At 37.6% G+C, this 72,089-nt stretch overlaps 1 protein-coding gene across 12 annotated transcripts; it reads left to right on the plus strand.

Moving 5' to 3' along the window:
* The first annotated feature begins 1,470 nt into the window (after window positions 1–1,470).
* On the plus strand, window positions 1,471–43,766 carry Fmr1 (fragile X messenger ribonucleoprotein 1). Of its 12 annotated transcripts, XM_075958821.1 has the most exons (18): window positions 1,471–1,656; window positions 11,002–11,054; window positions 14,431–14,524; window positions 17,441–17,512; window positions 17,929–18,077; window positions 23,432–23,525; window positions 23,609–23,725; window positions 25,856–26,026; window positions 26,139–26,217; window positions 29,856–29,965; window positions 31,743–31,877; window positions 32,366–32,428; window positions 34,570–34,656; window positions 37,182–37,377; window positions 38,850–39,032; window positions 39,671–39,753; window positions 40,351–40,389; window positions 41,893–41,974. In XM_075958821.1, the coding sequence occupies exons 1-17, from the start codon at window positions 1,606–1,608 to the stop codon at window positions 40,351–40,353; spliced, it is 1,740 nt and encodes a 579-aa protein (XP_075814936.1). In that variant the 5' UTR covers window positions 1,471–1,605; the 3' UTR covers window positions 40,354–40,389; window positions 41,893–41,974. The 12 variants fall into 12 exon arrangements, with proteins under 12 accessions (XP_075814936.1, XP_075814931.1, XP_075814932.1 ...); XM_075958816.1 differs by lacking the exon at window positions 40,351–40,389 and having other exon boundaries at window positions 41,893–43,766; XM_075958817.1 differs by lacking the exon at window positions 40,351–40,389 and having other exon boundaries at window positions 38,886–39,032; window positions 41,893–43,766.
* Window positions 43,767–72,089: the final 28,323 nt, after the last annotated feature.

A 72,089-nucleotide genomic window follows, 5' to 3' on the forward strand; every position in this document is an offset into this window, starting at 1 on the left:
GCAATTCCACATTTAAATTTTTACTTAGTGTGTGTGATTGTGAGCGTGTGTGTGTGTGTGTGTGTGTGCATTCTTGTGTTTGAGTATAGCCACACACATATACCACAGCACAAGTGCAGAGGTCAGAGAGTAGCCTCCAGTGTCAGTCCTTGCCTTCTACCTAGTGATAGGGCCTCTCTTTTTGTTGGTCGTAGCTGTGGATTTCTGGGGACTCAACTCTGAGTGAGTGCTTAGGTTATATACAGTTAGAATGTATACAGGCACTGCTAAGGCCAGATTTATATGGATTCTAAGGTTTCAAAAATTAAGAATTTTGTGCTTGCGGGACAAATGCTTTAATCACTGGAGCCATTTTTCCAGCCCCACATTTAGATGAGCAAAATTAAATTTTTGTCATCTAGTCCTGTAGATTCCAATTTCAACGATGACCTTTTTTTTTTTTTTGCCTCATCGTGACTCAAGTAGCACTTAACACAGTGCTTGTCACATGATAGACATTCAATGAACTTCACAGTTGGATGCAAGCCTTCTAGATTAAGGGAACATGGGTCAGGCTGGATACAAGCCCAGTACAGAGGCCAGAAGAAAAAGCTTAGACTTGGTTCTACCTGGAAAGGGCACAGAGACATACTTAGACAGGTGACATAATTGTCTTACTGAAGCTCACCCTCTGGTACCGAACACGCATAGAAGAGATAAAAGCAAACTAAGGAAATTAGCAAGTGCTTAACACATTTTTTTTCTCTCTCTCCTTTATTTCAAATGCCAAGAATGAAAATAAAGTGTGTGGGCCAGCAGTGTCTGAACTGCTGAACACTTCCTGAAGTCCTGATACACCCCACTGCCCCTCAAAAATTACAGGATGTATAGCAGTTAACTTTGCCTTCCAGTTGTGTGGGTCTCAGAAGTCAGCGTCAATGTGGTTCCCATTGTTCTAGATCAAAGTGTGCTGAGATTGAGTTGATCACTTTTCTTCACCGCCCCTCCTGCTCCGACCTCCAGCTCAACCAGGTCAATGCTACCCTGTAGAAAAATCTACCCAAAGCCCGTCCGGTCCTCCCGGGCCCCGTTTTCGACACCTGGAGGCTTTATCCCACGGCCTCACTTCATCAACTACAGAAAGGGTCTCTAGTCCCAGCCAGGTGACCAGAGACAGCGCGACCTGTCACCACCCTTTGCACTTTCCCGCCTTTCAGCAAGGGAGCCCGCCACCACAAGGTCCGCCCTGTTACCCAGGGCAGGTTCCCAGAAGGGCGCATGCGCGTGCTCGGCCCCCCCTGGGGGGGTGAGGGCGGAGCAGAGGGGGCCGAGCCCACTGGGGGCGGGGCGTCTCGGGCCACGTGACATCGCTTGACTGTTTACACGAGGCGCGGGCAGCGCCTCGGCCTCAGTCAGGCGCTAGGCAGCGTTTCGGTTTCACTTCCGGTGAGGGGCCGCGCCTGAGAGGGCGGGCAGTGAAGCCAACGGACGGCGAGCGCGGGCGGTGGCAGTGACGGCGGCGCCGCTGCCGGGGGGCGTGCGGGAACGCGGCGGCGGCGGCTGGGCCTCGAGCGCCTGCAGCCCACCTCTCGGAGGCGGGCTCCCGGCGCGAGGACGGACGAGAAGATGGAGGAGCTGGTGGTGGAAGTGCGGGGCTCCAATGGCGCTTTCTACAAGGTAACCGGCTACCGGACAGGCCCGGTCCTCGGCCTCCTTTCCTCCCTTGTGTCCCGGGCGGCGGCGGCAGGCCCCGCGGGCGCGGCGGGTGCGGTGGACTGGGGGTGGAGGGAAGCAGCGGACTCGGGGCCTGTAGCCATCCTCCACGCTCCGACTCCCGCCGCCCCAGGCCCTGGCGCCCCGGTGGAAGACGAAGGAGCGCGGGGAGCTGAGGGCCGTTCGGTGACCGAGCTCGGTCAGCGAAGCGGGAACAGGCGATCCGGCCCTGGGGCCGGTGCCGCGTGGGGTGGCAGCGGCTTAGTCCTGCTTTCCCAAATGATCCTCGCAGAGGGCTCCGGGCCTGACAAGCGGGGAGCCTGGCGGGAGCCGGGCGCCTCGCCTGGACAGCTGCTGGAGTCTGGCTCCTGCTCTTCGCTCCGCGCTCCAGACTTTGGAGAGCTCCCCTGTTCAGGGCGAGGGGTGTGGAGCGAGGAAGAAGGGGTAGTCAGCTGGGAGTCAACAATGGCAACTGATTTTTACTGGCCTCGCTTTGTGAATTCCGAGGGAGGTTTTTAGACCGAAAAGTTTCTGGAAGACCGTGACATCTGAGAGAGCCATTAACGACGCCGGCCTCCTAGCCTCTTTCTTACTGGGAGAAATTCAGGGATGCCCATGGGTCCGCTTTTGGAAATATTAACAAGTCTGCTTACTTAAAATTTTTCTCTGTGTTTAAGTTCTCAAGGACCCGAATGTGTGCTACAGAACTTAAGGAAATTAACTGGGACTATACGGTTGCTAGTGAATTTTATCAAGACTGTTTGGAATATTTGTTCTGTGCTCAAAGCAAAAGGCGTATATTCGCTTTGACTTTTGCCATGTTGCACTGGACCATATTATTGAGGTTTGAATCAGGCTTTCATGGAATTGAATTACTGAGAGTTTTTATACCATTGAATATCAGGTAACATCGTATGTTTTAGAAGGAACCTTAAAATATTTCTATATAGCTGTGGTGTGATTGTTGATACTGCATAATGTAGATCTAGCAATATTATAAATTCTCCTTTCTTGAATGTTTATAACCTCTATAAGGCCCCACCTCGCTAGATATTTTAGTAACGGGAGGCGCACATGGAAGGGAGCATGGAAAATAGCTATTACCATTATCCAACATTTTTAAGATTATTGTGGAATAACTTGGACATTTCAAATGGGACATACTTGAGTATACTCAGGTAAATGACTTTAATAAATTATGCTTTTACCAAGTTTATGAAGGCAGTTAGAGAAAGATAACTTTCATGAATGAGGAAGACTTGTAAAATACTAATTTATAGCAAAAAAATCCTTTTGTTGTATTTGTAGAAGGAGACATAAATAACACAGCATTTATGTTATTAATTTTACCTGTGTATTTATTTTAAATTTGCTGTAATAAATTTTTTTTCCAGTTAGTTTTGGCTAGTTTGCATTCCATTTCTAGATTCTAGAGTGACAGTTTTTCTTGCTAGAGTTGGGGCACTGAGACACAGATGAGCAAGGGATAATAGTTAAGTAGTATTTTTGTTCATCTCTAATACCAGCTTAGATTTGAGTCCACTGTTAGTGGCTTTTAATGAAGTTGGCTTGCCATCGAAGACAAGTAGCCCATCCTACTCTTGAAGGATTTATTGGCTCCAGTAATTTTGTTTGCAAACTGACTAATATTTTTAAGTACTCTGTTTTTGCTATTAATTCCCTTGCTGTTTTCTTGGCTTTGTTTTTCAGTGACATCTTAATTTGGAGGTGAACAAAAAGGAATGGATTATGGATTATCCTTTTATTCCTTGAGGCGAAATGTAATACTTTGAAAAAAATGTATGTTGAGGAATTGCTATTGTGTTTAAGTTTTATTTTTAAAAAATCATTTCAACTGGTCTGTATTAAGGGAAGGATATTATTGTCTGTACGAAATAGGTTTAAATTTTACATCACTTAAAATATTGGCCGTGAGCAGAAAAACTAAAGTGGACGCATGCTAAGCTGCTTTCTAGTGAAATAGATGACAGAGAAATAACAACCATTAAAGAAAAACTGAGGAGTTCGTTCATTAAATTGAGAGAAATAAAAATTTAAAGCCAAACAAGTCAGATTCAGTATAATTGAATTCAGTTTTGATTTGCTTACCAATACTACGGTATTCTGGAAGATAGTTGCACATTAAGTTTGCCGAATAACTTTGTATAACATGCTAGAAAGGATTTGATTCTTTCTCTAAAAGATTCTAAATCCACAAAATATGCTTCTCACATGCTAAGGGCCAATGAGCTCTTTTTGTTTTTTGGGTTTTTTTTCGGAGTTTAAGCTTTTATTAGATTTATTTGGGACTGTGTGAGGTGGTAGGTGCCTGTGTCCATCCCATGTCACACTTGTGTAGTTCAGAGGACAACTTACAGAGGTTGGCTGTCTCTCTCCATCATATGGCTACTGGGGATGGAACTCAGGTCTGCAAGCCTTTACCTGCTGAGCTCTCTCAGGACCAGCTCCAGCCCCCCTTTGGTGTTTATTTTTAAAGTTGAAAGTTAGATTTAGTAATCATTAGAACTTCTACTTTTAAGCTGTGGTATTTCTTTAACTTAGTAAAAGTTGGTCACATTTACCAGTTTTTGAGCCCTTCAGGCATGTTATTTAAAATATGAAGACACTTTGATTTCTATCTCTCATGATCTTTACAATCTTTAAATCAGCAATGTTGCAATACATTGCAATATATCTTTATTCTAGGAGCATCTGCCCCTATGTAGTTTTTGTTTATTACAGTTTTGTTGTGTTGAGAATGATAAATTAGCTTTACTTTAGATGTAGAATGGGTACCATTCAGATGGGAAACTACTCTCTATACAAATATTTCTAAGTTTATATTCTAGTATGAAAATTAACAAATCATGTTGGAGACATAAGATACAAAACTTTTTAAAAATAATTTAACTTTATTTTATGGTCATTGGTGTGAAGGTGTCAGATCCCCTGGAACAAGAGTATAGACAGTTCTGAGCAACCATGTGGGTCCTGGGAAATGAACCTGGGTCCTCTGCAAGAGCAACCAGTGCTCTTAATCTTGCTGAGCTTTATCTCTCCAGCCCAATACAAAAGTTTTTAATTTCAAATTATAATGGCTAATACCTAATTTATTATCTGTAATTATATAAATTCACAAATATATTGTCATATTATACTTAAATATCTTAGTTTTAAGCTTAGCATCTGAGAAAAAGACTACCATTAACAGAATATTGTTACCATAGGTAGTACTTTACTATGTGCAGTACAGTCAAGACCTTTTTAATGCCAGGCATGGTGGCACACATCTGTAATCCCAGCACTTAGTATGCAGAGGCTGGTGGATCTCTAAGTTCCATGCCAGGCAGGAATACATAGTGAAACCATGTCTTTTTTTTTAAAAGGTTTTTTTTAAAGTCATTAGGGCCCAGCATGTGATTTTAGCTACATTGATAGAAATCATTGTATTATCACAAGTTAACTTTCACAAGCTTTAGAAATTTATAAACCTGCATGAAGTGCAAATATTCTTGCATTCATAGTTTTATCTGACAGCCAGAAAACTTTGAGTATTGATGTTACTTTGAATGTTGAAAAAAATGAATGATGTAAATTGCCACATTTTATCTTCCCAAATCTACATACTCTTTGTAAGATTTAATGTCTTTGTGGATGCAACGCAACACCTTGGAAATGTGCATTTTCCAACTCCAACTCCCATTCTGAAAATCTCAAAATGTCAATTATGTGCAAAATCCAACAGTGAATCCAATTTGGGAGTTCAGAGTCTGGCCCATTCTGGGAGATGATTGCTATCATGGTTATGGTCATAGTTACCAGGTATGGAGTGCTAAGCACTGCTTTGCCTCCATTACTTGTCCCACTGTTTTCATTTTCATAAGGATGTAGATGTATAGGGAGATGAAATAAATTACTAATGCTGTCAGGGTGCTGAAAGTTTAGGATCTGGGATTTGAAATCAGACTTTTGACATGAAACGATGAGATTTAGCTTGAAAAAAATTGATTCTATTTCCTGCTCACTTTTCATTTTTATTATCTTTGCTCATATTTGTTATTACAACATTGCTTAAGCATCCCATAACTACAGTTTTTCTACAGTGAATTTTAACTGTGAACACAAAGATGTCATAAATCTCCAATTTATGTATCAGTTTTCTTTTTTATTAACCCTTCTAGTTTAAAAATATCCTGTAATTTTTTCTATAAATTCTTTTTTTTTTTTTTTTTTTTTTTTTTGGTTTTTTCGAGACAGGGTTTCTCTGTGGTTTTGGAGCCTGTCCTGGAACTAGCTCTTGTAGACCAGGCTGGTCTCGAACTCACAGAGATCCGCCTGCCTCTGCCTCCCGAGTGCTGGGATTAAAGGCGTGCGCCACCACCGCCCGGCTTATAAATTCTTATTAAGGAAAGATGAAGTTACAAATCTTTGGCCCTGCTGTGACATTTCCTTTTTTTTATTTACTCATGGAGCTCACTAAACCTGAAAAACTGTGTAACTTAATATAAACAGTATATAAATATCAGGAAAACAAGTCAGTAGATAATGTTTTCTTTGTTCTTATGTTGTCTTTGGTCAGGGTGAATTAAATTTTTCTTAGAATTTGTGGAAGAACTGCTAAGTTTTATTGTTCATTCCTTTACATTGCTAGTGCCTACATGTGAAGGGGGGAGAATAAAAACTCAATGCATTTATGAAACCTTGGGTTTGAATTGTACATTTTAAATGCCCCTGTACTATTTCCTAGGAGGGTTATTTTTTTTTAAATATTTATTTATTTATTATGTATACAGCATTCCTTCCATGTGTGCCCACAAGCCAGAAGGGGGTGCCAGGTCTCATTATAGATGGCTGTAAGCCACCATGTGGTTGCTGGGAATTGAACTCAGGACCTCTGGAAGTCAGTGCTCTTAACCACTGAGCCATCTCTCCAGCCCGTAGGAGGATTATTTTAAAATGCTGTTAAGCTTTCTCTGCATTACACATTCTGTTACATGTCTTTACTGATAATGTAACATTTAAGTGGAAGAGGGTTGGCTACATTGAAACTTATAAAATGACCTCTGGTGACCAGTTCTTTCCTGTTTAAGATACTGTGTTATCTTTTACTTTATTTTATATGTATGGGTGTTTTGGTAGGTGCTGGGAATGGAACCAGGATTCTCTGGAAGAGCAGCCAGTGCTCTTCATGGAGCCATTTTTCTAACCCCTAGTATGACTTTTTCACACATCTTGAAACTTTAGATGTGTAAGGGAGTCAGGGGGAATAAAGTTTACCCAAATAGGGCTGAGCTTTCTGTCTTTCATGCAAAAATTTAATAAAGCAGTATTTGAACTATGTAGTTCTGGCTATGATGTTGTAAACTTTCCCCTTTACTCTGGTAAACAACCTTAGTGTGTTTTATTACTTTTTCCAAACCCTAAAGTCTGTTGTCACTTTTTTCTTTTTCCTAGAGTCAAAGTAGCCTTTTAATATTTAGTAACTTTGCGGAAAGTTCCCTTTCTTTTTCTGTATTATTTTTAAGCCACTATTTGACCTTTAAAACTTTCATTTATTTTTCCAAATAGCAGTTTGTAGTTCCTGTCATGATTATGAGTGGTTAATTCTCATCTCTCCTTAGGGAAAACATTAGCACTATTGAGTGACTGACATCCTGTGGAGAACCTCAGTCTTTAGTCATGCCCTTAAGAACTTCTGGTTTGATAGCCCCATTAAAGCCTTTGTTTTAAAGTATGGGGGAGAATTTAACATTCTGAAATACAAAGGCATTTATGGTTCAATATCTTTTATGAAAATTACATATGTGAATAATTTCATTACAAATTTAAAAAGCTGGTTTGGGTCCTTTAAAAATGAGGTTCCCTGATCTTGGCAGCTGTTATATGATAGAGCCAACTAAGATTTTGAGCCTATATTTAATTCACAACAAAATTCAACCTCTTAAGTTCTCTGATTTGAGTAATAGCCCTACCTGTCAGATGCAGTGAAACACTTCAGGCATTCATCCCATATGCCTTTGAATATATTGCAGAAATCCTGTCATCCTGTAGTTTTTACAAACACCAACATAGCATGATAGTATAGAATCTCAGCAAAATGTAGTTTTCCAAGTTGGTTTCTGGCTTTCTAGAGGAACCTAGTAAATGAATTAAGAGAGAGGCAAATATAAAAAGCATTGTTGGAAGAATTATGAAAACACATAGGGATATGCGGAACCTGTGGAGGGAAGGCTTGCTAAAAGACCTTAGAACTGGCAGGATATATTTATTGTCCTTAGTGTGAGTGAGTGTGTGTGCAGGCCAGAGTCCATTGCTGAAATTCCTTTATTCTGCCTAGTACTGCAGCAATCAGAAGGTATTACATCCCTTCTATATGCAAACAGTGGCCAAAAATGACTGATTTTGAAACAATCATGCAAATATCTATACATAGATAAGTCTCATTAACTCAGAGGCACTGGCCCTGTGGGGATGTGATGATTACTCAAACAATTTCTGACACTTCACCCAGAATTAAATTCAAGGGCTGTGAAAACATTTCTTTTTTTCCATTTTTTCCTTTCTCTCTTTTTCAGTTATACCATTTACAGCTCTCCTTTGAGAGAACACTTCATTTTTTAGGAAATAGGCAAATGTACTGAATGCATATGATTAAACTGAACAATAACTTTGGTAAGTAGGGAGAAAAGAAAATACAGCCATATAGTCATAAGACTGACTTTTAAAGAGTGCTTTTATGGTTGATTTGAAAACTTTTAACACTTGTAAATGTTTTAAATAAGTAGGATTTGCTACAATAGCCACTGAGCTATCCCTAGCTCATAAACACTCAAAATGTGACAGGTGAATGGATTACTGAATTTAATTGTAATTAATTTTAATGTAGATTACATCTAGTTATCACAGACTGCATAGTTTTAGGCAAAGACTGCTTTGCAAAGGACAGTCCTTCACCCAGCAGTACCAAAGTTCAGTTTGCTGACTAAAGAATTTAACATTTTCAGTATATAATGCACTGTAAAGACCTAGTGTTGTTGTGCTGTTGCCAAGGCATGTAAACATCACACAACTTTCAACAAGGGTGAGGAAGCAATTACATTTTCTTAGTAAATGAAGGACAAAGGAAGTCTTGGTTTTAGTTGGGAGTCTAGTAATCTCCCCCAGAAATAATATTAACTTGATATTAGCTATTGTGTGATGACAAAGGATACATGGACATATAATGGCTATCCTTTCCCTTCTCCAAAGTTTTATTCTGTAGTGCAAAAACATCAAGAACTTGAGTAAACAATTCTCACAACTTTTAATTCAAAATCAGTCACCTTTGTTGTTAAATATTAGCACACTGGAAGCGTGCTTGCTTATGAAATAGTGTACATTCTAAAGTATGTTGAGTGGTATTGAACTATAGTTGTTAAAATGTGCTATAGAAATTTTAATAAATAAATCTGGGAAATAAGCAAGATCAGATAGGTGGGAAGAAAATTTGGGTTTCTTATCATTTAAACCTGTAACTATACGGGTGTGTGTGTGTGTGTGTGTGTGTGTGTGTGTGTGTGTTGCTTGCTTCCTGCAGCTTTTTGGCCTCATTCCACATTCCTGTAATTTCCAACTGTCTGGAGTCTCCATTGTATCTTTGGCTTCACATTATCGTTCAGGGGTTCCTTATAAGGATTTTATCCCTGGTACACATATTGCTTGCTGGGCCTCTAGTATTTCTTTTGCGATTTGGCTTGAAATTTCCATAATCTTTATTATACCTTTAAAAGCAGGTGAATCACCAAGGTGTGCTGCCAAGGCCATATTGGTGAAATGAACCCTAGGGAAATAACTTTCTCTGTTACTCAGTGTCAGCAGGGTTCTTTGGTGCTGCTGTCTTCTCAAAGGAACATTTATTGCTTGATTTGTAGCTATCCACCCCACTCCCATACAAATACATCATGGGTTAAATCCTGTTCTTTCTTATAGTGGTATATTATTTGTATTTTGATAAACATATCTTGCCTGAAGACCAGAGGCAAAGATAAAGCCACTAGAGGTCAGGCAGTGGTGACACACACCTTTAATCCCAGGAATTGGGAGACAGAATCAGAAAGATCTCTGTGAGTTCAAGGCTACTTTGGGCTCTACAAGATCAATGCAGAAACAAATCATCCAGGTGGTGGTGGCTCACACATTTAATCTCAGTCCTAGGTAGTCATTGGCCTTTAATCGCAGCACTAGAAGAAATATAAACTGGGAGGAGAGAGAGGCTTACTTTACAATCACCCAGCCTTGGTAGAGGTGAGCCATCTCTAATGACTTGACTGCTTTGCTTTTCTGGTTTTTGGGTTGAACCCCAATATCTGACTCTGGGTTTTTATTATTCGTACTACACTTCTTTCATTGTCTCAGCTTTCTTATTGATGACTTATTCCAGTCTCAAGATGCTTTTCATTGTCTACACTTTTATTCTTGCTTCTTCATCCTCCACTGACCTTTTTAATTCTTCCTTATACTTTAAGAGTCAGTAGATGCCTCACCTTTCCAATATATCTCCCTTACCAAAGTAATATAGCACTGCCAATAAACAGATCTTTTACTCAGGCTGTGAGAGGAACATATTAGGCACCAGTTCACTTAATAGACATTCATTGAGTTCATTCTAAGTATTTCCAAGATAATAGTGCATAAACTAAATTTAACTTAGTTATACTTTCATTCTTACTTGAAACCTAAAAAGCAAATAGAAAATAAGTACAAAGGGGAAAAGAACAATACAGCACTCATGGAGAAGTTACAGCTTATCTTTACTGCTAGGCATGTGGTTCTAGAGTAAGCGTCTTAATTTTTAAAAACGTAGCCTAAAATGTACCTTATTCAACAGTAAATTGTATTGTCCAATGTAACTATCTCTTTGAGTTTCTAAAGTCTGAGGCAATTTTTCTTATTTAATGTTGTAACTGTCTGTGTATTACTAAACCCTAATATATAGTACCTGGCAAAATAAATATGGTGAATAAGTGAACATCAGAAACTGACTTTTCAATCAAAGATCCATTTTATTCCATATTTTATTTTGTTTTGTGTTGTTTTTTTTTTGTTTTTCAAGACAGGGTTTCTCTGTGTAGCTCTGACTCTCCTGAAACTTGCTCTGTAGACAAGACTGACTTCAAACTCAGAACTCAGAGATCCACCTGCCTCTGTCTCCTAAGTGCTGGGATTAAAGGCATGCACCACCATAAACTGGGACTCATTTTATTCTTAAATATCTCTAAAATTTACCTTAAAAGTTAGCTTATAAGTTAATTTGTTGTATTCTACTTCCAGGCATTTGTAAAAGATGTTCATGAAGATTCAATAACAGTTGCTTTTGAAAACAAGTAAGTTTCTCACTCTATAATCTTAATGTTAAAGACAGAATGCTTTATACCCATTCCTTTTTTTTTTTCTCGTTTTCTTAAAAATGAAGTCTGGTTTGAGTGTCTTTCCTATTACCAAACAAGAAGTTCTGAAAGAGCTCAGTATTAAATCAATAAAAGGCTCTCTCCTGCGGCTAATGCATGTCCTCAGAGTTCCTTAATGTATAATCTTCATCCTTTATGTGCATTTGATTATGAAAAAAGGCACATTTTTCTCTACTGTTAGCTGAGAGTTTAAATAGGAGGAATATTTGTAATTTTATTAAAAATTGAAAATATAGGATGTTTGCAAGAAAAAATGGTTGTAGATTTATAGTGTTTTTTTTTAATTATACAGTTTGTTTTACCAGGAAAAATTATGTTTCTACTTTAGGTTATTTTTATTTTTTCATAAATTTGAATCATTAATAGTAACAGGTAATCTTTACTGCTTTCTGTTTCTACATCATAAAACAATACTTAAAGATCTAGGTATATGGGCTGTGTGTAAAAGTCGATAGTATAGATATTTTATTTGGGAAAAATCTATTAACTAAACTTGAGTACTAATAAAGGCCTTTTTTTTTTTAGTAGTAGTTGCCACTTGAGACACTGAAGTCATAAATTTGGTGCTCATACTAGGATTTTGCTAACTGTGGATAGTGACATAGAATTTTTTTGGAACCACGGCAATTAAGTACATCCAAATCAGGCTAAAATAATCTTAAAAATCTGTAGATAATAAAGTAGTATAGTGATTGTTTAGAATTTATTAGGGGGTGAGAGGGAGGCTAAAGTATAGAAGACTTTCTGTTGTAGTGATAAAAATGTTTCTACAATTCACTAACAATAATTGTATATATATGAAAATATACTAAACCCTATTGAATTGTACATTTAAATTGGTGAATTGTGTGGTTTATAAATTATATCGCAGTAAATCTCCCAAAATGCAGTCTGTGGCACAGAGACGCAAATGCCTTGATTTTAAAATATTAAGAGTAGATCTGCAATTCACTATCTAGAAAAATCTGAAATTAGACTGTAAACACAGTACTTTTAGCTAGGAACAGGGCAAAGTAGTAGCCTTTGATGCTTGCTATACATTTAAAAGGACATAGATGATTGAGAATAATCAACCAAGTTCCATGCTCTAAACTAATGATGTTAGTCTACACTACAAGTTTAAATAATAGAATACCTTTCTCTGAATGCCTAAAGACAGAAGTTCCATAATTGCCTTTTTACTTTTTTAAGGATCCATCATTACACAATAGACAACTATAATATCATAGCTCTACTGAAGGAACCATTGATAATTTGGAGGATAATCTTTTTGTAATTAAACTCTTTATTACTTTTACTGTGTGCATGTATGTATATCTCTGTGTATGTTCAGCATGAATACAGATGTTGATTGAGGCTAGAAGTATCATATCCCCTCTGAAACTAGAGTTAGAGGCAGTTGTAAGTTGCCCAACATGGGTGCTGAAAACCATCTCAGATCCTCTGCAAGCAGCTAAGGCATGCTTCCAGCCTTATTGTGTTTATACTTTTATCTGCTTATTTTCTTCATTAGTAAAACACTGTTTTCCAAAATGGACATTTAGGTTTACTGCTCTTAGTTTCTCCTGTGAACTATAAACTATTAAGCGGACTCTTTGTTCTTTTTTGTGTGTTTCTATTTTGGCTTTCCATCTACATTTAAAAAAGAGTGTGAAGGAAGAGAACGGTTCATCAAGCATGAAGTAAAACACACATAGTATTTCAAAGAATAGGGTCCTTTCATTTAGGAAGAATAGCTTGTTTAGGGTACTTAGGTTTTAACCTTCCATATTTAATATTGAACAATAGATTTGAATCTCTATCTCTTTTTGTAAAGAATTAAAGTCATTGTCATTCCTTTGGAACCAAAAAATTTATATTTTGCATTGTATACTTTTACAAGTGAAATTTACCAATCATTTTGTAACATGTTAAAAGTCACTATCAAAAGGTATAAAAAGAATGTTCTGTTTTATTTTAATTACATTTTTTCCAATATATTCTTTTTTTTTCTGAGACAGGGTTTCTCTGTAACTTTGGAGTCTGTCCTGGAACTCACTCTGTAGTCCAGACTGGCCAGGCTGGCCTTGAACACACAGAGATCTGCTGTCTCTGCCTCCCAAGTGCTGGGTTTAAATGTGTGCACCATCACCGCCTGGCCCCATGTATTCATTAGTCACAGAGAGGAGTCAGTCCACATATTCTGAATTATTTTTCCTTTTACATAATAGTTCTTCTTTATAAACAGAAAGAAAGATAAATTAGTATTCCTTAATTGTGTTGTACTAAAATGTCCTGTGTCAAAATATAGGCATTTTATGAGGCTGAAAAGGTTACTCAGCAGTTAAGGATGCTTGCTGTTCTTACAGAGGACTGAAATTCAGTTCCCAGCACCTGAAACTCTAGTTCTAGAGGATCTGTTACTCTCTTCTGGCCTTTATCCATTTACATGCACAGATACACAGGTGTATATATAAGCACAGAAAATTTTGAATAAATCTAGAAATATATATGTGTTATATGTGTTTTACACAGAACAGATCTCAGTTTCTTTCAAGAAAATTGAGTGCTCCAGTGATTGAATCATCCAGTATCTTTATAAAATTGTTGCTTAGTAAGTCTTTGCAAGTAAAAGCAAAATAAAGAAATGGCATCTTAAAGCTTTTCCGTATTATTTTAAGTTTAAGAAATGTAGGCAATTTAATTGAACTCCTGTAGGCTGTCTCCATTGGGTTTCTGTGGTTTAGGAGAACCCCCACCAACCCAGTCCATGCTGATACATCATACCGATCAGCATCCAGCTACCTGTGGCAAGAATTGACCACCTCGTGGGATCTAAAATTTAAAGGGGGAAAAGTGAGTTGAGAATTGCTAATGTGCTGACTGCAATTTTGCTTGGGAAGTAGAGGACAGTTTCTGTGGTTGATGGAATGTGGTCATAATTATTTTGCAAGTAGATTACTAACAATTACCAATACTAATTTAAGCATCAAAAGAATTTCTACTGTGGACTTAGGCTTTAAAAGTCTTAGAGTTGAAATTATTAGATGAAAAACATTTTGAATAATAGTTTTTATCTATTGTGTTAAAAGAAATTCTTTGTGGAAGCACAGGCTGCTATGCTGCATGTAGACTTTCTTAAAATGTCTGTACAATGCCATTATGCACCACTCAGCAAAAACTGGCCATTAGAAGGCATTTGCTTCTTTAAAGTAAGAAAGAGTCACATTTAACCAAAGTTAATTGCAACATGGTCACTGTTTCCATTAAACATCAGAAGCATATCGAATAATGATATTTTGTTTATTTGCAGCTGGCAGACAGACAGACAGATTCCATTCCATGATGTGAGATTCCCACCACCTGTAGGTTATAATAAAGATATAAATGAAAGTGATGAAGTTGAGGTGAGTTCCCCCAGCCATGACATAACTAAGGACTGAAGGCATCTGTGTATTTAATTTTCTTGGATTTTTAAAATATATCTTACTTTTAACGGTATTTAAACCACCTTGAGTGATAGAGTTGAAGTGGGCATAATTCTTATGAGTATCCCTTTTTGTTGCGGGAGGATCTCCCACTCCTCCAACCTATCGCCGCTGAGATACCAGCCCCTTGGGGCGTGGTCTCTCTCCCTTTAAAAAAGCGGCCACTTCCCTCTCCTCTCTCTCTTCACTTCCTGCTCCGCCGGCGACTAGACTCCTGGTCGCGTAGAGGGCTGTTGCCTGGGACAGTGATCTGTAAGTTTTTCCCCTTTAAATAAATATCACCCAAATTGGTGTGGCATTGTTTGTGACTTACGCCTTCATTTGGCGCCCAACGTGGGGCTCGAACCCACGACCCTGAGATTAAGAGTCTCATGCTCTACCGACTGAGCTAGCCGGGCAGGGCAGGCGGCTGGGGTGTTTGGGGACGCAGCCCTGCCGCCGCTCCCCCTATCACTACACCTTTTAGTTAATGATTTGAAATGTTATATGGTACTTATATTTGACTATTTCAGCAACACTCACGGATTATCTTGCCACTGTCTCAAGTTCGTTTGTTCATTATTAAACGCTTGTCCCCATCTCTAAATCTTTGTTTAGATAATACTTTTTTTCACTTCTTATTAAGCCCACTTTTTAAACAAAACGAATTTGTAAAAATAGTTTTACAAAGGAAAGTAATAGTTCTAACAAGGCATGATGATGATGTATGTCTATAATCCTAGCACTTAGGAGGTGGAGACTGGCAGTTTAGTTCTTAGTTTGTTGTCGCCTGTATATTAAGTTAGAGGTCAGCTCTACGTACATGAGATCCTTACCTCCAAAAACAAATTTAAGAAGTAATTCTAGAGCCAGATGTGGTGGCACATGCCTTTAATAACAGCACTCAAAAGACAGAGGCAGTGGGCTTCTATGAGTTCAAGGCCCACTAGATCTATATAGTGAGTTCTACAACAGCCAAGTCTATGGAGATAGACTCTGTCTCAAAAAACAAATAAACAAAAAGAAATAGTTCTATTTAATAGTCTAGTAACCTAAAATTTATTTTAGTGGTCAAGTACTCATGAATCTGGTATATATTTTTCAAACCTGTATCTTTTTAGATCACATTTATAGCCCAAATGTTCTTTTATAGAACATACTGTGAACTACCTGCTCTTCTACCATTGAGCTCTTAGAATAAAAGGTGCTGTTGAGACTTGATCAAAATCATTGAGTTTGTAATTCTCTACTAATTGAAAGTTGGTTTTGTATTATACTTTGCACTTATACTCTTATCTTACTGTTTTCATGGTCTCTTACCTCCTGCTTCACAGGCCTCATTTTGAGCTCATTTTTCTCTGCAGGACTTAGCAGAATGCCCCTTTTTTTGTAATTTCATGCATATTTGTAGTATGAAGAAAAGAAATAATAGATACTTATTAGAGGTAAGCAAAATGAGGTTAGGTCCTAAAATGCTTCTTTTCTGGTCTGGATATGAGAGGCACATCCAAATAGGACATTCTCCTGCTTTTTATGAGGTTACATTCTAGCTGGAATAGCTAATGTCCTGACAAGTGAAAATCAAATGAAGGGAGAGAAAGATAAATGGAAGATAATGCCAGGGCAGTAGTGTTATTTCAGAGTCTAGCCAGAGAAGGTCTCTGAATGTCCAAACCTATGTTCTCTCTACAGTTTAAATGAAAAAATAGAATAACATATTTATTTGCCTAAAAATGTACTTAGTGTCTCCTAGGCTTGGCTTTTCATGAGATCTTATTTGTAAATAGAGATGTTATTCAAACCTTAAGGTCTTCAGATTGCTGATATGTCTCAGCAGATAAGGGTACTTGCTATACCAAGACTGTGATCTGAGTTAGATTCTTACATGGTAGAAGAAAAGAATGGACACCTGGGGGTTGTCCTCTGACCTCCACATGTGTACCCATATACTTACATCACCAAGTAAATAAATGTGTATGTTCTTTTTCAAAAGTATCTTCTGTCATCCTCCCTGTGGGCTGAAGGCTATGTAAAAGCAAATGCCAGTTTATGGTTTTTTTTTGTTGTTGTTGTTTCTATGTCAAGACTTTGGAGGGGTAAAGAAAACCATTTTGCTTTTTTTTTTTTGACATAGTTGCATGGCAGGTAAGGTACAGAGAGAAGCCTCATAAAACTTACCTATGGAGTTAATGAGATGGCACAGCCAGTCACGACACTTAAGGTTTTTTATCACTTATTTGCTAGTGTCTTCACAAAAGATTCCATGGTACACATTGCAACTGAACTTTGGAGTGGTTTTCTAAGAGATAATTATTAGAATTCTGTATGAGAGCCAGAAAGATAAAGATTGCCAGCATAGATTTGTTCTTTTTTATGAAGAAGATTGAGCCAGAAAAGCAAAGTAGCCTTCAGGAAAGATAAAATACAAGACGCTGGTGGCTGAGTGATCTCTGAATGTAGTGAGCAGGTAGTTGTAACTAGTATCTGTAACTTTGCATTAGTTTTACTTATTAGAATAAAACAATGATATTTAAATGATTTCAGACACAATTTTGTAGCTCATTAAGTACTATAAAAGAAACCATGCTATGGATGCCAGCTTTTCTCCAGTGTCCATGTTGAAAGTACTAAATATTACCGACACAGAGAAAAAAAAGTAAGCAAAGTGCTTTTATCACTGAGTTCTCAGGTTGTTTCCAACTAGATGTTCTTGTCTAGGTCAGTATATAGGAACAGTTTGGTTTGAAGACATGTGGCATATGATTTCAAAGCTGTAAGAAGTTTTCTTCAATGTGTGATGTATGCTGGTTTTGAATTGTATTAATCATAAATATCTGTTTTGTCATTTTTGTGTAGGTTTATTCAAGAGCAAATGAAAAAGAACCTTGCTGTTGGTGGTTAGCTAAAGTGAGGATGATAAAGGGTGAGGTAGGAAAATGCATATTTGTTCATACTATTTACATTTTCTAAACCCAGGTACCACGTTTTTATTTTGGTATCTATTTTTAATTGCGACTTAATTTTTAAGTCATTTTATGACATTGTCTTTATTATAGATTTACTAGATACTATGTGTTTTCATTGATTAAAAGTACCTTCTCCCCTGAGAGTTTATATTTCAAAATGACAGTAGGAGCTGGGCATGGTGATCCATGCCCTTAATCCAGCACTCAGGTAGCTAAATCAGGAGGATCAGGGGTTCAAGGTCATCCTTGGCTGCATGGTAATACTAGGTTAGCCTGGGCTATTAAGATTTCGTATCTCAAGAAAAAAATAGGAAAAAGTACTTTTTTCTATTCTTTAAAACATATAGCTAAGAATGACTTTATTTTTATTTCTCTCAGTTTTATGTGATAGAATATGCAGCATGTGATGCTACATATAATGAAATTGTCACAATTGAGCGTCTACGATCTGTTAATCCTAACAAGCCTGCTACAAAAGATACTTTTCATAAGATCAAATTGGAGGTGCCAGAAGATTTACGACAAATGTAAGTTGATATACAAAACATGCTATATGAAAACGTTTTGGAAACCTGCAAGGGCATGTATTTTTACAAATGTACATGTAAATACACATAGGCATATGTAAATACATATGTGTGTATATCTGGCTTACTAATTCAGAGTGTTAATTTTAAAATAGAATGTTTTATGGTGATATGCAAGATATTCATCAGTATGGCTATAGGATAGGGCCATTTCAGGTTCCCTATCCTCAGCTGCCCAAGGAACTAACTGGAGACATCATCATAGACACCTGGGAGCCCTCTAGGTTCAAGTCTCTTGCCAACCCTAAGATGGCTCCCTTAATTAAGATATATACTTCCTTGCTCCCATATCCACCCTTCCTTTATCCCAACCATTCCATTTCCCCAAGTTCCCCCTATCCTCCCCTTCTCACTTTTCTCTCCCCATCTCCCCTTACCCCCATCCCACCCCACCCCCAAGATCCCAATTTTTTTTACCTGGCAATCTTGTCTACTTCCCATATCCAGGAGGATAACTATATGTTTTTCTTTGGGTTTACCTTCTTATTTAGCTTCTTTAGGATCACAAATTAAAGACTCAATGTCCTTTATTTATGGCTATAAACCAATTATGAGTGAGTACATCCCCTGTTCATCTTTTTGGGTCTGGGTTACCTCACTCAGGATAGTGTTTTCTATTTCCATCCATTTGCATACAAAATTCAAGATGTCATTGTTTTTTACTGCTGAGTAGTACTCTTAATGTGTATATATTCCACACTTTCTTTATCCATTCTTCCATTGAAGGACATCTAGGTTGTTTCCAGGTTCTGGCTATTACAAATAATGCTGCTATGAACATACTTGAACAAATGCTTTTGTAATATGATGGGGCATCACTTGGGTATATTCCCAAGAGTGGTATTGTTGGGTCCTGGAGATAGAGACAGAGACCCACATTGGAGAACCAGAATGAGCTCCCAAGGTCCCAATGAGGAGAAGAAGGAGGGAGAACATGAGCAAGGAAGTCAGGACCGCGAGGGGTGCACCCACCCACTGAGACAGTGGGGCTGATCTATTGGGAGCTCACCAAGGCCAGCTGGACTGTGACTGAAAAAGCATGGGATCAAACTGGACTCTCTGAACATGGTGGACAATGAGGGGTGATGAGAAGCCAAGGACAATGGCACTGGGTTTTGATCCTACTTCATGTTCTGGCTTTGTGGGAGCCTAGCCAGTTTAGATGTTCACCTTCCTAGATCTGGATGGAGGGGGGGAGAACTTTGGACTTTCCACAGGGCAAGGAACCCTGACTGCTCTTTGGACTGGAGAGGGAGAGGGAGGGAAATGGGAGGCTGGGAGGAGGCGGAAATTTTTTTTTCTCTTTTCTTTTTTGTTTTTTTTTGGGGGGGTTTTTTGTTAATTTTTTTTTTTTAGATGTTGAAAAAGAAAAAAAAAATTCCACCTCCTCCCCGTTTCCCATTTCCCTTCCCCTCCTCCCACACATCGTCTCCTCCCCCCCTCCCTACCCCTTCATTCCCCCTCCTTCTTGAGAATGAAGAGCAGTCCAGATTCCCTGCCCTGCGGGAAGTCCAAGGTCCTCCCACTTCTATCCAGGTCCAGGAAGGTGAGCATCCAAACAGGCTAGGCTCTCACAAAGCCACTTCACGTATTAGGATCGAAACCTAGTGCCACTGTCCTTGGCTTCTCATCAGCCTTCATTGTCAGCCATGTTCAGAAAGTCCGGTTTCATCCCATGCTTATTCAGTCCCAGTCCAGCTGGCCTTGGTGAGCTCCCAATAGATCAGTTCCACAGTGGGTGGGTGCACCCCTCATGATCCTGACTTCCTTGCTCATGTCCCTCTTCTGCTCCCCATTTGGATCTTAAGAGCTCAGTCCAGTGCTCCAATTTGGGTCTCTGTCTCTATCTCGATCCATCGCCAGATGAAGGTTCATATCCAGGCGGATGACTATGTGATTTTCTTTGGGTTCACCTTCTTATTTAGCTTCTTTATGATCACAAATTAAAGACTCAATGTCCTTTATTTATGGCTACAAGCCAATTATGAGTGAGTACATCCCCTGTTCATCTTTTTGGGTCTGGCTTACCTCACTCAGGATAGTGTTTTCTATTTCCATCCATTTGCATGCAAAATTCACGAAGTCATTGTTTTTTACCGCTGAGTAGTACTCTAATATCTATATATTCCACACTTTCTTCATCCATTCTTCCATTGAAGGGCATCTAGGTTGTTTCCAGGGTCTGGCTATTACAAACAATGCTGCTATGAACATAGTTGAACAAATGCTTTTATCATATGATAGGGCATCTCTTGGGTATATTCCCAAGAGTGGTATTGCTGGGTCCAGGGGTAAGTTGATCCGAATTTCCTGAGAAATCGCCACACTGATTTCCAAAGTGGTTGCACGAGTTTGCATTCCCACCAGCAATGGATGAGTGTGCCCCTTTCTCCACAACCTCTCCAGCAAAGGCTATCATTGGTGTTTTTTATTTTAGCCATTCTGACAGGTGTAAGGTGGTAACTCAAAGTTGTTTTAATTTGCATTTCCCTGATCGCCAAGGAGGTTGAGCATGACCTTAAGTGTCTTTTGGCCATTTGAACTTCTTCTTTTGAGAATTCTCTGTTAAGTTCAGTGCCCCATTTTTTAATTTTGTTAATTAGCATTTTAAAGTCTAGTTTCTTGAGTTCTTTATATATTTTGGAGATCAGACCTTTGTCTGTTGCAGGGTTGGTGAAGATCTTCTCCCAGTCAGTAGGTTGCCTTTTTGTGTTAGTGACAGTGTCCTTTGCTTTACAGAAGCTTCTCAGTTTCAGGAGGTCCCATTTATTCAATGTTGTCCTTAATGTCTGTGCTGCTGGGGACATACATAGGAAGTGATCTCCTGTGCCCATATGTTGTAGAGTACTTACCACTTTCTCTTCTATCAGGTTCAGTTTAGCCTGGTATTGAGGTCTTTAATCCATTTGGACTTGAGTTTTGTGCATGGCAATAGATATGGATCTATTTTCATTCTTCTACATGTTGACAACCAGTTCTAATAAAAAAAATTAAAAAAAATAAAAAATAAAAAAATAGAATGTTTTTAAATTCAGTGAACTTTGGCAAAAGTAGTTTGGTTGCAGTAAAGAAGGGAAAAATGTTTTTTCCTAGTTATATACTCAAGCACATTTTGTATTTGTTTAAGCTTACCTTATATTTAGCTAAAGTGTATAATATACATCAAGTTCTCTAAAACAACTTTTTTCATAAGTACTTAATATTTTGAAAATGACAAAATGATAATTCTATCAAAAGTTATGACCATGAAGTTTTCTCCTGATGCTTTCCTTTTTTTTGATAAAATATTTTCAGAAAAATACATACTTGGTTAAAGCCAAAGAGGTTTGTAAAAGTCCTGTCTATAATCTTTTATCTGGAATAACGTTAAACACTTCAGATAGGAGATTGTTTTTTTTTTAAAAGGGGCATTAAGTCTGATGTGAACTTCTACTGTAGATAAATTTCATATTCAGATTACATAGAAATCCTCCTTAATTTTAGAGATGATATATGCAAGTCATTATTTTATGCTTGCTGCTCTCTTTCAACATACTTAGCTGATTTACTTTAAAAGAAAAAAGAAGAGAAATTCAGACACCCCATTCATCGTAGTTAGTTGTTTTTTTCCTTTTAGTTTTTGGGGGCCCACTACCCAGGTCCCAATAAATGCACACATGGAGACTTATTCTTTCATATAAATGCCTGGCCTTAGCTTGGCTTGTTTCTCGCCAGCTTTTCTTAAATTATCCCATCTACCTTGTGCCTCTGGGCTTTTTTACCTTCCTTTATTTATATATCTTTACTTCTTATTCCATGTCTGGCTGTGTGGCTGGATGGCTGGCCCCTGGCATCCTCCTCCTCCTCCTCTTGTCTCCTGATCTCCTCCCAGATTTCTCCTTCTATTTATATTCTCTACCTGCCAGTTCTGCCTATCATTTCTCCTACCTCACTATTGGCCATTCAGCTCTTTATTAAACCAGTCAGATGTTTTAGACAGGCAAAGTCACACAGCTTCACAGAGTTAAACAAGTGCAATATAAAAGAAGGCAGCACATCTTTGCATCATTAAAATAAATGTTCCACAGCATGAACAAATATAACACATCTTAATATTCCACAACATCCTGTAGCTTATCTCCATAAGTTTCAGTTTGGTCCATGAACAATATTGACTTATGTGTAAGCAAAATCAGGAATTACACAGAATGTAGTGATTCCACTAAATGTGGCTTCTTCAACTATCTAAACCTAATAGCAATTCCTTAAGAGCCTAACTGTTTAGCCAGGTGTGGTGGTACATGCTTATAATCTCAACATTCGAGGGGTAAAGGCTTCAATTACATAACTGCATTTAAGGCTTACCTAGGATAACATGATGAGATTATATCTGCAAAAGGGAGGGGAGGAATGAAAAGCTAGAGCTCGTGAGATGACTCTATAGGTGTGTTTGTTGCCACATCTGACAACCTGAATTTGATTCCCGGGATTCACATAGTGGGAATAGAGAGCCAACAACAATAAATTGTTACTTTATCTCCACATGCATGCCATGGCCCACATGTGCCCACATATGTAACATGAAGGGGGGCATTTGTTGTTGGGGTTTTTGTCCCGCCCTTTACCCCCACAACTCTTTAGCCCCAAAGAAAATCACACATAGGTCTCCATAAATTATAAGCTGATTGGCCCATTAGCTCTAGCCTCTCACTGGCTAACTCTCACATCTTAATTAACCCATTTTTCTGATCTATGTTAGCCATGTGGCTCAGTACGTTTTTTTCAGTGGGGCAGATCACATCCTGCTGCTTCAATGGTCTGGGCAAGAGTGGGAGGAATCAGCTTCCTCCTTCCCAGAATTCTCCTGTTCTCATTACATCATTTCTTCCTGTCTGGTTTTTCCCGCCTATATATCCTGCCTGGCCAATCAGCGTTTATTTATAACATGATTGACAGAATACAGAAAATTCTCTCACACCACACTTACATCATGTGTATGCTAATACCATGCATGTGATGGATAAAGAAATATTTTAAAAATAGCTAGAGGGAGGTGATACAGATGCAGTGCCATGTATGAAATTCTCAAAAAAGTATTAGCTGCTTTTTTACCCTTTCTTTATTATATCAGGTATTTGCTTGGACTATTTCAAAGATGTATAATAAAAAAACATAACTTTTATCAAAATCAAACGTTTTTCAATAAAAGAAACTAATATAAATCCTTGATTTGTCTTAGTGTAATTCTGTCTGCATATATTTGTGCTAGTGATTGGTGATTGTTCATGTTAATGATAAATATTTTTTATTTCTAGGTGTGCCAAAGAATCAGCACATAAGGATTTTAAAAAGGCAGTTGGTGCCTTTTCTGTAACTTATGATCCAGAAAATTATCAGCTGGTCATTTTGGTGAGTGTTTTGAATGGTAGTTTGGTTTATTCCATTTGGAATGTTTGCTTTGGTAACAGTGTTGTTAACTTTAAATCACTCAGTCCATCAATGAAGTCACCTCAAAGCGAGCACACATGTTGATTGACATGCACTTTCGAAGTCTGCGCACTAAGCTGTCTCTTATACTGAGAAATGAAGAAGCCAGTAAACAACTGGAGGTATGTTCCTTTCCCTAGCACTGATGGTAAAGCTGTCCAGAAATAACTGTATAGTTTTCAAGTTCAAGTATGGGCAGCTTGTTTATTTACGATTTCCTAGTTCCCTATAGTTTGGGAGGTTAAATTGTACAAAGTATAATACTAAAGTTTTCATGCCTGATGTTTTGAAATTACACAGCGGTCATGTATTTTAAGGAAATTTTGAATAATTCATTTTTACCAAAAGTTTGACAAAGCTGCTATAAAGTGAGACAATGCTTCTATGTAACATTGTTATCATTAAAGTACTAGAAAGTATTTAAATATCTAATCTTATTCCTTTCATTATGTATGTTTATCTCTGTTTAAAAGGGTATAGAACTTCTTCATTCTAATTGGTTGTCACTCTTTAAAACTCCTGTCTTCAGATTCCTGCCAGAGGCTATTTCCCTAACTTACTATTTCGTCTCTTAAGGTGCATTTTATCTACTTTTATTAATCCTCCAATAATTGCCATCACCATACATTTATTTTCATTGATATTAACTATCTAGTACTTCCATCCATTACCATAGAAACTAAATGGATTTTATTTTAATGTACCAGCTCAAGTAGATTTCTGACAAATTGAAGAATCCCTCATCATTATTCATTTTGTTAAGGGGAATCATCAGTTGATATAGCAAAAGAAAGGGGGAGTTTCAAATTGCAGTTTAAGAGAAAAGGTAGTCAAGGATATGAAAACTGCCACTTTCTAACTTGATGTGTGATTGGTGAACTCTTAGCAGGAAAGGAAAAATTTACTTTTGTTTTCCAAATGACCACTGAAGTCTGATCAGTTTTTTTTTGTTTTGTTTTGTTTTTTTGTTTTTGTTTGTTCTTATTCTTTCTTGATGTCCCCCATGTTCACAATTTTGTGGTTTGTTTAGTGATTTTCTTGTAACTTTTAGACCACAACAGCCTTCTTAATGTCATTATGTGTATTATGAAAATGTACTCCTACACCTCTTCTTAAGCATCTAATTCTTCTTGAATACTCTTTGCCATATTTTTAGTTTATGTGTGTCCATAAATTATCAATGGGAAGAATGAACCAGGCTAATGAATCAAGATCCAAAAACGTGGCTCCTTGGAAAATCTTAGAAGATTTTGTACACCTCACTACTATTATCTTAAAAATAACTTTTCTTTTAAATTTCTTACATTAGATATATTCATTCATTCAAATTATCAGGTGTGTTGAATAATGATAAACTAGTGTGCATGAGTATTTTCTTCACTACTAATATTAAAGGGGTTCATATATCCTTATAAAAAATACCCATTGTTCAACATGAGCCACTAATCTGTTTGGTTTTCATTAATGGCATGCTAGAACTAAACATTCAATTTTGATATGCTACTTAAAGACAGTGATTATCCACATATGTGGGTATCATTGGAACTTAGTTTTGTCATCACTGAATATTTTAAAGAGTTCATCAAGCTTGTGGATCCAGATCACAAAGTCTTACAGACTCTGAACACATATGCAAAACCAGTTTGAGAATTCTGTATATTCTGTAAGTGTTCACTTAACTGATCAACTAGAAAATTTTAGATTCCTTTCCTTGGGTTTAGGGAGTGGGGAGTGTGTTGTTTTACTGACACATTTCAGCAAAATATTAAGATCCACCATACCTGGTGATGCGTTAAGAAAATGACACCATTGTTAGAAAAAGTACTAACATATCCATAATAAAAGTATACAGAATAATTTTTTTCCTTGCACATAGTGTTTTTAATTGTGTTAACTTAAATTGCAGCGAGTCTGTCAGACCTAGTGAGCTGTTTTTTAATTGGGATTATTTGTCTGCTTCTTAATTATTACATTGTGGATATCATTGAATAACAAAGGCAGCCTTGCAAATAGGCTTTCAAAAGTAACCTTGAAAAACTGTCAGGTTCTTTCCTGTTAACAAAAAAAATGTTAGTTGGCACAGAGCTTCAGTAGCCTAAAAATAAGTTATGTGTGATTTTAAAATTAGTTTTCAAGTAAAGCAGTTTATAGGACCCTGATATATAGGGTCAAGATAATTTACATGGCTGAGCTAAATGAAATTGTCTTCATAATTGATAAAGTATGTTAATAAGTTGTGCATTTTTCTTCAGAGTTCAAGGCAACTTGCCTCAAGATTTCATGAACAGTTTATCGTACGAGAGGATCTGATGGGTCTAGCTATTGGTACTCATGGTGCTAATATTCAGCAAGCCAGAAAAGTACCTGGGGTCACTGCTATTGATTTAGATGAGGATACCTGCACATTTCATATTTATGGAGAGGTAACTATTTCACTATATAATGCAGTTTGCCCCCCCCAAATAAAACAAACAGTATTTCAAATGACAAATGGTTTTTGGCTTGATACTACACCCACTCACCCCTCTTTATTAGGATCAAGATGCAGTGAAAAAGGCTAGAAGCTTTCTGGAATTTGCTGAAGATGTCATACAAGTTCCACGTAACTTAGTAGGTAAGTCAAAAATAACTTTATATATACCACAAAAATAAAATTCTGTACACATTTTCTCTAACAGTTAAGTCTCTTTCCCTCACTAAAATGTATAATCTAATTGGAGCAATCTTTGAAATGTAACCTGTTCCTACAGTGTTTAGAAAATATATACTCAAAAATTCTATCTTCAGAAGATATGCAAGAAATACTTTGTTAGTTCAGACTTATAAATGTTTGAAAGGATAAATTTTTGTTCCCAGCGCCCAAACCTGAACAATCACAGAGAAACTATATTAATTAGAACAATGTTTGGCCTTTTAGCTCAGGCTTCTTATTAACTAACTTTTACATCTTAAATTAACCCATTTCCATTTACTCCCACGCGGCTCATGGTTTGTTACCTCTTGCTTCTTGGGCAAGAGGCATCTGCCTCCTTTGGCAGTTCCATAGTGTGTTTTTAACTCCACCTACTCTCTCTTTATATCTCTTCCAGCCTGGCTATAATCTGCCCTGCCATAGGCCAAAGTAGCTTTATTCATTAACCAATGAAAGCAACACATATACAGAAGGACATCCCACATCTTAGCATATTTTTATCACAGCATTAATTTTTTTCAGAGTGAATGAGAATTGAGGTCTTTAGTTTGGTGATATCTGATAAAATCATAGCATTTGTGTCAGTTATCTGAGTTCAAGATCTGGATATGTTCTACTTAGATCTATTAAGTTTGAAATATAAATTAACTCAAAATATCCTTAGGATTTTATGGAGTTGGAATCAGTGGTAACTCAACTCCTCCTTTTGAGTTGATTAATGTTGTTTCCTAATCATTAGTGTAATGGATATTAGTATAGGAACTCTTTACTGGCATTCCCAAATAATTCAGCTGTGTTTGAGAGAGCATACCAAAACCAGGTATAGCTTTATATATTAAAAAAACAAAATGTGTTTTGAGTTTAAGTTTATAAATGAGATTCAGGCATATAGCCTCTTAATCTCTTATAGCTTAAAATGAACAAACTTCCTATGTATTTTATGTACATAGTTTAAAAGATTTGTAGGCTGCATTTTGTCAAAGTACAATCATAATCGTCTTCCAGTGTCACATGTAATATATATTTTGGTTGTTTTTTTTTCAAGACAGGGTTCTCTGTATAACAGAGCTCTGGCTGTCATAGAACTCACTCTGGAGACCAGGCTGGCCTCAAACTCTGAAATCTGCCTGTCTCTGCCTCCTGATTAAAGACATGTACCACCATCACCTGGCATTCCAGTGTCATTTTAAAAGAACTAGAAATAGCCCAGTGTTCAGGAGATAGGCATAAGAATCACAATTCAAAGGCAGCATGGGGTACAACTAGCAAGAGCCTAACTCCAAATAATATCACACTATTTTTCCCATTAATAAAAACAGTTTTAAGATAAAGTACAAATACTAGCAAAGTTAGTAGCTCACATGTATATGAAAACAGAAGTATGTGAATGTAGTGTTTTTGTGGTAGCACACATATCAGTTGTATAGAAGATATATACATAGCACAGGATGAAGTAATTATATTAGACCTGTGGATGTCCATTTAGTTTATTTTGATGGTGCTATGGTAGGTGAAATGCTTAGATGTAATTGGCAGCTGTGTGACTTTGGACATCTGGTTTAGCTCTTGAGAGTAAGAGTCTTTTACTTCATTTATCACATATATGAATGTGGTAATGGTTCAGCAGCTTAATTGAGGTGTGAGTATGCGTAGTACCCAACACAGTTTTGGGCAAAGGAGGAAACTATATGTTCTCTTTTGTATATCCATAACTACTCCATTTCATCAAGACAGAATTATAGTAGATTGTTCCTTTTGAATTTGTAAATAACTACAATATAGGATTAGACTGTTACCAAAGAGGAAAGAGAGATTATATCTGTAGTCTTGCATTGAATATAGAGGATGTTTAAAGTTGTTTTCACCAGAAAGCCTGTTGCAATAAATCAGCCTAATTGAGTTCTCTTGCTGTGTTTATACTTTTAGTAAATGAGAGAATTCTGTTTGGGGGAGGTATGCCATAACAATGGGAATTCTGGGCTTGTTCAGAAAGCATTTTTCCCTAAGGTCTGCTAGGCAGGAGTTCAGGGGAGATGTAATCAGTATTTCATGAGTTTTGTAGAGTCTCACCTACTGATTTATCTGTTTTTCACAAGCCCTCTTTAGTATGTACACCAATTTATCTTCCTTAAAAATTTGCTTTTTCTTTATACACTTTTACAATGAGTTTGTTTAGTCACCAGTACTTAGGGTAGTCAAGGTATTTTCTTAATGGAAACATGCTAAAATACCAGTTTTCTGTATGCTAATTTATACCTTTATTAAAATCAACATTTATGAATATATAAGGACTATACAGGAAAAACCAACCGGGAAGACTTAAGGTAGGTTTTCTGTATATACTTGGTATTCATATAAAGAAGAGTAAAGCAGAAATAATTAATAACAGATTTAAATTATGAATCCTGGTTTAGTAGCTTGAGTTCTGGTCTCTAACCACTGACCAGACAGAAAGAGCTCATGGTAGAATAGTGAAGAAGCCATACACAGCAAGAATGTCAAAACTGTGGCTCTGATTACAAGATCCATGAATCCTTCTGCAAGAAGATCTTTTGCTAGATTCTTATTTAGACTAGCTGTAAGCAACTTTTGACATCCCTTTTCAGCAATTTTGCCTCAAATTAGGAGGTAGAATAAGCATATAGCAGCACTTCTGTCATGGTTTGTATAAATGCTTTACGTTTCATGGCTGAGTCCTTGGACTCTGGTATGCCACATACATAGGTTTAGAGAATTATTAGTGCTTAATTTGTAAATTCTTACTTTACACTGATGTTTCGTGGTGACTGAAAGCAGTCATGCCCCAGTTTTGTATATAATTGAATTTTATAAAATGAGGCAAACAATCAAGTGGTATTTATTACTAGTACTTGATTCTTCTAAGTTTCAACAGATGTTACTGGAAAGTATTCCTAAGCTTTTTCATCCGATTTTGGAATTATCTGGAAGTGTGCTTTACCTATAAATATGCTACTCTGAATTGTCACTAATGCAAAGAAATAACATTCTGTTAGTAACATTGACATGAAGAATTTTTGTCCCTTTTAGATATTATGATAGCTTCCTAAGCTCCTTTGAAATTTAAGAAAATATCATTTGCGGATGTGCCATACACAATTCTAAAATTAGTTCCTACATATAAATGAGGAAATGTGAATCAGAGCTAGATAAGGATTGGCATTGTCAAATGAGAAAATACATTTGTTATCTTTCTTTTTTGTAATTCCTTTTATAGAGCTTTCCGGAATGGTAAATACCAGCAAGTTTAAAGCATACACTCTTAGGTGAAATAAGAGGTTCTCTTTGAATTACTTTAAAATTTCAAAATTATTCCATCAATTCACAAGTATTAATCAATTGTAGTAACTGACCAAAGGAGTTTAAATAATGACCTAATCAAAGAGACTAATTTATAATTAAACTATCTTCTTAAAAACTTCTGTTATTAATACTATAATCCAGTATGCATATATGAATGTGTAAGATAGTTAATAGTGGAATGTGCTTGTAGGATTTGAGTATATCTTCTTAAAGCCAAACATGAATTATTTATTTTTTAGGCAAAGTAATAGGAAAAAATGGAAAACTGATTCAAGAGATTGTGGACAAGTCAGGAGTTGTGAGGGTGAGGATTGAGGCTGAAAATGAAAAAAATGTCCCACAAGAAGAGGTATGTAATAGTGCTTATGTTTCTGGTTTGTCTATTTTATTTGACTTCCTAATGTAGGAGCCCCTGTATTATACCCATACAGTTTTTTTTTCCTTTTTGTGATTCTGAGAATCAAAACAGGACTTTGACCTACTGGGCATGTGCTCTAAAACTGAGCATGAATGTAAATGTTCTGATTATCAGACATGCATGATACTATAGACAATAGACATATCTGGTTTGGTTTGGTTTTTGGTTTTTCAAGACAGTTTTTCTGTGTAGCCCTGGCTGTTCTGGAACTCACTCTCGCTCTGTAGACCAGGATGGCATTGAATTCAGAAAGATCTACCTGCCTCTCCCTTAGGAGTGCTGGGAATAAAAACATGCACCACCATCACCCAATGTCTATATGTTTTCTAATGCTGGACTTTAGTCATTTTAACCTATATTTGTCTTATTTTGTAATGTTATAAAGGGTAGTCATGAAAACATATCACTAGGTTAGCCATTAATGACAAGTAAATAATATATATAGAAAGCCTTTGTAAATGCTTTTGTTTGAAGGTTGTGTAATAAGTGTGTTCATTCTGCGTGTGCTTTTTCTGCACATAAGATCGCTTCCCCTAGCATCCTATTTGACTTTTATAACCCTCATTCTTATCTACCTGAATATATGCTTATTGGTAGTTGTTGAAGTGTTTATATGGAGCGTGGGAAGGGAGAACATGACCCTTGATGCAGTTGTACTCCCAAGATGCTATCTACTTTATCTTTAAATGAAAAAAAGTGCAGTTTCTTATCTTCTATCTAAAACTACTCTTACTTTCCTGCCAATTCACTGTCTGTTTTAGCTATGTTGCTTCAGCTAAACATCTTTAATACATTTTACAAAATGAAATGAGTGTCTGTATCTGAATTAAAAATAATTCATGTGAAATGCAACCCTCTAGAGGGACTATTGTCAATTAGTGATCATTGTGAAAGCCTGTCCTTTTTTTCAGTGCTGTAGCCACAGATGAGTTGTCTGTGCTCCATCGAATAACCCCCTTCCTGTACTCAGGCAGGTAGCTCTTCTAAACTCAGTGGATCAACACACTAAAAGAAGACACTGTCAGTAGGTGACTTTGAGAAAACAGTTTCTATTGGTGCAAGAGTGAAATGCAAAATAGGAGTATGGGCGATAGTGACTTAAATGCGTCATATCAATTCATGAAGTAGTCAAACAATAAAAATTCAAAAAAAGATACTATCCACACACAGGGTCATAATGTACACATTAACTAGCTAGCCTTCTTTTGCAAAAGATAATTTTAATTGAAGTTAAATCCACTTAGTGTTTTTTAAGATTTATTTTTATCTATTAAAATGTGTGTTGTATGTGTGTGTGTGTCAGGGAGAGAGAGAGAACATTGGAGAGAGAGAGAATGGATTCCCTCAGGTTGGAATTGCAGGCACTTGTGAGTTGTTTTACGTGGGTGCTAGAAACCAAAGTACATGCTCATAACTTCTAAGCCATCTCCTCTAGTCCCTGATTTGGCTTTAAATTGCATAATTTTTACCCCTTATAATTTTATGTGTCAAAACACTTCATAGTAATCTGTATTCTTAAACATCATCCTTAATGGGAAAAGGTGAAATTTAAACATTTTGATTGTTCCTAATATGTTGAGTTATAAGATATCTTTATAAATAATTAAGTGGCTGTGCTTAAGAAAAAGAAGTCATTGACACAGTACTGGAACTAAATAATTTTAAAATTGGTACTTTTTTATCTTTTGTGTTTTATGTTTTTATCAAGGAAATTATGCCACCAAATTCCCTACCTTCCAATAATTCAAAGGTTGGACCTAATTCCTCTGAAGAAAAGAAACATTTAGATACAAAGGAAAACAGCACCCATTTTTCTCAACCTAACAGTACAAAAGTCCAGAGGGTAAGAATTAATTTGTCACCTCTAACCACACTAAAAGTAGTATCTTTGGCTCAGATGCCACAGTTGGTATTTGAGCTTTTTTTTCTCTGGTTAGATTTGTAGGCTACTCATAATTCTATATTTTCACATAAGATTGATACCATATAAGATTACAAACCAAAGTAATGGATATTTTTTGATTTATTCACAGTGACAAATCTTAAGCTGTAAACCTAATGGGGTCACTTTTTTCTGTTGAGGGTGGACTTCTTTTTTTCCATGTTGTAACTCCTTAAATTTTGCAGGTGTTTTAAGTCAAAGTGTACCTTCTTTTAGATATGCTAGTTACTTCTTAAAGTCATATTTTAGAAACTGGTTTTCACTATTAGAACTAACCTAACTATTTAGAAATGCGTTTAGAAGTCCTGCAGTGAAAGTCCTGCGTTCAGGCTTCTGTGTATCGTTCATTATAGTTAATCACATCACTTGCATTCCTTATACTGCTTTAGGTGTTAGTGGTTTCATCAGTTGTAGCAGGGGAACCCCAGAAACCTGAACCCAAGGCTTGGCAGGTAGGAAACCATTCCTTGAAAAATACATTTTAAGTTGATATTTTAATGTTTATTCCCCTTGTTAAGAAAGACTACAAATGAGCCTCATGGTTGGGGGCTGGTGGAGGAATGTTTGTGGGTATTTGGATCCACGGCCCTGGTCTAAATCTCAAACAACTTCATTCCACTTAGAAGGTTTCCCCTTACATGTCCAGTGTCGTTTCCCACCAGTCTTCCCCCTGTGTCTCCTAGGAAAGGTCTTGGAATTCTCTGAAATTTATCATAATCTTTGCTGCTTTTCGATGTGTGCACTTGAAACCCAAGTGTGGGTTTATTCTACCTGGACTGTTCTTTCTCCTGCATTTGCCATATCACTTTGACCCTGTTCTGTGTGAAACGTTCCTCGTCTACCTACCACAGGTCTCCCACCTGCTCCATGCTCCTATGTGCTCAACCAGAGCATAATGTTATTAGATGTTTTCTTGTTGGTTTCCCCAACCACACTGTAAACTCATCGAGCTCAGGGTCCCTAACCTGGCCTTTGAGAATTGCTTACAATAAGGATGGTATGAATTAGAAGGGACTAAATGCAAAAATGCCATTTTATACAGAGAACTATAACTACAAGTGGATCAGATACTTCTTTCTGCTGTGTATTCCACTTCTCAGAACAGAGAATGACTTTGTCCTAGTATTGGTATTATATTTTTTTAGTTTATCCAGATATTCTGATGGGGCACTTAAAGTACTTCCTGGGTACTTCAGTTTGTACCATATCATAAGAGAAAATAGTTTTAAATGATGTTTTTCAGATTCAGCCTAATTAAATCTACAACACAAAAATTTAAAGCCTATTTTGCTAATTACTTGGAAAGCATGTAATATTCCATCATGTGATATTTGACACTTGGAAATAATACAGCTGATGCCTCTGTGACTGTGCTAGTGAGAAACAGAATAATATACAATTTGATGGGGCTGGGGGTTGATTTTTATGTATTGTAGTACAGAAGAGAAAATCAATCCTTACAGGTTTACAACGGTACTTGATAGTTCAGGTAGTCATTGTTTCTAGGAGGCAGTGCCTTGCCTACTAGTTGATAATCAGCCTACAAGCAATATTTTCTGATGGTTCAGGTTTGTTCTTCATCAACAGTAACATTTCATGTACAGGTATAAAGAAAATTTTGTGTCCTTCCCTTCCGATCTTGAACATACTGTATACTGAATGCAGGCAGGCAAAAGGATCCCAACAATTTCTACATGTACCAAGAAAATGTTCTTTAGAAAAGAATGACACTTTCCTCAAGGGACAGCTTCTTGGCCTCCTATAACTTTTAGCTTTGCCAAACATAACCTGTAATACTTTTCATTAGTAATATGTGAATACCAATAACCATGTATATTTCTTCAGTAGCAAAATAACTGTACTGTTCTCAACTTAGAATGTGTCTTAATTGTCCCCTCTTTGTGCACCTGTAGCTAGGCCTCCCTACTGGTTGTGATGTGGATTTTTTTTTTTTGCTTCTTTTATGCTGATGAGGATAAGTATTTAGACTGTACCTTTAAAATTATCCCTGTATTAAAGTGGTATACATAGAGGATTAAAGGTTTTCTCATGATTGAATTTTGTAAGACTTTCATAATATATTTTTGTTTTTGTACAGATTATGTGCTGTGTTTTAATTTATTCTAATTTTCAGTCATGGTTTGAATTCTGTTGTTTGGTTAGCAAATTGAGTTTGTTTGTGTTTTCATTTGTGTCTCTGGCATCTGAATTTAAACTAGATTTGATTTAGATATAACTTATAGTAAATTGATCAAAACATAAGTATTCTTATTTACACTACACATCTCATTAAAGCTTATATAATTTTTAGTTGTATGTTTGTTATTTTGCCAACATTAAATGATAGTCTTTTAAAACCTTCTGGTTTTTAAGGAATCACTATATTGATCTGCCCTTATTCAGATGTAAAACCTGGTTTTACATATTGATTTATATTTTAAATAGATGTTTGTTTGCTTGTTGCTTGGCAGACCCAATGGTACAGATTAAGTGTGAGTGTGTGTGTGTGTGTGTGTGTTGTGTTGTTTTGTCATTTGTTTTTAGATTAATCATCACTAGTTCTTTAGGTTTACTCTTCCAATTTCTTTTTCAGGGAATGGTACCATTTGTTTTTGTGGGAACAAAAGACAGCATCGCTAATGCCACTGTTCTTTTGGATTATCATCTGAACTATTTAAAGGTAAGAACAGGATGATTTTTAACTTCTAATCTTCTTGTGCTAAGTTATTACAAGCTGTATAGTAAATCTTTCCAAAACTATGATCTCTCTGAGCTATGCATAACAATGTATGATCTTGTAAAAAGTAATAAATATTCACATTGTTTTAGTTCATTTCTTGATTTTATTTTTTGTAATTTTTTTCATTGTAAATCTTAGGGCTAATATCCCAGTTTTAATATATTCCTATATTTATGGTTATTCTTCTGTTAAACCCTTAGAGTCAACTTAGGTGTGTGTGTGTGTGTGTGTGTGTGTGTGTGTGTGTGTGTGTGTGTGTGTGTGTATGTGTACAAAAAAAGCTAGAAGGTTCAACTATATTAAGAGGTATATTAAGAGGATATATATTTGTGTGTATATATCCTTTTTGTGTGTGTGTGTGTATACATAATCTTCAATATAGTTGAACCTTTTAGTTTTTGTGGATGTTTTCAATCTAAATTTTGTGTCTATAGCACTTGCATTTGTTGTCCCTCTTATGTCATTTATTAAGGAAATCCTAGCATGTCATTATCTTCTGTTTAAATGTTTACCCTTCATACTTTTCTCTATATTATGTTAATCAAAATAAAAACTACTGTGTCTTATTGTATATGCTCATCTTACTGTTGTTACTGTTATGCCTCCTTTAGTTTGCAAGCTGGGAAGTAGGAACCCGGAGGCTATTAGTGAAAAGAGCACGGGATTGGCAATACAACTATGAACTATGTGACTTTAGGCAAGTCACTTCCCTACACTAAATGCTTTTTCAAATTCCCTTTGGCACAAATGTCATAAAATTTAATGAAATGAAATCTTAACTGTTTTCATTTTTATAATGTCTTATTTCTGAAAAAATACCTAATACCAGAATTATTACATAGGTCTTTTGAAAAAAAATCTATAAAATAAATCTAAGTTCTATTTCATTTATGATACTATCTCAAGACGTGTTTGCTGACTTAAAGAATAAAATGTGAATGAGTCTGCTAGTAAGAATGAAAGGAAAAACGGTGCAGTACCTGGTCATTTTGTTCATTCTTAATCGTGGTCAGTTAATAAGTAAAAGTGGGAAGGTTTCATCCAGCAAGGTTTGCATGGGTAGGATGCCACTTTGATTTGCTTATTTATTTTTTGTTGGACAGTGTGTTTTATGTGCAATCTGTTGTATGTGTTTTCATTTATAACGTTAGCTAAAATAATTACTAGATAGAAAGGACTGCATTGTATCATGTCCTTGTTTTTTTCAATTAATGCTCTTTCTTAGATATTTTAATTTATTTTTCTCTATTAAATATCTTGTCTGATTATTGGCAGCTGTCCCGTTGCCATGCTCTCCATCACCAAATCATCTTTTGGTTGGGTCTGGCATCTCACCAAAACTAACTGCTTTGCCTAAGTAGAATAACCCTGGAATTCATTTTGTTATTCAATATCTAGATAACACATTCCATGAGCTAGAAATATACTTTTAGGGAGAGCCACTCACTTAGCTATAGCCTTTTCTTTTCCCTACCCAGTTTATTATAGATTCTGGTTTAGAGAACAAGTAAAATTCACTGTGGATTTGTTCTTAGTCTGACTCTTTTTCTTTCCCAGATGTCAGAACGAAGATTTTGACAACTTAGATTTTGTGGCCTCTTCTTGACTGATACACTGAATATTTGCTGTAGTTAAAGATCTAGCTAATAAGTGAGATGCTCATGGGTATGTTAGAAAGTCAAGGGTTAATATGAAGTTTCATCTGGATTTAACAGAATCCAAATTATTGCACACACTGTGTTTAAGGATCTGTCAGTGGATTTTGGAGTTGATTTTATTTTGTTCAACTCAATTCATATTTGTTATATTTGTTTAAGCAGAGTTTTAGTATTTTAAGAGGTATTCAAGGCATGATGTGAGTTCTAGGTATTTTGATGTAAGACCTAGGGTTCTCCCCCTTAATATAAAGGAATATTAGCACTTTTAGTTCATTCAAAATAAGTGGTCCTTAATACATGTTCTTTAAAAAAATACCCAAGCATAATACTTTGTAAATTAAATTATCTGAAAAAATAATTTTATTTAGCTCATTTATAATGTGTGATTATTTTAAAGTTAGTTGATTAAACCTTAAATGTATGTCATTTATCTTTATTTTCATACTTTTTAGTATTGTTTTAGTCAACCTTACATCAAAAAGTCCCCAAACTAACATATCTCTGCCTTATCCATAAACTAATTGAATAGTAGTTCCAAATCACTCAACCTTAAATTTATTCAATATAACTTTAAAAGTGAGTGTTTTTGTTATATCTCTAAGTCTTACCATCAGTAAGTGTATCAATAGTAATTTTCTTTTTAAGACCATTCAATTTCCTGATAATTCTGTGTTAACAGTGTTTACTATAAATTTAGAACTGAAAGTCAAATATTTCCAGTATACTTTTTATCTGATGAAAAGGAGAAAGGTATTACTAAGTAAAATGTCAAATTATTTTTACTGTTATCTTGTATATTTTAAATAGGAAGTAGACCAGTTGCGTTTGGAGAGATTACAAATTGATGAGCAGTTGCGACAAATTGGAGCTAGTTCTAGACCACCACCAAATCGTACAGATAAGGAAAAAGGCTATGTGACTGATGATGGTCAAGGAATGGGTCGAGGTAGTAGACCTTACAGAAATAGGGGGCACGGCAGACGCGGTCCTGGATATACTTCAGGTACAAACTAAGCATTTTCCTCAGTAACTTTATCTGTTCCTAGACTTAATAGCTGCTAATCTCTACTATTCATTAGAACTCCATTATAACAATTTCTCACTACATGGTTTCCAACTCACAGTGGGTCAAATTGTGTTTCAAGAGACATGTAGAGTGAAAGCCTGCTAATGACACACATAGTTCACAGGGCAGTTGTGAGTTCTGTCCATATTCTTATTGGGGATAAATCTGCTTACACCCTTTTGTGTTGATGACCTAAGACCTCTCCTGATTTTATTACTGTATAGCCAAAACTTTTTTCATTTGTGTACTGTGGCTCATTTTTTGTCAGGCATGTGCTGGTCATACTTGCTGGATGGACTGTGTAAATCAGGGGTCTGCATCCTGTGGCTCATAAGGTGATTTTGAGTGGCATGGCCAAAGTCAGCCCTAGGCACAGTCAAGAAGTAGGCGAAGTGTCTCTTTGCCTTCCCAGCTCTTTTGTCCGTGCTTCTTTCTTTTCTCCCAGTAACTTTCAGTGAACCCAGTGCCCACCTACGAGTTCCTACTGTCTTTCTTGCTCAACTGTGTATTTACTATGTAACTTGCTAATGATGGTATAAGGTATAATCCATCTCACCAATATTTGCATTTCAAAAGGGAACTCTTTAAGATGGAAAAGCCTTCAAGATCCACAGGAGTGACGCTATAATGGTGAAGCTATAATTGGTCATTAGCTCCAACAGAGGAAGAGAGAGAGGTAGTAGAGTTGATATTTCAGAGTGGGGAGAGACACCTACTCTTAAGGCCAGCCTTGAACATAACCTTAACCCTTCTCCCAACAGTTCTTTTGACCAATAAATTTCCACCTCACTGTGGAGATCTTTTTCCCCCACTCCCAATCCCCTATGTCATTAAACCTCAGACATAATGAGATGTTTTATAGTGAGCCTTTGTTCAGTCAGTCCACTGAGAGTGGGAGGGAAGACTGTGGGTCTTGCATCAGGAATGCATATCCCCTTTTATTGGGGATAATCCCACAAGAGACTCCTCCCTGAGACATAAATGTCATGGTGGCCGTTATTGGCCCCTTTTAGAGGTGGCCAAAATGTATACATTCTTCTGTCCCTGTACTTAATATTAAAAGCTGTCATTATTCAAGTTTTGATTATCAAAGTATTGTGTTAAAGACAATTTTCCCTTCATGATCACGGTTATTTAAAGACATGGCACATTCAGGTCTGAACTTAGATAGCTAACAAAACACCTTTTCTTTTAAAAGAAATATTATAACTAAAATAACTTTAGATATGGCAAGCCCTTCATTTTGAATTTAAAATTACTTGTTTTTAAACATAGAAGATGAGTATATTCTTTGGTAGGCTTCTAAATTGGGAAGAATATTGAATCACCCCTGAAACTTCATCTCTGGAAGCTTCTGTTAACCTCTTTTTAAAATCAGACAATGGTATATAACTTTTAACTCTCGATAGGAACTAATTCTGAAGCATCAAATGCTTCTGAAACAGAATCTGACCACAGAGACGAACTCAGTGATTGGTCATTAGCTCCAACAGAGGAAGAAAGGGAGAGCTTCCTGCGCAGAGGAGACGGACGGCGGCGTGGCGGGGGAGGAAGAGGACAAGGAGGAAGAGGAAGAGGAGGAGGCTTCAAAGGTATAGTGGTTTACATAACTGAAAAGTAAAGGTTAAGGGCCAGTGTGGTGGCTCAACAGATAAAGGTACTTGGCTGCCAAACCTGAAACCCTAGTTCAATCCCCCACATGGTGAAAGGAATGAAGTGACTCTTAACTATATTATCCTCTGGCTCTACATGTAAGCTGTGGTATATGTACCCCAACATATACCCACCCAAAAATAAATTAATAAAAATGTAATATTTTTAAAGAAAAATAAAGATTAAAGGTATACTGTTAACTGTTTGAAGCTGAATAAAAAGTAAATCTTGCTGATATAACCTGTCTTGTACTTATCTTCATAGCAAATGACACTTTATGATTTTTGGAATCTATGAATAAATAATTCTAACTGGTTCATACTATTTGGGGTTTCTAATCAGCATCTGGTTCTTAATCCAGATTGACCTATTGATTCATAAAAGAATACCTTCAGAATATTTTGGGTTTTTTGTTAGGAGAATAGATTATTATTAACTGTTGTATATTTGGAATTGGTAGACTTTCCATTACATTTTAGCTTCTATTATTGGTCTAAATGGGGAATCTGAAAATAAACAATTTAAAGCAAATGGTTTAGAGTCACTAACTGTTGACATTCTAAAAATATTCATACAGGAAATGATGATCATTCCCGAACAGATAATCGTCCACGTAATCCAAGAGAAGCTAAAGGAAGAACAGCTGATGGATCTTTGCAGGTAAAACTTAGGTGATTCTTTTCATCTAAGTAGTTTGAATGTGGCCATTTGAAAGTTGAGTGGTTATTTTACTTTATTTTTAAACATGTTCAAAGATAATAAATTTGTAGTATATTAAATTTTTTCTGAAGTGGTACAGTTGTGGACAGTCTTAGTCCTTTGAGACAAATATGCAAATATGAGGATTTCTCTAGAGAATATGTAACCTTAAATATTTGTGAATACTTTGGCATCCACATTATAATTTTAAGACCATGTTGGTGGTTCTCTAACTCTCTAAAAAAAAAAAAGAATATTCTAAAGGAAATGTTCTAAGTGACTAAAGTCAGCTACCCTTTCCTTTTTAAGTGCATGGATAGCATATTATCTTTATCTGTCTCATAGTCATGATAAGATAAGACATAAAGTATCTAAATATTTTCCATGCCCCATGGGTCAGCTATTCATTTACACGCACAGTCTAGTCTGAGAACCTCTTTTCAAGTAGCTTTGTCAATGCTTAACCAGTTGCTAAGTGATTTCAAATTTACTCCCTGAACACATCTAGGCACCTTTACTAAGTACTTCATCTGTATTTTATCTCACCTAATCTTCCAGTAATCCACTGAGATAAGAAGTTTATTATCTAATTTATAGGTAAGTAAACAGAAGCTGAGGTTCAGTGCCCACAGTCATTTAGCTAGCATATGGTGGAGTATTATTCATTCAAACATTGGTATATGATTCTCAGAATTCATGTTCTCTTTCATTTTATCTGTAATTGTTAACTCTAAATTTTTAAACCAAGAAATAGAGTTCTGACTAGAAACCAGTATACATTCTTAGCTAATTTCAACTCAATTTTTTTATAGTAGAACCTTCTTTAGAATTCATACCAAATCTAAGGGAGTGTTAACTTAATGGTAGTTTCTAAAGAACTAGAATAAAAAAGACTAGTAGTGTTCAGCATTGACACTTAAAATAGTTTATGTCCCTTAGAATGTTATTTTTAAATTACATTAATTTTTATGCCTTTCTAGGATTCTAGTTCTCCAAATCATTGTTTCCAGATTTCCTCTTCTCATTCTATTTTTCAGCACTCAAGTTATAGGGCCATCTTATTCTTCCTGAAGTACAAGTTCCTAGAATTCAGCACTACAGTTTTTCTACAGTTGATACAGACTGATGATAAAGACCAGAAATTTATGCTAGAACATTATTTAAAATTTTAAAATGTCCTTTTTATTTATTAAATGTATTTATTTTATGTGTATGAGTATATAGGTGCATCAGGCATTGGATCCCCTGGAACTGGAGTTACAGGTAGTTGCGAGATACCATTGGGCACTGGGAACTGAACCCAGGTCCTCTACAAGAACATCAGGGGCTCTTAACCACTGAGCCATCTTCCCGTCCCCCATTATTTAGACTTTGAAACAGCTACAAAGGAGGTTTCTAGAGGATCAGATGGAGATTTTGGTATAGAAAAGCTTATTATACTTATGACAGAGTAAAAGGTGGGAACTAAAGTTAGTTCATGAATGGGTTGATTGAGTTCATTCTGGTGAAACTGTAATAAGACATTATTTTGTGTCTCTCTTAGTTTTCCCACATTCATTTTGAAATATAATGATATTGTGAGTTGTGCTGTGTATGTGTGTACATATGGTATGCTATATATTCTGCATATAGCATATATATCTTCTAGTAGCCAGTAATAGTAATGTTATAAATGACCTCACTATTTTTGTTTGCTTAGAAGAATATAAAGTGGGAGAATATAAACTTTAGACCTCTTTTTCTTAGATTTGACACAGTGAGATGACCACTGTTTTCCAGCTAAGGAATAGTGTTTTGAAAACCTAAATCAATAAAGAGGCTACCATGCTTTAATAGATTTCTATTTTTATTTCCATACCCCCTTCTATTAAGATTAAGCCTCACTTATATATCTCTGGCTGACCTAGAACTCAGAGGTCCATTTGCCTCTATTTTCCCTTTAACATGTGCAAGTCACATTTCAGACTTCCATTATTGTCAGGCCATTCACGTAGGATCTGGTGTGTGTGTGTGTGTGTGTGTGTATGTATCAACTATAACTTATTTTAGATTAGAGTTGACTGCAATAATGAAAGGAGTGTCCAAACTAAACCATTACAGAATGCCTCCAGTGAAGGTAACCGGCTGCGCATGGGTAAAGATCGTAACCAGAAGAAGGAGAAGCCAGACAGTGTGGATGGGCAACAACCGCTCGTGAATGGAGTACCCTAAAATGCATAATTCTGAAGTTGTATTTCCTATACCATTTCTGTAATTCTTACTCCATTTTAGAAAAACTTTATTAGGCCAAAGACAAGTAGTAGGCAAGATGGCACAGAGCATGAAATGAACACAAATTCTGCAAAGAATTTTTTGATATTGGCCATAAAAAAACAATCTTCCAGATTTGCACAAAATGATCTTGAAATTTGAAGCGTAACTTTTAAGTACACTTAAAACTTCAGGGCAGGATTTACTTTTTTAAAAAAAAATACTAAGCAGTGGTCTTTATTAACTAGGACCATTTTCCTGCATTGGGCTATAACTCAGCAGTACATTTCAGTCTTTCTGAATAAATCACATTTGTGGTAATCATACTAGATCTCTGTCTTCAGTCTCATTTAAAGTCTCCATGAAATTCTGTGCCATTTTGTGTCCTGTGTCAGTTTATGTTTTGGTCCACTTTCCAGTATTTTAGTGGACTCTGAAATGTGTGTCTTGTGACATTTGTCATTTTCATTAGCAAAAAAAAAAAAAGTTGTATGATCTGTGCCTTTTTTATATCTTGGCAGGTAGGAATATTATATTTGGATGCAGAGTTCAGGGAAGATAAGTTGGAAACACTAAATGTTAAAGATGTAGCAAACCCTGTCAAACATTAGTACTTTATAGAAGAATGCATGCTTTCCATATTTTTTCTTTACATAAACATCAGCTTAGGCAGTATAAAGACTAGGACTTGTTTTTTTGTTTCTGTTTTGTTGCACTGAAGTATGACAAATAGTGTTATTGGAAGGGATGTGTAATTTTCTGTATAGACAGAAAAAGAAATAACTATCTTTTCATTTGGGAGAGGCTAAAAATGTTTTCAGCTACTTGCAAATCTTCCTGGTCAAAAGTTAGGATATGCCTGCTCTTTGGCCTGATGATGAATTTCAACTTAGAGACTTTTTCTTTTGTCCTCCCTAAATTTTGTTTTTCATTCATATTTTATGTTAAAGCTTATTTTGGAAAGATATGAAGGTCATTTTCATGAACACATAATAACCCTCAGAAATAGAGGTACTTTGAGAAACATTGAAAGCAGATTAATTTTTTTTTGTAACTTTGAAATATGAAGTCTAATGTATAAGCAGAATTGAAAGCAGACATAGGATTGGTTAACAAGTAATTTTTTTTTCTTTTTTGATGTGTTGAGTCTTATTTTTGAGTTTTTTTCGCTTTTTTTAATGAATGAAATTTACTGAAGAAAAATATGTGAAGGACCTTCACTCTGAGATGTTATATTTTTCTTAAAAATAACTCCGAGTAGGGGTACCACTGAATCTGTACAGAGCCGTACAAACCGAAGTTCTGCCTCTGATGTACTTTGTGAATTTGTTTCTTTCAATTTTCATTTTTCATTTACTTTTCTTTGCATACAAATAAACATATAAAATGGTAACAAACTGCACATGGTTTCACAAATATTAAAAGGTCTTTTAACAAGTATTGCCAAACATTCATGTTGATTTCTAGTTATTTATTCTGGGAATGTATAGTATTTGAAAACAGAAATTGGTACCTTGCACACATCATCTGTAAGCTGTTCAGTTTAAAATACTGTAGATAATTAACCAAGGTAGAATGACCTTGTAATGTAACTGCTCTTGGGCAATATTCTCTGTACATATTAGCGACAACAGATTGGATTTTATGTTGACATTTGTTTGGTAATAGTGCAATATATTTTGTATGCAAGCAGTTTCAATAAAGTTTGATCTTCCTCTGCTAAATTGATGTTGACGCAATCCTTACAATGATTGCTTTTTAAATTTTAAGATAGGAAAGAAATCTATAGAAAGTATTCTGTTACAAAATGTAACTGTTACCATTGGAAATTCCACATTGTCATAGGAGGTTAGCTGTTATCTACCAACTTTCCAGAACATACTCTTCTTTAATAAGGTGAAAAACCAACAAATAGTACACACAGTCACAGTGTACTGTTAAAATATGCACTAAGTCTCTTTTTTACAATGGCTGAATTCAGCAAGGCGCTAACTTGCTTAAATGTGAATTACTAACTTCTAAAACTGTAATTTGATTCACATGTTTTCAAATGGAGTTGGAGTTGATTCATATTACAATATTTCTGTGCAAAATGTGTGTTTTTCAGTTTAAAGTCATGTTTTTAAAATCTTATTAAAGTTTCAAAAATCTGAAGATTGTTTATCTTATCTAAATGTAAATTTTTATTAAAAAGTTGCACTTATGAAAAAGCAAAGTATTAGTCTGACAGCTGTTTGCTCCTGTATTCAGTTTCTACATAAATGGCAAAAAAAATAATGTGTTGAGTCAAAGCAAATAATCATTTTACATGTTTGTGTGTGTGTGAGTGTGATGTGAATGAAGATACCCACAGAGATAAGAGAGAATCAGATCCCCTGAAACTGGAGTTACAGGTTCCTGTGAGCCACCATATGGGTGCTGGAAACTTATACAGGTCTTATACAGAGCTATAATTGCTCTTAACTAACTGATAAGATATCTCTCTACCCCTTTATCAGTGTGACCAGATATCACACTAACTAAAGCTGGCTTGGAATAGCTCACCTCACCTCAAACTCATGGTAGTCCTTTTGCCTTTCATCGCGAATGTTGGGATTTAATATCGACGTGATCCTGGATTTTATGTTCTTTAAAAAAAAACAAAATTGAAAGTCTGTGTGATTTCTAAAGAGAGAAAGGAGGCAAGTTGGGTGGGCAAGAGGTAGAAAGGGTCTGGAGGGAGTAGGGATAGGGAAAACCATTGTCAGAATATAGTGTATGAAAAAATGTTTTTGATAAATGTAAAACAAGAAAATACATAAATTTTCTATTCCATGTTCTCATAAAATTTCAGTATGATAAGGCATAGGATTCCAGTAAACTATTAAACATTAACTCATGGCTGTGAACACATCAGTATACCCTGACATTGGGGGTGGGGAGTAAGCAGGTCTTTGTAATTTAAAAAAGCTATTTAACCATTTTTATTTCATTGTGTGTGTGTGTGCATTTGGAGGTTAGAATACAACTTTCTGAAATAGATTGTTTTCGTGGTGTGTCCCAGTGATCAAACTCAAGCCCCCAGGCTTAGTGGGAAGTACATTTCCCTCTCAAGAAAACAAAGCAAAATTAATTTTTCAGAGATATTTTTGCATGAATACAATCACCCCAGATTCCTTTCCTTCTTACTCTTTCTATGGCTCACTAACACTTCCCTCCAAAGGCCATGCATTTTTTTAAACCCACTCATTGAACCCATTTAGTATTACCTTATGTCCATTGTTATAGGCCACCTCCTGGATCATGGATAACCTATCAGGCACTGAATCCTTGAAGAAAACTTACACCACCCCCCCCAGCAGTCATGAACTGCAAAATTCATCAGGCAGGGAGGAGTGAAATGTCCACCATTGCTGGAATTTTGGCAATTTGATATGTGCCAATCTTGTGCATTTGGTCAGTCACTGTGAGTTCATGTGTGCAGCGGCCCTGTCATGTCCAGAAAACACTCCACAGAAGTCCTTCCATACCTCTAGCTCTTAAAAGTCTTCCTGCCTTGGGGTGGAAGTGTGATAGAGATGTCCCAGCTAGAGCCGAGTACTTCTCAGTTTTGTTTACTGCAGTTTGACCAGTTGTGAGTCTATATTGACCACCATTCACTATACTACAAAAGCAAGCCTCTGATGAGAGTTGAGTATAAAGATAAATAGTTAAGGAACAGTTTAATACTGTTCATTTTTGAAATAATAGCACTAGATTCTCTTCTACATTCTATGGTCTACTCAGTTCTGAAATAGCCATTTACCAGGTACAAGTCTTGATTACTCAAAAAGCTTAGCAGGCACAAGGATTTTACATCTTGGACATCTTTACTTCAGTGTGTATTGCTTGGACTATTACAAATACTTTTTATATTATGGAATTTTATGGTATTGGGAAAAGAAAATGTGGTATTTTGTTTGTTTCTGACAAAGGTTGCCTGAAAATCAGAGGGTGGAGCTAGCCACTAGTTAACTGTAGTTGGTGGCACACATCTTTAATCCCAACACTTGGGAGGATGAACCAGAAAAGACAAGGATTTCAAGGCCACCCTGGGCTACACAAGATTGAATCAGTCTAAAAGAAAAGCAGCTCACACCTTTGATCCCAATACTAGGGAGGTTGATTTGGGTTTCCCCTCTGTGTGCTGTGAATACCATTGGTTAATAAAGAAGCTGCTTTGGGCATATTGCAGCACAGAATAGAGTAAGGCAGGAATTCCAAGCAGAGAGAGGAGAGAGTAGGCAGAGTGAGAGATACCATGTAGCTGCGGGAGGAGACAGACACATGGACCTTACCTGTAAACCACGGGCCTCGTGTGAAATACAAAATAATAGAAATGAGTTAAATTAAGATGTAAGTGTTGAAGGGGCTGTGAGCCTCTTCCCACAGCCCGGCTCCTGGCCGCCTGGCTAGCTTATACCCTGAAATAACAACACACAAATTGTATTCTTTTAAACACTGCCTGGCACATTAGTTTCGGCCTCATAACCCATTTCTAATAATCTATGTAGCACCACGAGGTGCGCTTACCAGGAAGATTCTAGCCTACATCCATCCTGGGTCGGAGTTCATTGTGTCTGCCTCAGAGAGCAGAGCTATCGAGTCTGCCCGGGAGAAGGGAGCATGGCATCTCTGCTCCAGAGAGCAAAGCTGTCGAGTCTGAGCTCACTTCCTCTTTTTCCCAGCATTCTGTTCTGTTTACTCCTCCCACCTATGTTTTAACCTATGAGGGCCAAGCAGTTTCTTTATTATAATTAACCAATGACCTTCCTCCATCATGTAAGAGCTAGCTAGAAATACACTTAAACTATTAGCCAAACAATATTGCAAATAATAGAGTTTTTGTGTGATTATTTTGGGTCTGGGTGGCCAGGAAACTAGCGAGCAGCCTCCACCAACAGATTGGCATACACTGTCTGGGGCATAGATCCACATAAGACTTAAAAATGCTTAAGAAAAAAAAGGCTTTTAGACCTACAGAAATAGAAGTAAATTGGTGCTAGTCGCATATTTTTATATAGGCTCTGTTTGCTGGCAACAGGCAGAGATGCAGGTACTTTAAGAGGTTTCCTGCTTTAGTAGCATAAAAAGTGCACTGTTTTTTTTAAGATCTGGCTTCCTGGTTCTTGCTGGCCAATTCTGCTTTGGGCCTTCTGCAGAGCACAGAACAGGACAAGTAAGAGGAGAAGGTAGGTGGAGTCAGAGAGATGTCATGTAGCCACAGCAGGAGACAGATGCTGTAACCTTGCCAGTAGGCCACAACCTCATGGTGATGCACAGATCAATAGAGATGGGTAAAAGTTAGCTAGAAATATGCATAAGCTAATAGGCCAATCATTATTGTAATTAATATATATTCTGAGTGATTATTTTGGATCTGGGTGGCCAGGAAATTAATGAGCAACCTTTGCCAACAGGAGGTGGAAACAGGATCTAGGTGCATTCAGTCTGATGATTTGTAGAGATAGGATGCTCCATTTAGTCTGAGGAATTGTACAAACAGGATACCCCACTCAGTCTGAGGATTTAGTAGAGGTAAGAACTAGTGGCTGGCTGCTCTGCTCTGATAGTTTTTTTATCCCCTAATATCTGACTCTGGGTTTTTATTATTAAGGCCAATTGGAATTTGTGCTACAATAAAAGCCTTTAGATTTTTCACTTGCCACATGATAAAAGACTATATTTCAAAATTGAGTGTTTTTGTAAGCAATTTCTATATACTATATACTTTATTATTGGAGTAGATTGAGAAATGAAACTACATATCAACAGGTCATTGCAAGGAATCCTGGGGATTAGAATTTATTACCATTATTCAGTATTATATGGAATTTAGGTGGTTTATGCTGAGCAAGGAAATGAGAACCCTTTTGTCCAAGATAAGATTCACTTGTTAAATTCTAAGGAATCCTTGTCAGGTTTCCCTAGAGGTCAAAACTTGTAAGATAGTGTATAAAAGAACAGTGCTGGAACTCAAAAGAGTCTCTGTCATTAGAATGTGCTAGTGTAGCACAGATACCACACATTGCAATGGAAGGGAAACAGGGTGGGGAACTCGATTCCACACTTGACTGGAATTTAGAATTAGCCCTGTGATACTGGAGGAGACATTTGATCTCTTGGGCTGTCAGTTCAGGGATTAAGGTTAAAGTAGGGAGGGTGGTAAGCATCCTTACTCCACATTTATACTGTATTCACGTTTTATGTGGAGAAAGCTTTTTTGAAAAAAACTTCTTTTTTGAATCTTTAGGGGTTTCACATCATGTACCCCAATTCTGTTCACCTCCTGGTTCCCCCATATTCTCCCCTCTCCATGAAATGAAACAAAACAAAGCAAGCAAAAATGAACAACAAAAAATAAACCACAACAGAACAAAAAACATACTCAAAACAGAAAAATCTCTGCTTCTCCTCTCCAGACTCTCCGTCACTCCTTTATTCACCCTGATGGCATTGGAGGCTTTGGTGTGTTATATAATATACACCTTTGTCAATCAGCTTGATTAGCAACTGTCCATTGCAGTGAGTCATTGATCTGTTTCAAGGACACCATCCTCACTCTATCTTTTCAGGAGCTCTTCTAGGGTATCCTGTGTCTTGGAGATCTTGCAGGTATTGTTTTGCAGTACCAGTTCCTTTACAAGCTCCAGCAGGACCTAGATGGGGTAGATCCTATGGTGTGTCCACCCAAGGCCCAGTTGTGGACCTGGGTGTTAGCCAGGCAGATCATATCTAGCCCCTGGGTCCACCTGCCTTGGATGCAAGGACAGAGTCATTTCCCCTACATGCTTGCCCTCAGGGTAGGTTCATCCTTACCTGTGGTTAGAGGCCAGCTCTCTGTAGTGGCCAGTGTGAGAGGCAAGGTCAGCTTTACCAGGACAGGGAAGGGTGGGACTGGTGAGTATAGCCTGATTTCATCAAGCATGATTCCTAAGGCCTTCTGAGATGACACTGACCACAGACCCCAGCTACAGCTGGATCATGGACCCAGACATAGCCCTAGGCAGCAGCTTAGGCCCAGATGACATCCTGGCTCTAGGTGGAGGGAATGGCCACTCAGGTGGGAATAGTTCCAGCAGCCATATGGTTGCTGGACACTATCAAGGACTCAGATTGCAGCCCCAACCCTGGGCCTCTAAGTGACCATTAGTGGCAATGCAGGCTCTGGACTTCAGGTCAAACACCCAACTGTGGTAGAACCATGGACTCCAGCATGATACTTAACAGCAGCTGAGTCTTGACATTACCGCTACCCCCAGTGGCAGCATGGCCTCAAGACACTAACTTGACCCTTGATCTTGGGTGTCTGCACAATCTTTGAAGGCAACAGGAGCATCAGATAGCACAGACCCTGACTGCAGTGGGGCCATGGACGCTGCCGTGACCCTCAGCTGCAGCTCCGGCTCAGATGTTGCCATGTCATTGAGTAGCAGTGCAGGCCACTTTTGACATGGCTGCATCCTGGTGCTTGGATACTAACCCAGACTCAGGTGGCTGGTTTGACCCCAGACTTCTTCATGGTGCTCTGTGGTAACCTGAGCCATGTATGTCAATCTGGACCATGGCTGCTTCAGAGCTACAGACCTAGACATGGCCCTCAGTGGCAAGCCTGGGCCCGCATGACCCCTTGGGCCCAAATGGTAGTGCAAGCAATCAATATCTGTATGACCCATGCTGTGGTGTGGTGGTGGTCCCTGCAAGCCGCAGGCTTTGATCCCAGCCTCTGTATGGGCCCTAGCGGTAATCTGTGCCACAGAGTTCGGTGCAGATCCTAGCTGTAGCCAGGCCATGGATCCAGACATGGTCTCAGGTAGCAGTTTAACCTGATTCTTGTTCTGTGTGATAGCTTCAGGCACTTAGATCAGGATGGCTATGATTGGCAGTATGCCCCCTGGACAAAGCTACAGCATGTGCGTGGCCCAGCCCCCAAGCTTCATGTTGTGAGGACCTGAGTTTGCAAACTCCATTAACCATTATAATGAGCTGGGAGTAGAGCAGATCTCAGCTCCAGAAATGTGCTGTGATGGCAGAAATTTGAAAAGATACTCTAAAAATGGCCAATTAAGAAGATAGGAAGCAGAACCATAAAATTTAATGAGATCCAGATGGTCTTGGGAGGCATCCTGTCCTTGAAGATACCTTGACAGTAATTTATAGCTCTTCGTTAGGTTTCCATGCCCCAAAACTGACCAATGGGTTCAGAAACTACCTTATCCTATGTAGTCCTCACCCAATCCCAAGCCGATAGGACATAAACTCCCCTAACTAAGTTGTTTCCCCTTTAAAAATTTGCCCCTTCCCCAGTGTTGGGCTGCACTTTCCTCACCCACTGCATTGGTGTGGTGGAGATACAGTCCAAACTCAAGTTTGAATTTAAAATCCTAATGTAATTTGCATCAGAAATCTGGCTCTGTGAATTCATTTGCGGACCAGAACCCTGGGCATAACAATGTAGACTTTAGTGGCACTGTTGGGGAATGGTTATCAATATTGATCTCAACTATGGTAGGATCAGGTGCACAACCATAGTCTCTGGCAGCTGCCTAGGCCTGGATGTTACCATAGCTCCAGATGATGTCAAAGGCCACCCAGATTAGTATGGTCCCAGTGGCAGCATGGCTAGTGGGCCTGAACTCGGCCCCAGAGAGCAGCCCAGGCCTCTGAATTCAAAATGGCACACAATGGCATCAGGAACCATGGATGTCAACACAGACCCCTGCTACTATAGGACCAGAGACCCACATATAGCCCTTGGTAGAAGCCTGTCTGGACATCAGTCATGGTTCTAGGTGGCAAGCAGGCCTCCTTCCTCAGGTGACTACTCTTCATCACAGTCACCATGGACACAGGTGGCAAGCTGGCCTCTAGCATCTGCCTTACGCTATCTACCTTTCTTCCTTTATGTGTCTTTCCATGATGTATGAACCATTCTACTTTTCTAACTCTCCCAATTCTCCCCCTCAATTTCCGTAAAATGAGGGGGCCACATGCTTGGCCCAGCAGGCCCCTGGCTGTCCTTCTGCCAGCCTGGACCCAAGGACTGGGGCTGACTTTCTTCCCGCCTGCTCTTCCAGCAGGTTAGCCCCCATCTGAGTGCACCTGCATCAGGCAGATGTGGCTGTTCTTTCACAACTCTGCACCTGAAGACCTGAGATGGCTGAGAAAGCTTCTTAAAGATAAATATAATGACAAAGTTAACACTGAATTCAAGGACAGTTCCCATCCAGTTCCCAGTTCCCAGTATTTTCACTGCCAAGATGTACAGAGTTAGGTAAAACCATATAGGAGGGCTACAATCGAAACAGAACTGGCATGAAATCAGTAAAAAGACTTCTCAAAGGAGGCTAAAACCTTACCTACCTAATTAGGCAAGAGAATCAGCTTTGGTTATGGCATTGATCTATGTTGGAGGGAGTGAGGTCACTTGATGGTTCCCAGCCACCCCACTAGCTTAGACCTGAAATAATCACACAGAAACTGTATTAATTAAATCACGGTTTAGCCCTTTAGCTCTAGATTCTTGTTGGCTAAATCATATTAATTTAACCCATTTCTATTAATCTGTATATTGCCAAGTGGCTGTGGCTTACCAGCTAAAGTTCCCAGCATCTGTCTCCAGTGGCTCCATGGCTTCTCTCTGACTCAGCCCTTCTTTCTCCCAGCATACCGCCTAGCTTTCTCTGCATAGTTCTGTTCTTCCCTGCCATAAGCTCAAAGCAGTTCTTTATTCATTAACCAATAATGGCAACACATAAACAGAAGGACCTCCCACATCATTTCCCCTTTTCTGTTTAAACAAAAAGGAAAGCTTTAACTTTAACATAGTAAAATTATATATAACAAAACAGTTATCAATCAAGAATTGCAGATATAATATTTGTATTTACTTTATCTTTTATCATAACTAAGGAAAACCATAACTATAAATGCTTTAATCCATCAAAGACCCCAGAAGGATATGATATTACCAAAGTAAACAAGAAGTGCATTGTAAGCAACTTCCAAAACTCTAGAATTGACAGAGACATCTTGCTGCCTGAATAGTCATACGAAATTCTTCTCTACCATTGGGGCACCCAATCTTCAGCCCACAGGCCCATAGTATCCAGTAGACTTTTCCATGAAGCAGGAAATTTCAAAGACAGTTCCGCCTATATTGGCAGTTTGGTCAGTCACATTTTTCTGTGTCCTGCAGAATGTCTAGCAGACTCTTTCATGAAGCAGGAACCCCAAAGGATTGTATCACCTTTAGGCAAATTCAGCAGTCATTTCTCTGTGAGTCCTGCATGTCCAGTTCATCAAGCAGTTCAGGCAAGAGCAGTTTCTTGCCCACATGACTAACTGACTTCATAAGAAGCCTCTTCAAAGCCTATCATCTTCTTGAAGTAGCTTGGTGCTGCCAGGAGTAGATGTGTCTCACAGTCATGAAAAGTCTTAAGTTCTGAAACAATTTAAATGTCATATTCTGAAGGTCTCTGAAAGATTTGAAGAATACCTATCTAACTAAAATATATCTTAATGCATCTAGAAAATATAACTAACATGCCTACAAGCTTGACTATTATAGATGATCATTTATTAACCTATATTTTTAATTAAACATTACATTTTTAAATGAGCTACAAAAACACGATACCTTAATCAAGAGCAGAAATATACATATAACAAAATTGACCTTAAATTTGTATCAATAAACCAAGATCCATACCAATGCAAATTATTCTTATCTATATCATATCTCTCTTTAAATGTAAATAAACATTTATAGACAATATTTGGGAGTATGGGCATAGTTTTCTCATACAGCTTCCTGTTGATTGGGGACACTGTTAAACAGGTCTTTCATGGTATATCCTGTGTGACAGATTCATCTCAGTCAGCAGTTGGGCAAAGTAGTTTTTTGAGGAGTGTTCACAGTGACCTTTCAGGAGGTCGTGGTCTATCAAACTATATTAGCCTGGAATGAATCCACAGGTTCACATTCTCTGTGGAAACAAAAGAAGAACCTCTTTTCCAAAGCAACAAACACCCAGGCCCACAAATGTCATGCAAATGCCCCAAAGCCAGAGTTTGCACTGGCAGCACAGCCCTGGAAACTGTGTTTTAAAACCATGTGGCTTTTTTTTTTTTTTGCTATGGCTGAATCAGAAAAACCTCTCTTAAAGGAGCTGCAGTAGCCACCAGCTGAAAAAAAATGAGGCTAAACTTTATTTTCCTGTGTCTAGAGTTCCTTTTTAAGCTTTTTTTTAGGCTTTACATGGATTTAGTCTACAACGTTGGTGCACCATGTTGGGTACAAATTTGTTGGAGGGAGTGAGGTCACTTGTTGGTTCCTGGCTGTCCAGCTAGCTTAGACCCAAAATAATCACACAAAAACCATATTAATTAAATCACCACTTGGCCCATTAGCTCTAACTTCTTATTGGCTAACTCTTATATGAATTTAACCCATTCCTATTAATCTATATATTGCCACATGGCTATGGCTTACCAGCTAAAGTTTCCAGCATCTGTCTCTAGTGACTCCATGGCTTCTCTCTGATTTGGCCCTTCTTTCTCCCAGCATACAGCCTAGCTTTCTCTGCCTAGTTCTGTTCTTCCTTGTCATAAACTCAAAGCCGTTCTTTATTCATTAACCAATAAAAGTAACACATAGACAGAAGGACCGTCCACACCAGATCTATGCATGGGAAACCCATTATTTTCAGAAAACTTCAAAGTTTGCTGTAACTAGGACACTTAGAATCTCTAAGAGTTAAGAGGTACTGCTGAGGTTATAGGAAATCAAACTGAAATTTCATTCGAGAAAAACATTTAAAAACTGTAAATAATCAGATTTGCACATTAATTACTGTGTCCACCAGGACTGACACAGTCTTGACTGCCAAAGGGTTTTGCCCAAATCCTAGGCCCATCTAACTGGAGACTTTAGTGTCCTGCAGTGTGAACCCCATGATATCTAAGGTTATAATTCCCTGAAGCAGGTGTTTACAGACAAAGAGTTCTCTGCTGAAAACTGTCATCTAGACTCAGGCTGATTGACATGTAAATCCTAATTTAAATTTCCTTATGCAAGACAGCCATAGGTCTTGCTCTATATGCAGATAGACTCACAGAGCAGCACTTTTGGAGTACAGGTGTAGAAGCCATATGTTTGTGTTGACATGAGGGAATGGAATCCATGGACTGCTTCCTGCTAACCCTTTGCTACTAAGTTGTCCTCATTAAACCTTCATTTCTTATATATACTGTGTGGTTTGCCTTGACTCACTACTTCACAGATGATGCTTAACTTGAGACAAACTTTGCCTTGTCCTTTGGAAACTACAAAAGGGATAAAAACAGAACTGTACCTTGCATAAATATGTACCCCACCTAGGACTAGTAGTAATAAATAGAATTGAGCTAAAGAGGTACTCAGTTGGTAGAGTGCTTTCCTAGCTTTTCAGGATGCCCCAAGTTCCTGCTCCAATACTACATGAATTGAGTATGGTACATAACTGTAATCTAGCCCTCAGTAAGTGAAGGTGGAAGGATAAGAAGTTTGAGATCTATCTAAGGTACATAAAACCATCACAAGTAAATGTGACTGAGAAGAAATCTCTGGTGACCATATTTATGACCTATGACTATGGACAAAGGCTTTGGAAAGCTTACCATAATAGGCAGGTTGAAATAATTTAATCCTTGCCAGTCTTTGTAAATCCTAAGGGAAAATAATTTCAGAAGGAAAATATTCCACTTTCACCCCCCCTCACTGCCACTGAAACAGCTGATGTAACCTATACTTGGGAACTTAGGTTAGCACTTGAGCACTATGGACCACCCACAGATTTGTGTAGGAAAGTGAGTCTTGGCCTGTGGGGCTTCAATATACTTAAAAGGGCATTGGACTTCTAGCCATGGACCTGCGATATCTTGAGGTTTGAATGGTTTTCTGATGAAGAGGTTACACCCATGAACTAAGTGAAACTGAATGGCAAACCTGTGTCTTTAAACCAGTGGTTCTTGCCCTAAGGATCATGACCATCAGAAAATATGTTTCCAATTGTCTTAGGAACTGAAACACTACTCAGCAGCAAAACTACAGTTATGAAGTAACATTGGAAATAATTTGATGGTTGGAGGAGTCACCACAATATGAGGAACTTTATTAAAGGGTCACAGCATTAGGAAGGTTGAGAACCACTGCTTTAATACATGATTTCACTTTAGCTAGGCTGCTGACCTGTGAGGAAGGAGCAAATATTAGTGCAGCTGTTTCTGAATTGGATGCTTCAGGAATTCGGGCACAACTCCATTGTTGAGTGGGCTATGAATTCAATTAGACTGTTCTTGATTACTATCAAGATATGAGTGCCACTACTGTACTTTTAGGGATATTCCACCTTGCAGGACCTTGTGGTTCACAGGCATCACAGCTGGATAAAACTCTTGGTTGCTCTCCTCCCTTGTCATCTTATAGAGTACCTTCTGGTACTATGAAAGCTAGTCCTCAGAGAGGAGGCTTCCATGTCAGATCCAACTTTATTCTATGTTCAAAGTACAAGGTGCCTTCAGTAATAGGGATTTTAGCCTCTGCGAGATAACTAAGAGTAGCAGCAATAGCCTATATTGTTTGGGGAAATCTTTTGGACTTCCCTGATCAACAACTTGAGAGGGATATTTTTGTGCCTTGTACTAGGGTTTTTGTTTATAGTCTATAGCTTGTGAAGATAACATCATCAGTCAAAGAACTGCAACTTCACGTAAGCCACATACAGGGACACACACTCACATACTTCTTTGTGTTATATAATGTGACTTTTCCAAGCATCCTTAGTTTTTTTTTTTTCCTTTATACCTATCCTTCTGTAATTACTATGCGTAAGTCTCAGGGAAGCATCACAGAAGAGTGGAAAGATTGTAAGAGCCATAGAGCCAGCAAAGCTATGAAATTTTATCTCCTAGAAATAGTAGGAAAGCAACACCCATGCTACCTTAACAATATGAATGCCCAAACTGGACCTGAACAATGATAACACTAATAGACATGCCATCATGAAAGGGGGAACTCTCATGTGGCTCTACCTCCTGGCAAAGAACTACAAGCAACTATTCACTAGCAAGAGGGAGAACCAGTCAGGCATGAACCCCTAATTGACTATCCAATACCAAGTGGTCAACCCTGAAAATATATACACACAAGCAATACTAAATGGACTCATCAGGCTGTATTTATCTATTTATGTATTTATACACATATGTAATAGTAACAGTTAAAGAAAAAGAGACTGCCTTTGCTGTGGGACAATGATCTATACCCTGTCAATTGTATTTTAATAAGACACTGATTGGCCAGTAGGCAGGCAGAAAGTATAGGCGGGGAAACCAGACAAGAAGCATAGGCAGGTGAAAACAAGAGAATTTGGGGAAGAGGAAAGGTTCAGTCTGCAGTCATCATCCAGACACAGAGGAAGCAAGATGTGACTGCTTTGTCGAAAAAGGTACCAAGCCACGTGGCTAACACAGACAAGAATTATGGGCTAATGTAAGTTATAGGAGTTAATAAGAAGCCTGAGCTAATAGGCTGTGTGGTTCTTTGGGATTTAATGGCTGCAGGATCAGGCAGGACAGAAACCTTGGTCAACATGTTTTAGTCACTCTTATATTGCCATGAAGAGATACCTTTACCAAGGGAACTTTTAGAAAATAAAGCATTTAACCGGGGCTTGATTCAGGTTTCAAAGGATTAGTCCATTATCATCATGTCAGGGAACAGTTGTGGTGCTGATAGCTACATCCTGATTGACAATCAGAGAGAGAACTGAGCCTGGTATAAACTGTCAAAACTTCCAAGCCCACCCCTAGTGACACATTTATTCCAATAAGGCCAAACCTCCTAATCCTTGTCTAATTATATCAAAGAGTTCTACTCCATGGTGACTAAGTGTTCAAATATATGAGCCACTGGGAGCTGTTCTTATTCAAACCACCACAGAGGCATGACTTTGAGAAGGAGCAAGGAGGGTACATGAAGCATGGTAGGGAGGAAAAGGGAGGGTAAATATGTGATTATATTTTAATTTTTTTTAAATTTAGAAAACTTTTAAATTTAAATTTTAAAATATGGAAAAATAATGTTTTTCTTCAATAACTTCATACATGTATACTATGTATCTTGGTTATATCCACCTCTCACTGCTCCAACTTTTCCCAGGTTCCCTCATTACATCTCCCTTCCAACTTCATGTCCTTCTTAATTGATTTATGGAGACCAACTGATGCTACTAATGTGTACATGATTAAGGAGTCATCCTATTGGAGAATGGAGAACCTACTAGTGGCAGCACCCCCACAGAAAAGTGTCTGTCACTCCTGCAACAGCAATCAATTGCCAATAGCTCCTCAGCTGGGGTAGGTCCTTGAGAGCCTCTCCTCCATCCATGCCAAAATTATTTACTGGCTTGATCTTGTACAGGCAGCCATAGCTCTATGAGTTTATATCTACAATGGCTATGCCATGTCATGAAGGCAGAATTTTATAACACTATTACCCATTCTCTGATTCCTACACCCTTTCTCTCTCCTTGTCTTAGTTAGGGCCAGTATTGCTGGCATAAAAAACCATGACCAAGTTGGGAAGTAAGTATTTTTTAGCTTACACTTCTACATCATAGTACACCATTGAAGGAAGTCAAGACAGAAACTCACATAGGGCAAGAACCTGGAGACAGGAACTGACACAGAGGCCATGGACAGGTGCTGCTTACTGGCTTGCTCCTCATGGTTTGTTCACTGATCTCTTAAGTAACCCAAGACTACCTGCCCTGGAGCAAAGAGGTGGTCCCACCCACAATGAGCTGAGCCCACCTACATCAACCACTAATTGAAAAAATGCTCTGCAGGCTTGCCTAAATACAGTCCAATTTTGACAACACATAATTTAGGTAGTAGATTTGTCCATTTGATTTTTGAGTTTAAATCACGCTGGTCTACATAATGAGTTCCAGGCCAGTCAGGGGTACATAGTGAGGCCCTGTCTCAGGAATGAAGACAGGAAGGAAAGAAGGAAGGAAGGGGAAGAAGAGAGGAAGGAAGGAGGGAGGGAGGAAGTGAGAAAGGGAGGAAAGGAAGGAATAAAAGGGGGAAAGGAGGGAGGGAGGAAAGAAAAGAAGAAAGGAAGCAACAGATGAAGGAAGAAAAGCAGACTCTGACTGGTATTCACAGTAGCTTTGTAACATGAAGGAAGAGGTCCATGATGCTGGGAACTGGAGCACTGAGCTTGAGGCAACTGATGCTGGTGTCTAAAGAGGTATGATGAGACTGATTCAAAGAGTGTGAGGTAACAATGAAGTGATCATCCAGAAACTGGATTCAAGTGATCCTATCAAGGTGAAGAACCAGTATCCTTCAACTTTTTAGATTCTCTTATTTACAGGACCTAGTCAAGCACTCGTGAGAGAGAAATGAGAGGTTCAGAGTCCCAGCCCTAGCATCAATGCTGTAGAAGGAAGCATTGTGTCAGTTCATATTTTTTTTATCAGCTTGGCACAAGCTAGAGTCATCTGGGAGAGGAAATCTCAATTGAACAAATGTCTCCATCAGACTGGCCTGTACACAAGTCTGTGGGGCCATTTACTTAGTTTATAGTTGATATGCAAGGGCCCAACCTACTGTGAAAAGTGCCATCCATGGGCAGGTGTCCCCAGCTTTTATGAAATGGAAGTTGAGTAAGCCACTATGTTCCTTCATAGCCTCTGCTTCAGTTCCTGCCTCCAAGATCCTGCCTCCAGATTCCTGCCCAGAATATGCTACATAGTGGAGTCTGATTTGTACACATAAGTCAAATTAACCCTTTTCTCCCCAAGGTGTTTTTGGTTTTTATATTTATTACAGCAATAGAAATCAAACTAGATGTTTGTTACTGAGAAATGAAGTTAATTGACAGAATGTGACAAGATGAATACATGTGATATGAAATGGTACATCCAAATAGCAGTCAAACTGATTGCAAGGACAAGTGGTTGCCCACACAGTGGATACTATGTTATTTCTACCTCTCACTTTGCCTGAGCTGCAGGCTCAACAGGTCTTTCAATTTTGATACTTGATACCATATGAAGAAGTCTGCTTATCTTGTTGCAATCATCACCTCTCCTAATGAGCATACAGAGATTTAAGACTCTGACTACCTTTGGCATGTACTGTGGTTTCCTTACATGTTATAACATGACAATGGAATTTAGCAATATGTCAATGGGTGTGTCGACATAGAATTCACTGGTATTGCCATGCTCCTTGCCACACTCATTTAATAGGTGCAACTAAATGGTAGTATATTCAGTCAGTAACAACTCCACCAGCTATGGCAACACCAAGTTCTATGGCTGAGGATCCAGCTAAGTGATATAGCACCTGTTCAATCCTCAGTATTGCATAACCAAACAAGTCAACAAACTCCCCCAAGGTCTATTTTATATGTCCAGGTTCTCTAAGAGGTAGAGTCCAAAGTAGAAACAGATGTGTGGGAGATTTAATGGTAGAAATACCTGTAAAGTGCTGTCAGAGAATGTCTAGAGAGACTTCAGACCATGATACAGATATAAAGGAGAACCCAAAAGGAAGTGCCTCAGCTAGAGAGCAGTCAAGCAGTTCCAAGTAAGTTTCACGCAAGCTAATGAGGGGTTTGTAACAGCGTAAACAAATGCAGGCAGATTGTAAAAATATATATACAGCTTTAATGGAGAAATAGACTTACAGAACCACCGTTCCCGCAGAGACCAGGAAAGCAGAAGCAGTGGCTGGGAGCACACTCGCCAAATTTATAGGCAAACATTAGCCTGAGGCAAACACGCCCCCTAAGGGGCGGGACTTATCCCTACATCTCCCCTTTTTGTCTAAATAAGACAGAACTAAACCAAATACAACTATATACAATAATAACAAATAATAAATATAACAAACAATATTGAGAACAAAGTTTTGCTAAACATTCTATCTCAAGGAGTCTAAATAATGTAGAGAGTAAATACAATTATATAATCTTCAACTCCGTCAAAGATCTGAGAAGGGAATAAATATTACTTAACAAACGAGATATATCCAAAATGTGCAACAATTGACAGAGAAAACTGACTACCTGGGCAATCACCCAAAGTCTCATTTGCAATGTCGAGTCAACTAACTTTGGCTAAGGCCTAACATAACTGACATACCATTATTAAAGGCAAGGAACTTTTCAAAACTATCTTACCCTGTCTTGGCAGGATATGACAGTCCTGTTTTATCCATTGAGGCACGCTCTGTATCTCTGTCAGTGGTTGAGGTATGGGCATTTCTTTGCCCAAAGGCCAGTTCGGCCAAAAAGAAAGGCTCCAGCTGGAATGTCTTTGGTGCTCAACATTCTCTCGGGAACAGAGCAGTGTTGCCAGGAGCAATTGTGTCTCACTATCGTGAAACTCTGAGTTAGATTAAAGGCCATTTTCTACAGCTCTTTGAAGAGGTTGAAGATTATCTATCTATACTGAGTATAATATTTATATATCTAGAGAACCTGATTAGTCTAATTATAAATGACAAACTTAGATGACTATTTATCTATATAATTCTCAATATCTATCTAACTTAAAGACTAAGACAATAAACAACTGTGAAACAAATGAGGATAATGACCTCCAAATATAAACAATGTACAAATATACATTGCAATATGGTAAATATATATCAATACACAAACAATATATAAGTATCTTAATCAGAGGTAGAAATGTACACTGCAATATGGTAAATATTATATATATATATATATATATATATATATATATCTCAATACAATATATGTCAATACATAAAAAATGTTTTAAACAGAGGTAGAAAATGCATGCATACAATAGTCAATATAATTTAACTTTGTATCAATATACCAGAATTGATAACAATATATTTGTCTAAAAGCAGTAACTTACAATTATAAATCTATTATCCCATCATCCCTCTTTTTTTTTCCAAAATGATCCCTGAGCTTATAAAATTCCTCCCCCAACCTCCCAACCCCTAAATGATGTCCTTAAACCCAGGGGCAAACTTTACTGGGAGAGGGGACGTCGTCCTCTAGAATTACTTCCAGCTGTCATGGGGGCGACGTTCTTTCTGGGGGATCCTATGAAAGTAAAATGATGGTTAAATTTCAGGATCAATGTCTTTTGAAATTGCAAATAGTCTCTGAGTATTTTGTGGAGGTCTGGCGAGAATGTTGTACAAGATGTGCACCATTTCAGCTAACCAAGTTGGGATTGTCTTGTGCAGCTGGTACCCAAAATAGGTCTTGTAGTAACACTATAAGTATCATGACATCAAATCAACCAGGTAGAGTTGTTGTTGTGGGGCCCCATCTTCTTCCTGGAAACTTCAAATGTCACTTCAGGAAAAACTCATTGTTCATTGTGAAAAACTTAAACATTAATCATATAGACATATATAGACACACACACACACACACACACACACACACACACACACACACACATATATATATATATATATATATATATATATATATATATTCAATGAAAGGCATGACGGATATATTCAATGAAAAGTATGATAGATATGAAGAAAAGCAAAGATGTTTTCTAAACTCATATTTCTTTCTGTCCCATATCATGGCTCTTGACATGAGACAGAAACTCCAGAAACTCTGGGTTTTTCTCTTACTAACAGGCTTGGAATTGGAGAGGGACTGAGCCAGAGCCCAACTTCAAAACCAGCTCTACATATTTATAAAGAAATGTTTAATAAGACATATATATATATATATATAAATTAATACTTACAAAAAAGTGTCCATCCATCAGTAATTAAATATTCAGGGTCCCTTAATTTCTTTGAAGATGAGTATTTTCCTATGGAGATAAGAAAAGAACCCTGCCCCCAACCTATCTGTATTTCTTACCATCAGTATGCTCACCATCCTTGTGAATGAATTGTTATTTATCTTTTCCAAGTGGCTTCTCTTCTTCAAACCGAACCTTTATTAATTTTGATGGTACCCACAATTTTTCCTCACCTGTGGAGATAAGAGCAAAACCCATTCCCCAACGTAGCACATCTCCTGGCTTCCATTGTGAGATCAGCACATCCTTGAAATAAACTGGTTGATTTAGTTCAGTAGACTTTTCCTTTATCCAATGTCTTTCTGCAACCGTTGTAGAAAATTCAAGATTAACAAAGCATTATGTAACCTATTTCTGGGGGTGTTTTCCACCCCTTTCTGTTTGTTCAACATATCCTTTATAGTTCAATTTGATATTTCTATGACTGCTTGACCTGTAGGATTGCATGGTATACCTGTAACATGCTTGATATTGTAATAGTCAAAAAACCATTTCATTTTCCTAGAGACATAAGCAGTACCAATATCTGTCTTTATTTGTGTAGGTATACCCATGATAGCCATAACTTCTAATAAATAAGTGATTACTGAATCAGCTTTTTCTGAACTTAAAGCAGTTGCCCACTGAAATCCTGAATAAATGTCAATGGTGTGATGAACATATTTTAATTTGCCAAATTCTGCAAAGTGGAACATATCCTTCTGCCAGATTTCATTCCTTTGGGTGCCCTTTGGATTAGCCCCTGCAGGCAGTGGCGTTTGGTTATAGAAAGAGCAAGCAGTGCATTTCTTTACAATCTCCTTATCTTGTTGCCATGTAATTGAAAATTCTTTCTTCAAACCTTTTCTATTAACATGATGTATTTTATGAAATTCAGAGGATTGTAGCACACTACCTATCAATAATTGATCAATTTCTGCATTACCTTGTGATAGAGGACCTGGCAGACCCGTATGTGATTGGATGTGTGTTATGTACATAGGTCAAAGCCTGTTCCTGATCAGATCTTGAACCTGGAGAAACAATGAGGTTAGTTCTGTATCATCAGGTAGAAATTCAGCAGTTTCAATATGTAAAATAACTCTTTCTGCATATTGTGAATCAGTGACTATATTAATAGGTTCTTTAAAATCCCTTAGCACCATAAGGATGGCATATAATTCCACCTTCTAGACAGAATTATAAAGACTTTGTTCCACCTTACCCAAGTCTTCTGATTTGTAACCTGCCTTCCCTGATTTATTGGCATCAGTATAGAATGTACGGGCTCCAGTTATTGGAGCATCACGGACAATTTGAGGAAAAATCTAAGAAGTTCTCTTTATCAAGTTAAGCCTCTTGCTTTTTGGATAGTTGTTATTAATGTCTCCCAAAAAATTAGCACAAGCTCTTTGCCATGGTTCATTATCTTCCCATAATTTCTTTAGTTCATCAGCAATGAAAGGCACTATAATCTGCTGGGTCTATGCCTGCTAGTTGACAAAGTCTCAGCTTGCCTTTTATAATTAACTCAGAGGCTTTTTCCACAAAAGTTTTCAGTTTTTTATTTGGTTTATGTGGTAAAAAGATTAACTCAGAGGCTTTTTCCACAAAAGTTTTCAGTTTTTTATTTGGTTTATGTGGTAAAAAGATCCATTCCAAAATAATATCATCTCTCTGCATTAAAATTCCTGTAGGAGAAATTTTTGATGGTAGTATGATGAGAATACAATAGAGCTCTGGATTCACCCTGTCCACATGTGCCTGTTGTAATTTTTCCTCAATCATTTTCAGTTCTTTTTCTGCTTCAGCTGTTAATTCTCTGGGATAGTTTAAATCTTTATCACCATCCAAGGTTTTGTTCAAATGAATTATTAGATCAGGTGTTATTCCAATAGCTGGTCATAGACTGGAAATGTCTCCTAACAGTCTTTGAAAGTCATTAAGAGTCAGTAGGCGATCTCTCCTAATTTGTGCTTTTTGTGTCTTAATTTTTTGCAAACCTATTTTATAACCTAAATAATTAACAAAATCTCCCTTCTGAATCTTTTCAGGAGCGATTTGCAATCCCCATTTAGTTAAAAGTATCTTTATTTCTTCAAACAGTCTGTTCAAGGTATCCATGTTTTAATCAAATAACATGTCGTCCATGTAATGGTATACTATAGATTTGGGAAATGTCTTGCGTATTATTTGCAATGGTTGGTTCACAAAATATTGGCCCGGGGGGGTGGCTATTTAACATACCCTGGGGGAGGACGGCCCAGTGTTACCTCCTCGAAGGTTGAGAATTGTTATAAGTAGGCACTGAGAAGGCAAATTTTTCTCTATCTTCTTTTTGCAAAGGTATAGTGAAAAAACAATCCTTTAAATCAATAACTGTGAGAGGCCATCCTTTTGGTACTAAAGAGGGCAAAGGAATTCCAGATTGCAGAGGGCCCATAGGTTGAATAACCTTGTTAATGGCCCTGAGATCTGTTACCATTCTCCATTTACCTAATTTTTTCTTAACCACAAATACAGGAGAATTCCAAGGGCTGGTAGATTCTTCTATATGTCCAGCATCTAATTGTTCTTGTACCAGCTGTTCTAAAGCCTGTAACTTTTCCTCAGCTAAAGGCCATTGCTTTGTCCATATTGGTTTCTCAGTCAACCATTTTAGAGGCAAGGCTGTTGGTATCTCTGAAGGGACATCAATTGCTTGTTCTTATAGAGCCCAAATGGCCGGTTTTCTCCGTTTGTAATATCTTTTAATATTATCCTCAGAAATATAGGCTCTAGAAGTAGCAGTAATGTTAATTTCGGTATTCCATTGTTGTAATAGATCACGACCCCATAAATTCATTGCTATATTGGCTACATATGGCCTTAATTTTCCTATTTGTCCCTCTGGCCCTATACATTCAACCTATCTTGTACTCTGCCTTACTCGAGATAGGATTCCAATTCCCAGGAGCTGAACATTTACATTCTGAAGAGGCCAATACGGATGCCAAGATTCTGGGGTAATGATACTTATATCAGCACCTGTGTCCAGCAGGCCGGTAATAAAAATGCCATTTACACACACTCTCAGTTTAGGTCTTTGATCATTTATAGAAGTTTGCCAAAACACACGTAACCTATCTTTCTGATCATTATTGCTTGTAACAGTAGGCATGGGGCTTCTAATTGTCCTGACGAGGCACGTCCTCTGCAGAAACTGGAAATGACTGAACCATGTTTGCCATGGGGGCCTATGAGGCCCCCCCTCTCACGTTTCCCGTCTGTATCAGGTTGCCTTGTCTATCTCTTGTAGACCTGCATTCATTCGTCCAATGTCTTCCTTTTTCACATCTTCTACATAAACCTGAAGGCTGAGTGCTCCTATTTCTGTTATTTCTAGAAGATGCATTATTATTATTATTATTTCTGAAAGATGTATTATTATTATTTGTGAAAATCCGTTGTCTACAATTCCTTTTTATATGACCCATTTTGCCACAATTAAAACATTTGGTATTCTGGTGTCTCCTTTTACCATTGGAAATTGCTTCTTCTACCCATGCTTCAGTGCCATAATCAAATGTATCAACATTGAGTGTATGCAAGACCCATTCTTCCATGGGCACTGATCTGAGCTTTAAAAGCCACAAAACCCTTTTGCATTCCACATTAGCATTTTCATAAGCCAAAGACTCAATCATTATACGTCTTGCTTCTGGGTCAGATATCCCTATTTGTACAGCCTTAGTTAATCTTTGTAAAAAGTCACTAAAGTGTTCTCTCTGACCCTGTTTAACTCTGACAAATGATTCCATTCTCTGTCCTGGGTCTTGTACCCTGTCCCAATCCCTTAAGGCTGCTGTAGTACACATGGAGAGTGTGTTTTCATCCAAATTAGCTTGTTCCTGAGGGTCGAAAAAGAGCCCTTCACCTAGAATTTTATCTAGGGAAGTGTCAATTCCCTTCACTTTTTCCTGCTGTTCTAAGAGTCTAGCCTCTTGCTTGAATAAGCATTTACATTTCAATTGTGGTCCACTCTCAAGTACCGCAGAGTTTAGCTGGAGCCAGTCCGAGGGGGTTGCTCTGCTTGTCATGGCCCAAGATCTTAGCATCGCTTTAACAAAAGAGGCTTGCATCCCAAAAGTCATGACAGCCTGTTTAATTTCCTTGAGGTCATTTATACGGACAGGCTCCCATGTATCCTCCTTGATGACCCTAGGATTCTGGAACCAATCACCTTCTCTGTTGTTATTACTGGAAAGGCAGGTAGAGCTGTAGGTAGAGCTTTGTGGAAATTGTCCCAGAGAGATTTACCCACAGATGTAGTTAAAATTTGCCTTTCTACCCTTTGCTCTTCTTCATCAGAATTTAGAAATTCCTCAATCTTTTCAATTCTATTCACCATTGCCTTCTGCAATGTCTGAATCTCCTGTCCAGAATTATGTTCCAAAGCCTTCATTGAGGATTCTAAAATATGAAGTTTGTCCATTAGAGATAACATCTCATCTTTGGACATAATTTTTATGGCATAAACCGTGCCTTCTTGTATTGATAATCTTTCCGTCAATATGTCATAAGATTTAGACAAAATCTGATTGTCACACTCAGCAGTTTTGATTCTCTCAGTTAATGTTTCATTTCCTACAGAAAGGGACTGAAGCTTACGATCCAAATCAGCTGTTCCCTCTTCCATAGTAATGAATTTCTCCTTAACATCAGCCTGAGAACTTCAAACTGATTCTTGAGAAGATTGTTGTCATTCTCAATTGTTTTTAAGCATTCAATCTCTGCCTTAAGAATCCTGGATTCATCTCGTAAAGACTTTATCATATTTCTATTATCAAACCATTTAGTGCCAATGAAAACTACGAATCCCAGAAGGATCCATAGATATGGGGTAATAGACACATCTTGTAAAATCTCCCACATGGTACACTTAAAAAAAACCGTTAAATTCTTGAATAGTAATGTGTTCAGACATTTTATTTATAAAAGAATTTTTTTTTACCTGCAATGATCGGTTCCTGCCAGTGGTGGTCTCTGTGTTTTTTGGAGCCTGTCCTAGAACTAGCTCTTGTAGACCAGGCTGGCCTCAAACTCACAGAGATCTGCCTGCCTCTGCCTCCCAAGTGCTGGGATCAAAGGCGTGCGCCACCACCGCCCGGCCAAGTCACTTTGTATTGGACCAAATCTGCCACTGTGGCAGCTTTTGTTGCAAAACCGTAGGTACTTGAGCTTCTGTTGATTCAGGCAGTGGGGTTCCGCTGCAAACTTAGCCAAGGCAGGCAGAATGGGCCTGTGTGGCCGAGTGTGTCTCGGACTCGGCACTGGGGCCCGAGTCATGAACTAAAAAAGAGCACCCGGGAGCATGCGGTGTTAGCTAGCGGGCTATGAGCTTGAGTCGGGGGCAAAATAGCCCAACGTTGGACACCAAAATGTAACGGCGTAAACGAATGCAGGCAGATTGTAAAAATATATATACAGCTTTAATGGAGAAATAGACTTACAGAACCACCGTTCCCGCAGAGACCAGGAAAGCAGAAGCAGTGGCTGGGAGCACGCTCACCAAATTTATAGGCAAACATTAGCCTGAGGCAAACATGCCCCCTTAGGGGCGGGACTTATCCCTACAGGGGTTCTTATGGTAAAATCATCTTTGAAAGAATTCTGTTCAAAGCAATGCCATGTATGAGTATCATCACTCGGTTCAACACTTGCCTGAAAATAGCATACAGGAAGAATCACCTTGATTAAAACACACTGGTAGATCATGAAGGATAGTATCTGGGACTATATGCAAATCAGTTGTAGTAGCCACAACATATCAGAATGCCAAACTTCCATGTGTCTCACATTATGGAATAATTACCTTCTTTTGGCATCCCCATTGACCACAGTGAGTACCCTGAAGGTTTGACCTGCATGGGTCAGTGAAAGGAGGCTCCAACACATCTTGCACCTGTATCTGTGTGCATATACCTGCACATAGACACACGTAAATACACATAATTATAAATAATCAAGTTAGAAATTAAAAATTAGAAAGATATCAGTTCAGGCATAGTGGCATGTGTCTTTTAATCTTGGTAATTTAATCACAGCAAATCACTGTGGAATTTGAGCTCATCCTGGTCTACATAGTGAATTTCATGTCAGTCAAGGCTGCATAGGGAGACCCAGTTTTTTTAAATGTCTCTAATAAAGGGATTGTTGCCTTTTAAGGGTTGCTGATAGATTCCAATTGGTTGTGCGCAGACACTTCCAACCATTGGAAACAACCAGAGGGCTCAAGGCACAAATAAACTCTTTTCCTGTTTTGAATTTATATACTTATTTATGTGAGAAGGCTAGGGAATCATACTTGCTTCAGATTCTTTTTGATATTTGTATAACTTTGCATGACAGTAGCATCTTGTCAACTATGGGGAATACATTACAACACTCACATGTACATACCTGAAACCACAGCTAGTACCAAACTCAATTATGTATTATGCTCCTTCAATAGACACTTGTATATGAAGAAGTTTAATTTATAAACCAAGTATGCTGAGAGAGCTCCTTCCACTCCTTCCACTTGGGCATAGTCTCAGCTAATTTCCTCCTGACCCCAATTGAGCACACAAACACCCAGGCCCAGAAATGCTCCATAGCCAGAGTTTACACCAGCTTCAGGGCCCAGGAAGCCTCATTTTAAAATGGCGTGGCTTTGATGCCCCCATCCTAAAAAAGTTTGTCCATAGGGTTAGAAACACTCTTTAGGGGTTGTTGATTATTACTTATATTAGAGAGAGGATTGGGGTAAAAACTATGTTTGTGAAAAAAGGGGGGATAGTAATAGTGGGTAATAGAGTGAAAACTTATGAGCTATTATTTATGGATAATTTACATTGCTATAGTTTTGTATATTGATACAAGTTCAAATTATATTTGTTACTTTTGTTTACATCACTTGTATACCTATACAAAATTATTTTGTCAGATTGTATACATTTGTGTTATTACCTCTGTTTAGGACCTTTTTTATATTGATACAACTTTTAGAATATATTTTCATATTGCATTATATATTACTCCTACCTCTGATCACGATACTTATATATTGTTTACATTTTGAGGTCATTGTCCTCATTTGTTTACATTTGTTTACAGGTTATTTAATATTCTGACATAAAGTTTTAGTCTTTAAGTTATACAGGTATTAATTATTATAGGTCAATAGTTGTTCATGCTTGCTGTACATACAGTTAGATCAATTAGGTTCTTTGTATACAAAGAGATTGTATTCTGTCTAGATAGGTAATCTTTAACCACTTCAAGGATCTGTGGAATATGGCATTTAAATAACTTAGGATTCTGTTGACAAGAGACATGACTGCTTCTGAGAGCACCAATCTACTCCACTTGGAGCTTGTTTTCTTCTTGGCAAAACTGGCCTTTGGGCAAGGAACTGACAATGACTCAACCACTGACAAATTGCATGATATCCGGAAATGGATAAGAAGGACTGCCTAATCTTGCCAAGACAGGATAAGAAGGTTTTTAAAAATTTCCTGCCTCTGAAAATGGTCTATCAGTTACACTAGGCCATAGTCAAAATTGATTGTTTCAATGCTGCAAAATGAGACTTTGGGTGATTGCTCAGATAACTAATTGTGTCTGCCATATATTGCTCACTTTGGAAGCTACTTGATTGTACTTCTTGAATGCTTAAGTAATATTATCGCCCTTCTCATGCCCTCAATGGAGTTGAAGATAAGATAGTCATTGTTACTGTCCTGTTCAGAAGCCTTTGGATCCCAATTGTCAGAAAAATTTAGAGAAATTTTGAGGAAAAAAAACAGTAACAACAACTTTAGAATGCTAACAGCAAAACAAAACTTAACAGATGATTCTCCTATTAGTTCAATGGACTAGAATGCTGACAAGAATGTAGAAAGACAAAACTGTTCATGAATTTTCAGAGACTTTGTGTGAGACTCACTTTAAAGGTGACAGATAAATCTGGTAAACAAACATAGGAATCTGGCATTCAGGTTATTGAATGTGTATTGATAGTTGCTTTGACACACACACACACACACACAAACACACACACACTCACACACACTGTGAGTATCTTGGAGGAGGAACAAAGAAAATCTTGGAGTTTGAGCAAAAAGAAACATGTTTAATGTTAGGGACATGGAAGATGTTGTCGCTGAAGATATTAGTGCTATTAAATAAAGCCACTACTTAACTGGGACAACAAAAAATAGACCTCTTGTGGACTATTATTTCAACTAGGCAAAGACACGAAAGCAGTGAAAGAAAGAAGGAAAGGAAGGGAGGGAAAGAGGGAGGGAGGGAGAGAGGGAAGGAGGGAAGAAGTGTAAGTGAAAAGCCCTGAGGCAAAATGTAGCTAAAGAGAAACATTAAAATAAGAGCTAAGCTAAGCATGAAATATCTGCCCAGAAATCCACAAGAAGTGAACAGAACCATTCCAACAGAAAAGCCATTTTATGCTACAGATTATATAAGTATTATTGCCCAAGTTCTTGAGATTTCACATTATATCATTATGTGTCATGGATGCCAGGCATAATGCTACAGAATTTACTGCTTTACCTACTGAGCTCCAGTCATGTCTTAGCCTCAGATCTCATTTCATGTGCCTTCACTTTTCATTTTTGAAAGGAGATTACGTAATATGTTCTACAATTGTATGTTGTTAGGACCTAATTCTCTTTTAATTTTACAGGGAGTCACAGCTAAGAGTTTTTCTTGATTCTCAAAGGAAACTTTGAATATTTGAGAAATGATGGATTCAAGACTATGGGGATTCTTGGAGGTGGATTGTATACATCGTGAGATTGACAAGTATTGTGAGGCTAGAAAAAAAAGGTTATGGGCTAAATGTAAAGTATCGGAAAGGCTCATGTGTTTGAGACTCAAACCCCAGCTAGTAGTGCTTTTTCAAGGTAACTGAAATTTGAGTGCACTAATTTTACCAATGATTTAATTCTTTAATGAGTTCATATTGAATGGATTATTAGGGGATAGGACCCTGCTGGAGGAAATGGGTGACTTGAAGGATATTTCTTGTCCTTGGCCCTTTCCTGTCTCTCTCTACCTTGTCCACAACTCCCTACATCCCCAGAATTATCTGACTTAGCATTTGCAGCCCAGAGAAGCAACAAAGCCAAGTTGCCATGGACCCAAACCTCTGAAATAAACCTTTCTGCCTTCAATTGTTTTCTCTTAGGTATTTTGTCGTGGTGGCATAAAGCCACTTACAGGATGATTTAAAATCAAAGTAGCCTTTATTGTCAATGTGCAAGCACATCTCATGATAAAATAATGAAGGAACATTTTCTAACATTTAGGTTTATAAATCGCCACAACTAAATTAAATTAAATTAATTCATATGCCTTTTAAACACATATTCTAGTGATTAAAAAGAACAAGACTGGCAAGCACTGTGGCACATGATTTTAATCCCAGAACTCCTAAGTTAGAGGAGAGTGGATTTCTGTGAGTTTGAGAACTGCCCGCTCTACACAGAAAGTTTCAGGCCAGCCATGGCTATATAGTGAGTCCCTGTTTCAAAGCAGGATGGAGAAAGACTCAAGGTAGGGAGTCAAGGCTGTTAGGATTGTAAGTCAATATGTAGTCAGAAAGGAAAAAGGAATAAATTTCCTGACATAGAGGTGATAAAATGAGTGGCATTTGGTAATTTCTATGTAACTAGAAGAAGAAAAAATATGGTTTCTGGGCTAGAGTAATTATTTGCTTCTAGAGAGATAGAGATAAATTCATTCAAATAAAGTTTATTTATACCACAAATCAGTGATTCATTTTTAGATGCAGAAGAAAATGACACTGGTAAACAAACTTTAACTGGTAGAATAAACTTAAGGTAGTATAAGGACAAATAGATATGTGCCCGTTTATAGGGTACATGGACAAGGCACGGCATCAGGTTTATATGAACAGTATGCTCAATGAGTAGGTGAATAAGCTCAATCTAATTTGTGGAAACACTCAAGAAATATAGACTGATGAATGTTTAATAAAACTGTTTGCATTCTATAATTCTTGAGGTCACAAAATACAGAGAAATACTGGGGAAATTGTTCTGATCAAAAGATAGTAAAGTAATGCCACTAAATACAATGTATGATCCTAAATTGAATCTTGAACAAGAA

This window comes from Microtus pennsylvanicus, chromosome X, assembly GCF_037038515.1.
Source record: "Microtus pennsylvanicus isolate mMicPen1 chromosome X, mMicPen1.hap1, whole genome shotgun sequence".
Lineage (NCBI taxonomy): Eukaryota > Metazoa > Chordata > Mammalia > Rodentia > Cricetidae > Microtus > Microtus pennsylvanicus.

Coding starts and splice junctions, on each gene's coding strand:
- Fmr1 (XM_075958816.1), top strand. CDS start 1,606: ATGGAGGAGCTGGTGGTGGAAGTGCGGGGCTCCAATGGCGCTTTCTAC. Junction 26,218..29,855: donor AGTTCCACGTAACTTAGTAG/GTAAGTCAAAAA, acceptor TTTATTTTTTAG/GCAAAGTAATAGGAAAAAAT. Junction 31,878..32,365: donor ACAGTACAAAAGTCCAGAGG/GTAAGAATTAAT, acceptor ATACTGCTTTAG/GTGTTAGTGGTTTCATCAGT.